We start from the raw sequence: 72,089 nt of genomic DNA on the forward strand, positions 1-72,089 counted from the left end.
TTCATTTGAGATGGGTTTTAGACCTCTACGGGCTAAGATAAAGATTCTAGGAAATTTTTGGGCTTCAGAATTCAGACTTAGTCAATTTTTAGGAGTCTAGTTTGATCTTTTAGCTTGGTCGTTATCTTATGTTTTCTTGTTTGTGTTTTGGTTAGTGGTGACATTTGGAGATCTGTTGGGTGTCAGGATGGTCATTAAGTCTTCCGTTGTAATTTATATGATTCATGTTTGTTGTTGTCTGGTGCTCTTGCACTTGTTAAAAAAATAAAAAATAATTCTAGCTTGTTTCCATCCTTGTTTCCAAGGATCTTCAGGCTTGGCATTACATACAGCCAATCCCAAAATCTAATGTAGGTGAAACTAATCATCTAGGAAGATAACCAAGACCAAAGAGAAACTACACAAATGATAACTTGTATCATGTCCTTCTACACACACCTCTAGATGTAAACTGTACCAAGTAAGATATCCTCAATAAAACCCCAAACCAAGAAGTTTCAAAAACACCCAAACAATGCCACATAACTAATCATGGATGTAGGTCTCACATAAGAAGATAAAATTCATAAAAAAATTCTAAACCAAGAAATATGCCCAATATAAAACCATCTCCCAAACTCAACCAACATAATAGTAATATATGCACATGGAGATAACCAATGCTAAACCATTTCTCACATGAACCCTTTAGAAGTAACTAATATACCATGGATGAAGATAGATATGAATAAAATATAAGCATAAATATAATATATTTGAGAAAAATAATTAGCTATACCTCTCAAGTAGTCAACCACTGAGTAGACCAAGAGTGGGGAATGAGAATATTCATCAAGATATCCAAATCTCCAACCAAGACTCATCTAAGAACCATCTCCTCTCAAGTCCATATCAAGTGAATTCCTCTTAGAATTCCTACTAAAATCATCAATTTTCCCAAAAAATACTTCTCTAATCCAAAAGAAATCAGCATCACCAATGTCTCTAAGTATTGATGAACACTTGTAACCAATAAATCCATGCCAACTCCAAATACAACATGGAAATACATGAAGTATACAACAAATGATTAATGTACTCAATACCAAGAAACTAAACTAAGAACAATGTCAAAGTTCCAACCTTGGCCTGTAGAATATAAACATGACAACATGATCTAAATCATCTTAACCAAAGTGATAACATAGTCCATATGAACATACCATAACATGTCAAAACTCTAAATGTGTATCAAAAATGTTCCATGGCATAGTAATCAAACCATCCTAACATTAAGGATGACATGTAAAATGAAAGCATAGACCACACCACTACCAAGAACCTCATGATTCCTCAAGATGCAACCATGTTTACACACCATGAAGAATCATGTGCACCATACAAATGTTAAAGATGCTTTTGTAGCAATAGAATTCAAAACATCCTCCAACATCTACAAATAGTCAATAAATATATCATTGTCAATAACTCCTACTCAACCATGGTACCAAGTCACCTATGACATTATAATATTCATCTCCTCCATGAAGATCCTCTAGGTCTACACACAACTAAAGTGTTAGTATCAAGAGAAATCAAGATCTTTGAACCAAAAAGATATAAACCATACTAGGAACTAATCATCCACTTTCACCTCATCATTGTCATAAGCTCCCAATAAAACATGTATCCAAGCTATCCATGACATTGTGATGAAAAAAATATTCTCTAACTATGAGAATCAACCAAGGAATGAAACCATCAAAGATCTCCAAGTGTACATCATGAGCTCCATAAGAGAAACTAAATAACCATGATATTCAACTAAGACCATACATCACCATAAAATAAAATAAAAATCCAAACCAATAGGCATCAATTAATTACCTATATATCCAATCATGTCATGATAAAATACATGGAACCATGATCACATCCATCATCCAAGTAACTAAATCTGAAATTTTTCAACTTGTCAGCATAAAATAGTTAGCCACAATCCTCCACTATGACTATACCTAGTAACAACATCTCATCCCATCTACATGAAGACAAATTATAAAGTCATGTGGCTTAGGGAATAGACAACCCAAATCCAAACCAAAAATATGAATATGCATCACTAATGAAAGAACAATGGACAAAGATAACTCATATCCAAGTTATAAATGTAACTTGTAAGTATAGATTGCTTACAAAACTACACAACTTGTATACCCAACAAGTTATTATACATATCCAAACCAAGCATTGATGAACATATCATCATGAGATTAATGTGAAATACAAGTTGAATGTACAATGACATCAAATCTTAAATATCCAAAATATATAGTTTTGTAAACTCACAATGTTACCATAGTTAATATATATCATAAACTATTTAGATCAGTATATTACCTAATAAACTATGTCAAACATACACCAAATTTGAACTAGTGGGTAGATATCTCCAAGAGCTTTTTGTTGGCTATTTGAACTCCAAAATCCAACTCTATATGCCCAATTTATGTCAAATTTCTTCCTCAAAGTAAACAAAATCTCACTTTCAAGCTTATTAAACCTACCAAAAAATCAAAATTACATAATCAAACCTACATTGAGTGTTAGTTCTTTGAATTAGCTTTCTAACAACTATAAGAAGCCTAAAATTCAATATCTTAAGTGAAAGTTATGGTTGTTTTACCAAAACAATATTTTACCAATTTCTACATAATTTTTCTTTTCTTTTTGTCAAAAAAACTTCTAACAGGATTAAATTTGGTGGTCACCACGAGTTGAAACAAAAGCCAACCTAGATCCAATGGCAAGGGTTTTTTTTTTCCTATGAGGTCATTTTTGCAAGCGCCATCCCCCACCCCGCCCCCCCAAAAAAAAAAAAACCATCATTTGTATGAAACATCCAAAAAAACTTTTGACCATTAATTTCACATGCCAAAAATCTGCCAACAACCCATCATAATAACAAATCAAAAACCTTCATATCTGCAATAAAAAAACCTATGAAGCCCTTATATATTGCCCTTTTCTTTATCCTCTCACTCATTCTCATAGATTCAATCTAAGGTTACAACAACAAAACCATAAGTATAATACCACTTGTAATTAAACTTGCAATAAAATTATTACCATTTACATAATCCATTATAGATTTAAAATAAATAAGCACTTAAAATCACTTAGAATCCACATGCAAGAGAATATAAAACATACCTACAAAAATGTGACACAAGATATACCCTAGGAAATCCTCATTTGAGGGTAAAAACCTAGCCTCCAAAAGAATTCATCACCATGTATTATTTATTAAAATACCTTTGTAGTATAAATATCAAATCCTCTAATGTAGCGACCACAACCAAGAAATCCATATGAACGAGCATGAATCCACACATCCCTTGTCATGCTTCCTATTGTCCTATATTTTCACCTTGTTTGAATCTTGATAATTTATTATGAAAATAAAGTTAAAAAGAAGAGATTAGGGTTACATATTTCCTATTTTTGAAGTTTTTGTGGAAAAATTCTAGGTCTTTATCCATATGTATGTTTCCACATTTGAAACCCTTCTTGTTTTAAAAAATGTTTCACACTCTTAAAAGACATTTGAAATTTTAAGGTGTTACCCTATGACCAATGGTTATCACTCTATCACTAGTTTTTTAAGCCCTTAACACTTTTTGGTGTGATGGGAAATGTAGTCAAGTTCTCAATGTTCTCTTGGTTGCTACAGTTTATCTAAAATGGTTAATATAGATAGTGAAGGTGTGATGTATTTGCAAGTAGTTTTCACAACTTCACACAGTTAAATATGAAGTTAGATTTTCAAGTGGTGACCATGCAAAAAGGGACTATTACTCAGTCACTACCCTCCTAAAAATTCAAAGATAGGACACATGGAGGCATTTGAAAGGTAGTATTTATGTTTAATATAAAGTTTATGGTGCAAAGGTGCAGTTGACATTAACGAAGCCATTTAGAGTTTTGTAGTCTAAAGTTAAAATAGTCAAAGTGATGGAGTGACTTGGAAATCTCTTTGATCACACAATTACATGACTAAGTTTGAAGTTTGATAGAATATTTGTGATGATACAATAAAGTTAGTGTATCATGTGAATTTCTTGATCTCTTAGTTGTTCCATTAAGATGATAATAAAGGATATAAGATGTGAATGAGGGACCTAGTTAAAAACCTTTGAAGTTTTCTTTCATCATATAGTCACATGGTTAGAAGACATAAAATAAAGTGAAGTTGTAACCTAGTGATCAACTTTAATTGTGCAGTGGTGTGGTTAAAGAATAAAATTTGTTAGATAATTGTAAATTAGCAAAATAGTTAAGAGCTTATAAAAATTTAATTTTTCCATGGTTGTGTATTTAAAGTGATGTAGAGAAATAAATTTTTGAAGTAATGATTACTCAAACTATAAGATTTCATGTGGTTACAAGCCTAAAATATTAATCTTAAAGTCAAGCAGTGATGTTGCAACTAGTGGTGTTTGGAGTTTCACAGCTAATGAGACACTGTTAAATAAAAAAGGTGTGACCATGCAATGTAATCAAAAGATGTAAAGGTTTATGTCATCGCATGATTTCATGGTTAAGAAGATAGTATAAGATGTAAGTTTCAAAGAAGTGACCAAGACATAATGGCAGTGTTCACTTAGTCACATTGTTAAAGGCACAAAGTAAAGTATAGGTTGTGAAATAGTGACAAGGTAATTTTGAAGGTTTCTCTCTTTCACAAGGCTAAAGGATTAAGCATGAAATCAGACAAGGATGTTGCAACCAAGGGTTTTGCATAGTCTTAGGTAGAGATAGGGGTTAAAAAATAACCCTCATGATGTCATGAATAGCTTCTAGTTGCCTAGTGTTCACATGGTTGAAACATAAGACTTAAATAGTAAAATGAACATTGTAACATCATAATTGCCAAAAAGAGAGGTACTGTCTGAAAAAATGTAAAAAGATATTTAGAACACTACTAGTATGAGCAACATAAAGACATATTGTGATGCTTTTTGATTTTTCAAAAAAATTCATGCATGTTGACTTAAAGACACCATTAATGTTATTCCTATGTTCAATTTCTATTAAAAGATCATGTAACACATATCCAATTATAGTGTTGACAAAGTTTCAAATCTAGAAAGAGAATTGAGCATGAAGTTGTTCAAGAGATTTGAGTTGCAAAAGAAGTATTTGAAGAAATTGAAGGTAGAGAAAAATGATACAAGAAGAGGGCAAGTTGATAGCACAAGTCAACATAGAAGAAGCTTCTTAAGGTGCTAAGAAATCTAAGATAAAGATAGCCATTTGATATGTAGAGGAGTGGGTTTAATTTCTACTAGGATCATCAAATTCCCAAATAGTGATTTCTCATTTGTTTAGAGATACATATATTTTCTACAGAGATGCAACCCTACCAAAAACTAATCGTAGTGAATTATTTTGGTATTTCTACAATAACAAGTTAGACAATCCACTAATCTATAATCCCTATAAAAAAACCATAGCAAAGTTAATCATGCTAAACATGATAGTTGATGTAGATTTGGTGAAGGCCTTGATAAAGGAATATTATCCTACAACTCATGGATTCCGTAGGAAGGGTATGAGTCTACTATGAACCTTGGAGGACCAAATGGAAAAGATCATTAAGAAAGAAAAAATGGATGAAACCTTCAAGACCTAGAAAAAAATTTTTACTAGTAGGGTGATGAGAAGACATATCCCTAAGTCCAAAAACTAAAAGGGTGAGCTCCATGAAAAGGTAGGACACTTCATGCCCTTGGAAATTTTTAGTAGATACTTCAAGTATAGTATTTTTGGAATTGATAAGGTGATTGGATTGGATCGTATGATGTGTTCTCCTAACAATATATACCTAATGGCCCTAGACATACAAGACATGTATCATAATCTAGGGTATAATTTTGTGACCCATATTATAAATGTAAGGAAACTCGAGTGTGTAAATAGCTTCCTACACTAATCTCTTAAGGAAAGTATTGTGCAAATTCTTTTAAATCCTTACAATTTCAAATTCAGTTTTGGTAAAACAACAATATTGCAATCAACCATGAATAAAAAAAACATATAGAGAAAGAAAAAACAACCAAAAAGATATCCTAGTGGGGAAAAAATGTTCAATAAAATAACCCACCCCTCCAAAACCTACACAATGTATTATATTCAACTCATAGGTTACAACACACTTGTAGTGGAAGCTCTTTTAGGACATAGAAGACTTATCTAGTAGCTATATAGAATACACTACTCACTCACTCCCCACTATGTATGGCCCTCAAAGTTCTTATATAATGCATTTTTCATTTTTAGGGCATCTTTCAAAGATATGTCTTATGTGTCATAGGTATCCATCATAACCATTTCAATGATGCTTTCCTTTCACACAATTAAATCTTCCAAAGATAGTTCTCACTAGTCATAGGAATCCTCCATAACCATTTTAGTCATGATCTCCTTACACACAATTAAATATTCTAAAGATAGCTCTCACACATCATAGGAATCTGTTATAGGAATCCATCATAATTCAAGATGTCGACACATGAAAGTGAAGTGACACATCAATATGCCAACTAGACATGTACACTCACACTTAATTACATTATTTGCAAAAAATATATTTTCAAAAAAAAAAAAAAGAATAGGAATTATCCAAGGTTGAGACACCTTATTCCTAACATTCTCCCACTTGTCAAACACCTTCTAAGAGCAATAAGAACATAACAAGAACTAATTACTATAGGCCAAAGGGCCCATAGACTCCAAACACCATTTTAACATCTCTATGCCTATTGGTTTCATCAATATGTTTGCAACATTCTTTATAGTATCTACCTTCTCCAAATTTACCTTTGCATCTTCCACCATATCTCTCACAAAGTGAAACTACACATCAACATTCTTTTTTCTAGTATGGAAAGTTGGATTTTTTGCAAGGCAAATAACACTCTATCTATAACAACAAATAGTAATCCATCCTACATCAACACCAATATTAGAGCACAATCTCCTAAGCCAAATGGCTTCCTTACAAGCATGAGTAGTATGCATGTACTTAGCTTCTATAGTGGAAAAAGCCACCATAGGTTATCACTTACTGATCCAACTAATGACACCACCAAACATAGTGAACACATAAGCACTAGTTGATCTCCTACTATCAATATCACTTGCCCAATTTTAATCCAAAAATCCATGAATACAAACTAAATGCGGAGCTCTAGAAGAGTTACCATGATAACAAATGGAGTAATCTGATGTACCCCTCAAATATCTGAATACTCACTTAACTACATCCCAATGTACCCATCCAAGATTAGCCATAAATTGGCTCAGAACTCCCACTACTTGGGTAATGTTCGGTCTAGTGTAGATCATAGAATACATAATACTATCAACTACACTAGCATAAGGTACTCTACTCATGTCCTCCACCATGCTAGGAGATTTTGAACAATCATCTATAAATAAATTTGTTCCCATAGAAATAGGAACACTCAATGGTCTATAGTTTTCCATGTTGAACCTTTCCAACATAGACTTCACATACTTACTTTGACTTAGCTAAAGTTTTCTGTTAGACCCATCTCTACTTCTTTCCATACCCAAGATGTATCTTGCTACCCCAAGATCTTTCATCTCAAACTATGCTGACAAATGAGATTTAAAATTAGAAATCATACCCTTACCCTTCCCAAACAACAACATATCATCAACATATAATGCAACAATAAGAAGGTGATCATTTTTAACTCTAAATTAAACACAATGATCTAATTTTGATCTTAAAAATCCAATTGACAACAAAAAGGCATCAAACTTAAGGTACCGCATCCTAGGAGATTGTTTTCGACCATACAGAGACTTGTTTAATCTACAAACCAAATATTATTTACATTTAGCAATGTAGTGCTAAGGTTGTGATATATAAATCTCTTCCTCCAAATCACCATGAAAGAAAGTTGTCTTTACATCCATCTATTCTATCTCTAAATCATATGATGCAACAAGAGATAACAAAAATCTAATAGATTTCAACTTTGCAATAGGAGAGAATATTTTACAAGAATCTATTCCCTTTACCTATGAATACCCCTTTGCAACCAGTCTAGCTTTGTACCTTTCAACACTACCATCTACACAACATTTCTTCTTGAACACCCATTTGCTACCAATAGGTATCTATCCTTTAGGAAAAGGTGCAAGGTCCCAAGTGTTTTTTTAATCCAATGAAGCCATCTCATCATCTATGCCCTCAATCCAAGAACCTACATCTTCCATGTTCAAATCCTCTTTAACAGATCTAGGCTCATCAGTGTTAGTAATCAAAGAAAATGCACAACTAGAATCTAACATAGAATAACCAAACCTTTCTAGTTGCTTCCTTACTCTTGTGAATCTCCTCAAGGGTTGAGGTTGAGGCTATTCTTCCTCTTCTTCTAAAATATCATAGCTACTAAATCTCTCCTCATCACTAGACCCAACATGGTCTTTTTGTTAAGTCTTCTTAGGGGTAGGAGGCAACTAAAAAATATCTTCCTTCTTTTCTTTTTCATCTAGTTGTAGCACAATAGGAGAAGATGTTATCTCTCTAAAAATTATTATTTTCCTATACAACACCTTACTAGTCACAGGGTCCTAAAGCTTGTATCATTTCATACCGGCACTACATCTGATGAAAATACATTTGATAGTTTTGGTTTCCAACTTAGATCAGTTCTCCTTTGGAACACGTGCATAAGCTTCACAACCAAAAACATGAAGATGTCTAATTGAAGGCTTCTTACTAGACCACACCTCCATAGGTGTCTTACCAACAAGACCTAATGTAGGAGATCTGTTAACCAAATAGTAAGTAGTGGCCATAGCTTCACCCCAAAACCATTGTTCAAGACTATCTCCACTAAGAATACTCCTAGCCTTCTCCATCAGTGTCCTGTTCGTTCTTTTTGCAACCCCAATTTTTTGTGGGGTATAAGGAGTTGTCTTATGCCTCTCAATACATTGTTCTTTACAAAACTCTTTGAACCTTGCTGAAAAGAAACTCACCGCCATTGTCAGTTCTCACACACTTAATCTTCTTACTAGTTTGATTCTCTACAATAGCTTTAAATTCCTTGAATTGACTATAGAATTGTGTCTTACCTTTTAGGAAATAAATCCATGTCCTTCTACTATAGTCATATATGAAAGATACAAAAAATATAGAATTGGAGATTGAAGAAACTTTTATAGGACCAAATATATCGAAATGAATAAGATCCAAAACATCAGAAGATTTGTTAGAATGAGAGTAAAACTAAACACAATATTTTTTTACCATAGACACAATGTTCATAGAAGTTGAACTCAAGATTACAATCATTTATCCCCTCAATGAGGTTCTTGTTTTTTAGGGTTCTGAGAGCCTTCTCACCAATGTGGCCAAATCTCATATGCCACAACATTGTCTTTTTCTGTAGGAAACTTTTCTTCCAATGTGTTTGCACCCTTAGGTACACATGTTGCACTACCATCAAAACCAATAACCATATTCTTCTTTACTACTTATTTAGATGGTGGGATGAAGTGATAGCTTCTCTCTTCATTAAAATTTAAAAACTATTACATTGAGAAATGCATGCACCAAGCTAAAACAAAGTACCTCTCCTAGTACCCTTAGCATGCACCATAGCTCCTCTCATCGTCTTATATCCATCTATAGAAAAAACAACTTCCACACCTACATCATTCAGCATACTTACAAATAATAGATTTCATACCAAAATAGGAATGTGCATTACCCTATTGATCCCCTTTACTCATCCATTAGAGAATTTGATAGTGACTTGTCCTTGTCCAACTATCATTAGGTGAGAATCATCACCCAAGTACACCTTTCCATGATCAAAAACTTCATACATTGAGAACCAACTTTGATGAGAAGCCATGTGGAAAGAAAGACCCAAGTCTATCAACCACACATCATCAAATGCATGGACTACCAAGTCTGCAATGAAAGCATCACCATCTTATTGAGATTTCCTAACCTGAATCTAAGGCTTTCTTCTTCATCTTTGGCTCTTTATAGTCTTTAAAGCATCACCATCTTATTGAGATTTCCTAACCTGAATCTAAGGCATTCTTCTTCATCTTTGGCTCTTTACAGTCTTTAGGGAAGTTCCCAATCTTATCACAGTTTCAGCATTTTTCCTTGGACTTTTTAGGAGTCTTTGATTTTCCATAGGATTTGGATCTACCCTTTCTACACTTTTTGTCATTTTGTTTCCCTTTTTTTTTGTATCTACTATAAACAAAAAGAGCTTCCTTAGCTTAATCTGATGACTTTCTCCTCATCTCCTTAGATAACAACAAAGACACCAATCATTCATTCTAAAAATAACTAAATTACTTCCAAGAGCCATCATAAGATGGTCCCATGAATCTTGAAAGGAACATACTAGGGTTATACATTGATCCTCCTCCTTTATCTTGACACCAAATGATGTCAACTATGCAATCAGTAAATTAAAAGCATTTATATGATCTATAACATATCATCCTTCCTCCATTATTAGAGAATACAAATTTTTCCTTAGGAACAATTTGTTCACAAAAGATTTGGCCTAATACATAGACCCAAGCCATGTCCACAAATTATTTATAGTCTTCTCATTAAGACCATTTAGGAGAACTGAATTAGCTAGATAGATTCTAATGAGACCCTTAGCTTTCTAATCCTTGAGATCCCAATCTACTTGAGATATTTTTGTCGGTCTCACATCAAGTGAAGTCACCTCCCATAGATTAGAATCTTCAAGAAAGTCTTCCATCTCAAATTTCCATAACTCAAAATTACTACCATTACATTTCTCCACCTCCATTTTTCCATAAGATGAACTAGGCATCTCAATCTGCAAATAAGATTTAGAATGCTCTACACAAAGCTCACACTCAAACTTGATACTAGCTCAAAAAACCCTAGCCAACAACTAGGATCAAAAGTTGATCAAGCTCTGATACCTCTTGTAAGGAAACTTAGGTGTAGAAATAGCTTCCTACACTAATCTCTTAAGGAAAGTATTGCGAAAATTCTTTTTAATCCTTATAATTTCAGATTTACTTTTAGTAAAACAACAATATTGAAATCAACCATGAATATAGAAAATAGATAGAGAAATAAAATAAATAAATAAAGATATACCAGTGGGAAAAAAATCTTTTGGTAAAACAACCCCACCCCTCCAAAACCTGCACAATGTATTGTCTTCAACTCAAAGGTTACAACACACTTTCTGTGCAAGCTCTTTCAGGACATAGAAGACTTATCTAGTAGCTATCAAGAATACACTAATCATTCACTCTCCGCTATCTATGGCCCTCAAAGTGCTTATATAATGCACTTTCCATTTTTAGGACATCTTCCAAAGATAGCTCTTACGCATCATAGGAATCTATCATAATTGTTTCAGTCATGATTTCCTTATGCATGATTAAATATTCCAAAGATAGTTCTTACACATCATAGAAATCCATCATAACCATTTTATTCATGATCTTCTTACACACAATCAAATATTTCAAAGATAGCTCTTATGCGTCATAGGAATCCATCATAAGATTTTGTCATAATTTAAGATGCCAACACATGCAAGTGGAATGACAGATCAACATGCCAACTAGACATGTATATTGACACTTAATTACATTATTTACAAAAAATACATTTAAAAAACAAATAATAAGAATAAGAATCACCCAAGGTTGAGACACCTTATTCCTAATAATAAATGTTATGCATAATGAGATTATTGTTGCTCAGAGGGGAGAAATGGGGAATTTTCAATTCCACCATTATTCATTATTGATTCATATTATTCATTATAACAATATAGGGTACATTAGTCATGATTTCATTGAAGGGATAGAGGAGAATGGAGAAAACTTGCTAGTACAGCTTTGGACTAGGTTATGGAAATTTTTTTACCCTTATTCCAATTCTATTTCTTTTTATGATGATGTTTTGTTATTCCAATTTCAAATATGTTAGTTGATATCATAGAGATAGTTCCTAGGACTGTTAGAATGCTAATCAGACCATCTAGATGTCCCAATGGATATAGGAGGTTAGGCCATGATTGGGTAATTCTTTTCCTTTTTGAGAATTTTTCTATTATAAGAGTATATGGATTCCCCCATCCCCCTCATGTTTTTCCTAAATACATTCCAGTGAGAATGGGAATTGTAGAATTTTTTCGGTAGTTAATAATGATGAACTAAGAGTACATAAGGCCTACTATAAAAAAAGGATCCTTTGTTTGTAGAAATGTCAAAGTAAGGGATTTTGTTATAGGGAAGGATTCCACTAAAGATGAGAAAGTTCAATTTATCAAGAAACAAGCATTTTTTGGAGGAGGATGCAATCATGAATTACTTGGAAATAGAGGATTGTAGAGACAACCTAAAATTGACAAAAAACATGAGAGTAGAAGGGGAGGTGAAAATAATTTATCCGTCCTTTAAAGGCTTCTATCATAAGGAGAGTTATCTTTATAGGTACAATAAGTGCATCAACAAAAATGATTCTTTAATGTCTTAGGTCCCTCCTAAAATAAGAGATAGATCAGCACCCAAATCTCCAGAGCATGCTGATGTCATTGAAATTGATGATGAGGAAGATCAGCCAGAGAGTTTAGCATGTTCCCAAGGTGGTAGGAAGAAGCCAAATTTTATTGTGATCCCATACAAAGCAAGAGAGGAAGCATTTCAAGTTCTTCCTAGGGAAACAAACTATTTTGATGATATAAGGCACAAATTCTTAATAAGGTAAGCCACCCAAAATGAACGAATCCCCAATAAGCTTGATCTTGATGCAAGGATGCTAGATAAAATAATAATCCAAGCTCAATAATTTGTGAAGGATGATAACTTCATAAATACTTCATGAACTAACTCTACAAGTGTAGCGAAGAGATTCTCCGAAAAAATTTGTTGAACTAGTGTAGAAGTTGCAATAGTATGATCCAAATAGTGAGACTCTCAGTATGGATGAATTCAAAGATCTAGTGAAGAGAAGTGGGATGGTTCTCTTCCTTGGATGGGAGCTTAGCTCATCCTTAATGCAAGATCAAATAATAAGGAAAAGAAAATTTGTCTCATTTGAAGAGACAAATATTTCTAGAGAGTTTTAATATAGTGCCAAATAGTGCCATTGTCTATGTGACAGATTTTTTATTTCCCAAAATGCATCATATTAGAGTTATTTTTTGTATTGGGCTCTTGTGTAAAATATATTGTCAAATATTCTATTCTCATTATAGTTTCCTTTCTTCTAGCCATATTAATTTTTTTCCTCTTAGTGGGTGGCAACTTAGTCAAAGGTTTAGTAGCTAGTGCTATATTTTAAGTATGTATGAAATGGAAGATAGAAGGAAAAGCACAAGAGCATATATGAAGGTTGGTAGGATGAACCATCCCAAGAAGAAGAAAAAATTTAGCCATACATGGAATCCTTGAGATAGTGCCTCATCCCATTCACATTATTAGCATGTGATAGAAAGAGAATCCTCATCCCTAAGTTTTGAGTCTGAGAGCACTAGGCTTCTAGGTGAAATTTGCACTACCCCATTACTAGAAGAAAGAGTATACCAAGATAAAATTATTTCCTCCTTAGGAGATACTACTTTTAGGCCCAATATGTCTAAGGAGGTAAATCAAAGATGGGGATATAAGAACACCAAAAATAATAGGCCCAAACTTGAGCAAGTTCCATATATTAAAAGAAACCACCTTTGTAGATTCTGATGACCTGTAATCTAAGATTGAAACATTTAGGAAGAAGATTGTAGACGAAGACACCAAACATGTTGGAAGCATGAATTTTGATTATACTTATATAGGGGAGTATTGTAGAAACATGATTAGATCATTATTATGATGATGTGTTACATTCATGACTATGTTTATCATTGATGTCAATATAGTAGTTTTATGTGATATATGACAAAAGAATAGTGAAAAGATCAAGTTGGTATAGATAGATTGTTGAGTATTTAAACTAGCCAGGTTAAAAGGAGATACTAACAAGTGTTTAGTATGCACAAATAACCTTGGGAGAAAAATACATTAAGTTTGGAAGAAGTTATGCAAGTTTTGGTGATGACTATTCTAAGATAGAGTTTATAGAAGCATGTTCTGGTAAACTTGTTATATCTCTTAGAAGAGTTGTTATTATGAGAAGCAAGGTTAAAGGCATATAGAAGACATGTTGGTGATAACATGGCTACACTCACTCATCATAATATTACATGTACAAAAGGTTATTCAAGTTACAAGGTGACTCGTTAATGTTATCACTAAGTATAATGTGTTCTTAGTGAAGTCCTATAATAATTAATTGAGAAGGTGTAATAGCCAACTCAAGAAATTTCTTTGTGGATTTAGTACAAAGGAAGGAAATTTTCCTTTGTTATGTATGAAATATATGAATTATTGTAAGAAGCACAAGGAGTAGAATAGAAGAGAAACAAGTTGACATGTGAGGATAAGCAAAGCAGAGAAAATTTGGAGAGAACTTTGTTGTTGAGGTTTGATTTAGTGATCTGAGGTTTGATATTTGGATCTAAGGCTTGTAACATAGTTTACAAGGTCTGACAATGATTTTTCTAGTTGACAATATAGAGGAAAGAGGATAAAGCATAGTACAATAAATTATTCTACAAGGAATAGTTGAGAGATTAGTTATGTAGTGAGTTTAGTTGTCTTGGCCCAAAAGCTATATGGATAATGGGTCCTTCTATCTTCTACAACTGCTAGCAAGGTTAGAATTGACTAACATGGATTCAAAATCTCCTAACAAGGAATCTTATGTGTTGAATATGTTTATAGTATCGTAATAGGATCCATCCTCTAACAAGAAATATATATATTAGTATATCTTTGTTGGCATCATTTCTAATGGGGATTTCCCTCTGATAAAGGGTTTCCCAAGTTAACAAATCTAGTGTAATTTAGTTTGTGCATCTTGTTATGGTTTCTATTTACTTTGATTAAATGGTTAATATTAATTAAGGTTGATAAATATTTTAATTGGATAATTGATTCATCCCCCCTGAAATTATCTTGGTGGACTATTGTTTCTAAAAATTGGCATAAGAGAATTAGGTCCTTGAAGGATAAGATTAACAACTTTGGGAGATTAGTGGTGAGTTATTTTAGAAAAGATAGTCCTAAATATAATGGAGGATATTTTAACATGCAAAAGATGGATCTTCTTGGTAAGAAATCAAAATTATCTATAGGTTTGAGCATTGATTTTCTAGATAAAGGCACAAGTAAGGATAGATTAAGATCTGAAGAAGACATAAAGATCAAAGAAGGTATTGGTCTCCTCATGAAAAGAGAGCTAGAAGGTATGGAATCTTTTTCTTGTTGGACATGTAATGAGTTTGGTCATTTTTCATCTACATGCCCTAAGAGAGTAAGAAAAAATAGAAATAGTTCACTTTTTGATTAAGATGAAGAATTTAAAGAAAGTGTGGAAATATTCTTGAATGATTGTGACAATAAAGATAATGAACTTGAATTGGTTAAGGAAAAGGAAATAGTAGAAGAGATAGCTTTGATAACTATTGTTGATCCAAAGGATAACCATGAAAATGTGGAAGTTGTCATTAGCAATTATTTGCAGAATGAGAATTAGATTGAAGAGAAAAGTTTCAATCCTGGAGTAGAAGAAAGGGTTGTGTTGAAGACTTCTAAACAAAATGACATTGCATAATGAAGAAATAGGTTAGTAACAGTAGTTGCAAGAGCTATGTTACTTGAGAATGATGTATCGAAGACATTTTGGAGAGAAGCTATGAATAGAGAAATCTACACTATGAAAAATGTGTAAGTCATGATAGACACAAACTACTGGAATGCTTTAGAATAACTAAGTGAGGGGTGCATTAGTTATCCAAGGTCTAGATGTATATATACAACTTTTCACAATTTAGTGAACCCATAAAACATTTATCATCACACATGTGTCCATAAGATTATGCAATCACTTAAAACTTGTAGGCTACTATCAAACAACTTGTAGAAATGTAAACATGAAACATAACAAATTCATCAACACACTTGACATAATGATTTACATGGAAACACTCTTTTTCACTCTTTTGAAGTGATGCCCTATAAAAGGCCAACCTTGTTAAAGGTTAAAATACACACTATTAAATGTGGCCCTCTTAAAGGATTTCAATCACCGTATTAGGAGTGAACCTTGTTGGAGAAATTTAGACCATTCACTTGAAATGTCACCTGGTTAAAGGATTTAGAAATTATTATTGGGTCAACCTTAATCTAATGGATTTAACCTAGATTGATACAATTCTTAGAGAGTAATAGTAGGGCTTGATCTGATAACAACTTACAACTCCATTTCTAGATTACATTTCTCTATTTTAATCCATCATTCTACATGGCCTTCACTCATTGTAACTCTAATATCTTGTCCACCCTTTAAGAATTCATACCCTTAAGCCTTCTTGCTTAACATGCCATTGCAAACTGTTCTCTTTGTTAGCCTCAAAATGGTTTTTGCCACTTGAGTTCCAACACACTTAACCACTTTCTTCATTGGAGTTGAGTACACCATGTATGCCGAGCCACAACATGAGCTGAGTCAGGAAAGCCTTCAGGTGTCGAGTGATCTTCAAGTGCTGAGCAGCCTTCAGGTGTCGAGTGAAGATCAGGTGCCAAGTGAAGATCAAGTGAGGAATGACTTTATCTGTCGAGCATGAAATAAGTGCTAAGTGGTATTTTAGTGTCGAGCTATAGATGATCCCAAGCAATATAGAAATACAATAGGAGTTGAGTAAGATAGTTTAAACATAAGTGCCAAGCATCAGGAATCAATAAGTATCGAGTAACATAGAATGCACATATGAGTTTGTAACATTACAAATTCAGATGTAAACCATTTTCATGGCTGACATATAATGAATCTCAAAGGATTAAAAAGATAAGAATGAATCTTTTGTTCTTCCTATGCAATCTACATGCTTCCAATAAGAAAAATGGAGAAAGCATGCAACCAATAGTAAATATGCAAGGAATGAGCAAGAAACAGAGATTCAATATGGATCATAGATCTATACCTAACCCTAAGTCTTCGAATATCTTTATAAGGAAGACAAAATATCATTGTATATGTGGATGGATGAGGGTGTGTAAGGAAAACTATTTTCAGAGTGAAGAGTATCAGATCTCAAAGGATCAAGATTAGAGAAAGCAGATCAAGTGCCTGTATTCAACAATCGAAGGATTGTAAGCTATCAGGTTTATTATACCTAATACTCTCTAGCAATTATATTAGAAAGGAAACCCTATGGTGATAGGTTAGCTTAATAGCTATTTTGTAGATCCTATAAATAGGTGATTAAATCCTTTAACAGGGTAACACTTCATGTAAAGTGTTTGAAATCCTTTAATCAGGTCACTATTGATACAGTGTAAAGCCTTTAATAGGGCAAGCCTTTAACAGGGCAGACCATCAGAAGTGGTTAAACACTATTGCTACAGTAATTTTGTGGGTATCATCCCCACCTCAGTTTTATCTTCTTATTTCTAGAGGGTTTTTGGGTTACCAAAATCTCAAGTGTTATGTGGTGATGCATATGTATTTTTCATTATTGTTTGATATGTTTATATGCATGCAATCTACTTTCAATTAAAAGTTTTAATAGTCAAAATACAATACTTCTGATTCACCCCCCCCCTCTCAGAAGCATTGTTCCTATTTGAATATTCCAACAATTAGCATTAGAGAAATTAGGTTCTCACAAAAAGAAGTCTAATAGCTTGGAGAAAAAGGTCTGAATATGGAAGTCTTCAAACTTGGGAAGATTATTGACAATCAAGTGATTGATGTGCAACTGGCCCTACACAAAGTAGACAAAGCAAGGGAGGAACTCAAAAAATCCTTGAAGAGAAGGAAGGATATAGCCATAGCTAAAAATGATATAAACTACAAGGAGATTGATACCACAAAATTGTGTACCAATAGAAACACTAAAGAGTTTGATGCAGCAATAGCAGAACTAATGGAGAAAAACAAAGTTCAAGTAGATGAGATAAGATCTCTCAAGATGGAACATGAATCTCAGTCCATAATGTTATGTGAAATCACTGAACAAAAGAAAAGAGCATTTGAGGATAGAGTCATGATGGAAGATGACAAAAGAAATCTTGCAAATAGACTTGAAGAAAAATATAATGAATTATCAAGGATCTCAAACATGCAGATGGATACACTTGCCCAAATGATGAATCTTCATCATGAACTCAATATGAAAGATATTGAGATCTCTACTTTGAAGATGTAGAATGAACAACTGTAGAATGAATTGAACAGAGAAAAAGAGGTAGCAAAGAATCTCAAAAAATCAAGTGAAGCCATCAAGTAGCTTGAACAGTTGATGAAATTTCCAAGATCAGCCCATGATACATCAGGACTTGGATACAATAGCATTAAAATTGGAGAATCATCAAAGAGTGTTGAGTAAAGAAGTGACAAAGTTAAGGATTTTAAACCTACTTATCATTACTATAATAAAAAGGGGCATACTACTAATGTTTGTAGAAGTAGAAGATTCAATCAACAAAACACACCCAAAAACAAGAGTTACTATCACAAGTGCAACATGAAAGGACATATGACACAAGATTGCAGATCCAAAGTTACAAGGACCCAAAGATTTGATGGACATTGTCATAATTGTAAGAAGTATGTACATAGAGCATTTGAATGTAAATCAAAGCCTATGTGGACATCAAATCAACCAATAAAAACAAAAGGAAATGAAAGTTAGTACCATTGGGATTACAACACCAGATATAACTATCGTTATTGCCAATAATATGGACATATCCCTAAAAATTGTATAAGAACACATTTTAGAGGGAATTATAGCAGGTGGCTAAGCCAAACCACATGTTTCAGTTGCCTGAAAATTGGTCATATTAGCAAAAACTGTCCTACAAGGTCAAAAGCACGAAAAATTGAATCAAACAAGGGCAAAGAAAAGATTTTTGTGGAACACATCAAAATAGACATGAAGAAGACATGGTAGAAAAAGAATGAATCAAGTACATCCAATGAAAGGGTCACTTTACCCACAAGGTCAAGTGATCATTTCTCATCCAATTAATCTCAAGATGAGCCTATGGGGCTGATACATATAAGTATCATGCATCAGCCCTAAACTTTAGAAAAAAAATGAAAAGTATAAATCTACATGAAACAAGATGCAAAGACAAATTTTTAAATGATGATGATGAGCTATCTCTGGATGCTGAGTTCCTAACAATGACTGAGTTGATGACTGATGCCGAGTTGAGTGATTCCTATGGAAGCTGAGTAAAGAGGAAATGTAGTGCAAGCAGAGTAATGTTAAAATCCTTCATAAGCCAAGTTTCCAGTTGAGCATTTAATGCGATGGAAATAGGGTATATTATCATGATTTCAATCATTTTTCCTAATCGCAATCAAGAAGCAAAGAAGATAAAGAGTGTAGAGCAACTTCATCGCAGAGAATCTAGCATTCCAAGTCAATTGCAACCTCCTACAATGTGTTTTCATCGATCTTGAGTAATTTACATTTGTGCCAAGCTATGCAGTTTCATATTTCTGTGTAAAGGAAACCCTAGTTTGCATAAATGGCTTTGAGTTCTAAGAAAACCCAAGAAAAAGAATCATTTGAAGTCCAGCTAGTATCTAATGAGATTAGGTAGCCTGATTTTTGCCCTATTCCTAAAGTTGCATACAAGAATGACCCAACCGAAGCCCTTTCTTGCATACCCCCAAATGTTGTTATGGTTCAAGATGTAAGAAGATGCTACAATTGCATGATAGGAGCCCTAGGAGATATGGAAATAAGAGAAGCCTTTGCAAAGCTATGTGTCGATGGAGTATTAAAAGATGAATACAAAATTGTTGAAAAGAAGGGTTTAACACAAGTTTTGAGTTTTCCCACCATGTTCAAGACAAAGTGGATCAGACTTGTATTGAGCAAAATTCATGATGGTAGTCTGTGGTTAGAAGATGTCCTTGTCAAAATCACAAAAAAAATAATTCATAGGGTAACTGGATATCCTACCCTAGATCAACACAAGACCTTAAGAAGTGAATCCAAGGAAGTTATAGAAAAGAACATAGGTGCTCATTGGAACAAAAGAGGAATGACTATTCATTCCATTTAGGATCCTCTATTTGAGTTTGATGTTAGAGTTATTGCCCACAAATTCTACCAATCTAGTAGACTCAACAGTGTGCCATGTATTGCAGTGGATGTAGGCTGCAAAATTGTGAAAAGGGATCATACTTATGATCTTGCTAAACTACAACTACAACACATAAATGAGAAACTAACAGCTATAAGAAGGTCAAAGGGTGCCCAATACAAATTTGGAGCAATTTTGGTTTGTATATTCTTTTATGTTCAGAATGAATTTCCTTCTTTTGGAAAAGTTACATGGAGGAATGATAGAACTATCATATCCCAAATTAATGAATATATAGAACAAATGGGAGACAACTTTGATACCCTGATGACAAGTCATTTTGAGGATTTCAAGAAATCCATGAAGCAAAGGGCAAGAATTCCAGTTTCCTTAGTGGAAAAACATATTAAGATATATGCTTCTTAGTTGATATTGACTTCACCTATATCCAAGCAGCAATTCCAAGGGTGAGATGGCCAAGGCCATTTGGTTATGAGATCAACATAGATGAAGCATCTGTAGCAATAACTGCATTGTTGGCAGAAGAGACAGATAAAAGTGCCCCACACTTTGGCACTTATGATGTGGTAAGGTCAAAAATAAATATGGAATTAAAAGCTGACTCCACATTGAAAAAGAAAGATAAGTTGATGAAGAAAATTAAGAAGAAATTTGGTGAAGGAATAGAGGCTGAAGCAGAAGAAGAAGATGATGATGACAATGATGATGATGAGGATGAACAAGAGCAAGGAAAAATGGAATTAACTAAAGGCCTAGGTGAAGACAAGGAGCAAGGTGCTAAGGAAGAAGAAGAAGCCAAGGAAGCACCAACCCAAGCCAAGCCAAAGAAGATAAAGGCAATAGAATAGCCTCCAACTCAACCCAAACCAAAGAAAACTACCAAGCCATCACCATAAAATCCAACAACCAAAGTTGCAACAAGGGCCTCCACACAAAAAGATAAAGAGGAAGCTACAAAAAAGAAACCAATCAAGAAGACACAGGAAGAGCCAAGGAAAAGAAGAAAATATGTAGCTTAACCTGATACTGATCAAGAAGATCAATCTGAAAAGGTAAGCCATTTTTCAGTTGATACATTATGCAAAAATATTGGAAGTGGAGACTTAAGCAACATAAATAAAGTTGATTTCAATAAGTTTATTAATGAAGAACAAGATAGAATAGAAGAATCAGTTTATGGAATTATGGCATAGTTCAAGTACACTCCTCTTGAACTAGATGGATAATTGCCAGATGAACTGTCTAAAATTGTAGAAGACAGATAGCATTTCTATTTGAGAATGGAGAAGGAGATGAGAGAATCAACCCTAGCAAGCATACTGCCTAATTTGACTAAGGAGAAAATAGAGAAAGCAATGAAAAGGCACAATGCTAGGTTTACACCTAAATATAGGGCATTCTTCATTCTCCAAAACAAAATGGAAGATATTGTAAAAAGAACAAAAAAATCATGGAAGAACTTGTATAAATAGATTGAAGATTTTCTTGAAGAAGAATACAAGGAAGAAGCTTTTGTCCCACCAGAAGAAAGAAGAAAAAGGAGAGAAGAGAAGAAAGAAGTAGAGCAAGGTAGAGAAGAAAAGAAGGAAGAAGAAAATAAATAAGAAGAAGAGAAGAAGGAAGAAGAAAAGAAAGAAACAGAGGAGGGGACACAAAAGCAAGATGAAATGGCAATAGCTGAGCAAGAGAAGCAACAGGACCAGAGTGTGCAAGACACACAATTGCCACCTCCTAGCCCTCCTCATGTACCCATCACACCTAAAAAAAAATGTAACAATACAAGATGTTCCTAACATTTCTGCTCAAAACATCAATCCATTAACTGCAGAAGATCTCAAAAGAATCCTTGACCAATCCACACAACAAGCAAGATTATGTGTTGATCCAATATTGGTCAATATGGATGAATTATAAAAACTAGTAGAAAACACAATTAGAGATAAGGTGAATCCACAAGAACCACCTTCCATCATCTCTACAGCTACTAGTAGTCAACTTCAAATGCCAACAGTTGTTTCAATAGGCATAGTTGACACCACAGTTCAGAAGCCGAGTGCAGTAGCAGACAAAGAAACAGAACCAATAGGGAAGACTATTACATTCAATCCTTCAACACAAACTCAAGGTGCACTTCCTAAGATTACAATAATTGCTCAAAGTAGACAACAGGAGGAGAAAATAGAGGAAACTCCTAAAGAGCAGGAGGCAATACAAACATTGATAAATTTTCCTACCTCGAGCACTCTTCACAAAAGCCATTGCAAATATTTGCACTAGGATCTAGTTCTACCAAAGTTGCAAGGGTACTTCACTATGGAGACCTTGAACTAGATGAGGAGATAGTCATACCAAGTTATGACTAAAACACACTAAACATTGATCAAATTAATGAGGTGTAGAAAGCATTAAACAGAAGAAAGAGGCAAGAGATACTCAGGAAGGAGTATCAACAAAAACAAACTTTACATGAAATTAAAGACATATTTATGGATGCCTTCAGTATTCAGTCACCAGATGAGTCAAAGCATATCATGGAGCAATTATCAGATATTGTTGACCAAGTGAAAAATGCAAACCAAGAGACAAATGCAAAACTTATGGAATCATCTGAAAGAAAATTTCAAGGAAAAGTTAATGAGAAAATATCTAGTGAAATAGCACTTTCATAGATTGAATTGGCAAAGGTCATTGAGAAAGTGAAGAAGGTACTTGAGAATATATTCTCATTGTACAAAAAGTTGTGTGACTTCTCATACTTCACACAAGAGACTAGCCAAAAGATAATAAGCCTAGAGTCAAATTTGAATATTTCTAGCATGTAGCTACCAAAAGATCCAGTTGAAAGTGAGAATCATTTTTCTCAAATGCTTCACACTCAGAAAGAGATACCTATATTAATAGCAAAAGAGGCCACCATCAAGGCAAAACTATTACAGCTCCAATCCTCCATAACCCCTCATTTGGAAGTCCTCCATAAAGAACAAGTCTATGTTGAAACTGTTCTCAAGAAGGATCCTAATCTTTCTACCTTAGAATGACTTATTCACCTTGCTGCAGAGATTTCCATCCAACATAAATCATTGGAGATTGCTTTGCATAATTGGGATGCAGCTCTCAGGATGATTATGGAGGTAAACAACACATTTTTGGTGAAATATGGTCTTAACCCTTAAAACCCTTTAACATAAGTATCAAAAAGGGGGAGACAAGATAAAGGGGGAGACAAGAATGAAGAATATGAGAGAATGGGGGAGATAAGATAAAAGGCAGAGCATGATATATAGCATAAAATTTTGGTTACCAAGATAGCACAGATAATGGCACACTCAACTCAGGGGGAGTTACAATAATTTTGAGGTATATATATTGTAAATTACAAAATTTTGATTAAGGTTTTTAAACCTCTGTATGTACACCATTTAGATTAGTAAATGTACTCATAAGGTTAATTAAGTGTTTTTTTCACTCATGTCAAAGGGGGTTTTTGACACTTGAGTTCCAAAACACTTAACCACTTTCTTCATTGGAGTCGAGTACACCATGTATGCCAAGCCACAACAAGAGCCGAGTCAGGAAAGCCTTTAGGTGTCAAGTGATCTTCAAGTGCTGAGTGAAGATCAAGTGTTGAATGAATTTAGGTTTCAAGCATGAAACAAGTGTCGAGTGGTATTTGAGTGTCGAGTTATAAATGATGCCGAGAAATACAAAAATACAACAGGAGCTAAGTAAGCTAGTTTAAACATAAGTTCCAAGCATTAGGAATCAGTAAGTGTCGAGTAACACAAAATGCACATATGAGTCTGTAACATTACAAATTCAGATGTAAACCATTTTCATGGCCACATATGATGAATCTCAAAGGATTAAAAAGATAAGAATGAATCTTTTGTTCTTCCTATGTAATCTACATGCTGCCAATAAGAAAAATGGAGAATGCATGCAACCAATAGTAAATGTGCAAGGAATGAGCAGGATACAAAGATTCAATATGGATCGTAGATCCATACCTAACCCTAAGTGATGCAGAGCCACACCTTGGAAAGCTCAGGAGGAATACTCACTCAACTGAGTTACTTCAAGGGGCATAACATCAATCAGCCGAGATCGAACTCGAACCAAACTCAAGATTGGATTAATCAGAATATATAAATCTCCATAGTTTAGCTTCACCCGCACACCAAGATCTTTAACCCAGAATGTCCTCAAAGAAAATATATTTGCACTTTGACAAGAGAGACCAAGATCGAATTGCTGCCAAACTCCATAGTCGATTATCTATATCCTTTCTAAGGAAAAAACTGAAACTTTCTCTATTACCCAAATTTGAATGCCTCTCTTACACAGCCAACTGGCTTATTTAAAACTGACTCTCCTTTTCTAATAAAAGGATGAGAAACATTTTTTTTCGTCTTCTATCCAAGAAAAGGATAAGAATTTGAAACTTTCTACTACCTATTATTGGAATCTAACAATTATGCAGTAGGTCACATTTTAAATATCCACTTTTTTTCGTCTTTTATCCAAGAAAAGGATAAGAATCCAAAACTGCCTACTACCTATTATTGGTATCTGACAATCATTATCTATGAATTAAAACTATTCTAATTTAAAAAACCTATACCTGGTCCTAGGTGGCTATATCTGGAGAGCTCATCGAACTGCTACTCTAGGTATGCCACCACATGTAGGATGTTTATTGAAAACATTAAATTTAAATATTGAAAACATAAAACATTTCTTATTTTATTTCCCGCTCTGCTACTGTAGCATACTCCCCTGTAGAAAGAATCTCAAGTCTACTTGAGATGAGATCGTGTACTAATGAACCATGTTTGCTAATTTGTTGCTCATCCATCCAAATAGCCTCTGTCACTGGTTTGTTCTTCCATTTGACTAGATACTGAGTGTATTGTCGTCTACGATTTTTCTTTATTTTTGTATCTAGGATATTCTCCAACTGAGGTGGTGTTGGTTTAGGTAGTTGTTGCAAATCTTTTGTTACTAAATCTTCATGTACGGCTTATGTTTCAGAACCTCTGTATTGTGTGAGATCACAAACATTGAATATGGGTGAAATACCGATGTCTGTAGGTAACTAAATTTTGTAAGCGTTATGTCCATATTTTTCCAAAATTTGACAAGGGCCAACTTTCTTACGTAGTGACTTTGTATTCTTCCTTTGAGGTAACCTCTCTTTCTTTAGATATGCCCATACTAAATCACCAACTTCAAATTGTACTTCTCTTCTTTTCTAATCAGTAGCTTCTTTGTACTTTTGATTTGAATTCTGTAGCTGCAACTTGACTTAATGTTGGACCTCTTTAATAGCTTCAGCAAATTCTTTAGCATGTGAACTACTTGGAAAAGTATTTGGAAGTTCCCTTAGCTCGATAATTCCTCTTGGATGTGTACCATACACAATCTGAAATGGAGATTTCCCTATACTTCTATTCACTGTATCATTGTATGAGAATTCAGCTTGAGCAAGTATGGAAACCCACTTTTCTCCATGTTGTTTTGTAAGGCATCTTAATAGATTTCCCAAAGATCTGTTGACAACTTTTATTTGACCATCGGTCTGTGGATGATATGCAGATGAAAATGATAAATTTGTGCCTAGTTTCTTCCAAAGAGTCCTCCAAAAATGACCCACAAATCTGCCATCTCTGTCTAAAACAATATTTAGTGGTAGTCCATGAATTCGCACTATCTCCTTGAAAAATAAATCTGCAATGTATGATGCATCTTTGGTGAATTTACATGGTAAGAAATGTGACATTTTACTGAATCTATCCACAACAACAAAAATGCTATCATACCCGTTCTGAGTTCTTGGTAATCCCATAACAAAATCCATACTAATACTTTCCCATAGATACCTAAATGGTATTGATGATTCCTATTCTTAGCAGTTACAAGAATATCCATGATTGCTGCATGGTATTGATGATTCCTATTCTTAGTAGTTACAAGAATATCCATGATTGTTGCATGATATTGATGGTAAAACGTCTTTCAGATTCCTATTCTTAGATGGAAAAGAAAACATTTTTATTACTACTGGATAGCAAGGCCAGTCAGACTTTGGTTATTAAAAAGTCAATCTTTTATGTAAAAAAAAAGGATTTGAACTTGGGGAGGAATGTGAATTTTTATGTCTCTTTTGGTCTCCTATTGTTTTTTTCAAGATTATGGTTCTACTATTATGCTTCATATATTTCTCATGGCAATCAATTTAGGGAATAACAATTGTAGAAAAATGTACTCTGATGCGGGGTCAATATCTTGGGTTTGAATGGTTGGATTTCTCTCAAATTTTTATATGTTGTTTGAAACCTAGTTATGCCAAATATCAATGGTTAGATTGAGTTAATCTTTTTTGGTTCAAAAGTTATTCATGTCTGAGTGCAGGTCTATCCGTAGGCAGCAAGAAGATATTTTGGGGGATTTTATTTTCAAAGTTTTGTTTATTGAATCTGATTTTAGTATGTGATCCTAAAAGTTGTAGATGCCCCTTGAAGCAACTCAGTTGAGTGATTGATTCCTCCTGAGTTTTCCAAGGTGTGGCTCTGCATCACTAAGTCTTTGAATGTCTTTATAAGGAAGACAAAATCTCATTATATATGTGGATGGATGAGGGTGTGTAAAGAAAACTATTTTCAAACTGAAGAGTATCAGATCTTAGAGGATCAAGATCAGAGAAAGTAGATCAAGTGCCTGTATTCAGCAATCGAAGGATTGTAAGCTATCAGGTTTATTATACCTAATACTCTTGAGAAATTGTATTAGAAAGAAAACCCTATGGTGATAGGTTAGCATAATAGCTATTTTATAGATCCTATAAATAAGTGATTAAATCCTTTAACAGGGTAACACTTCATGTAAAGTGTTTGAAATCCTTTAATCAGGTCACTATTGATACAGTGTAAAGCCTTTAACATGGAAAACCATTAGAAGTGGTTAAACATTATTGTTGCAGTAATTTTGTCGGTATCATCCTCACCCCAATTTTATCTTCTTATTTCTAGAGATTTTCTGGGTTACCAAAATCTCAAGTGTTATGTGGTGATGCATATGTGTTTTTCATAATTGTTTGATATGTTTATATGCATGCAATCTACTTTTAGTTAAAAGTTTTAATAGTCAAAATACAATACTTCTGATTCACCCTCTCTCTTAGAAGCATTATTCCTATTTGAATATTCTAACACTCTTAGGTAACTTGATGAAGCAAACCCCTTGACTCCTTGTCTTCATTAGGTTCTCGTACATATCAACCTTTGGTTCTAACTAGCCACTCCTATAAATATGAAAATAAGATCTCTTGCCACCCATTCTCCATCATCTAATTTAGGGTTAGGATAGATTAGGTAGGATACAATAAATCTACCTTGCTTTCCATATCTCTTCTAGAAACTTCTCCTTAAATCCTATTTGAATTCACCTAAAAATGGTTTACCTAGAATTTTCTTCCTCCAACTCATCAATCTTATCTTCCACTTAGTTCACATAATCTAAGAAAATAAACTTTTTGGCTTAGATCCATTGAATTCATGATCTTTTAAATAATGCATCCACTCAACATTATCTAACTTATGATGCTTGGCACATATTATGTTGCTCGGTATCCTTCATGAAATTACTCAGCACAAACTAAAGTTTACTGGTACTTGACATCAACTAAATTTTACCAGACATTCATTTTTCTACTCAAAATACACTAGAATAGATATTTACGTAGCTCCAACTAATTATATTCTTGGCTTGCACAGACTTTTCTTGGCACCTACTATCCACTTGGTCAAGCTTTATAGACAAATGTTATGCAAATTGTTCTAAAATTTCTTAGTGTAACCAACCTTTGTAACCTTAATCATTTTATCAATGCATCATGTTATCACTATCTTAATTGATTCTTGTACTCCTTTACATAATCATAAATCAACTTCTCCTCTAAGTGCTATTGTTACATCTTTTAATCAAATCATCTTCATCAATTAAATAAGTGATAGTGCTTAAATCATATAAGTAGTTGTCTTACCAGAAAAAAGTATGTTTGACATCAGTGACAAAACAATGATTGAAACATACAATCTCCCTTTTTAACAATCTCCTTCTCGAAAAATCTCTTTTCAATCTATTATCAACACATTCAAGACCCCTTATGAACTATGGTTTGGTCACTCATGTATAGTTAAGTATTTCAAAATATTTGGAAGCAAATGTTATATCAAAAGAGATGATGATGTTGGTAAATTCAATTCTAGAAGTAATGAAGGTATTTTTCTTGGTTATTCATTGAAAATCAAAGAATATAGATGTTATAATTTGAGAACTGAGACTATTTTTGAATTTGCAAACATAAAAGTTGATGAGAAAATTATGATACAAGAAAGAATATTTGACTACAATTCTGATGATGAGAATGTTGTTGTTACTAAACCAAGGAATGATGAAGTATTTTGTGAGACTAAAAATGATTTGTAGAACGAAGGAGAGCTAAGGTAGGAACAAAGTTTATAATCTAGAACAAAGTTAAGAGTTGAGATAACAACTCCTACTTCTAGTAATAATATGATAGAATTATCCATAAAAGAATATCATCGGTAGCAGAGATAAGGTGTGATGACAAGAAGAAGAATAAATGAAGAACTATGTATAATATCTCAAGTAGAACCAAAGATTGTAGATGAGGCATGTAAAGATGAGTATTAGAAGAAAGTTATGAAAGAAGAATCTATCAAATAGTAAAGAATGAGACATAGGAATTGGTCCCTAGACTAGTAGACAAGAATGTGATAGGAACAAAAAGAGTATTCACAAACAAGATGAATGAACAAGGTAAAGTTGTAAGGAACAAAGCAATATTGGTATGTACAGGTTACTCACAACAAGAAGGAATAGATTATAATGAAATCTATGCTCTTATGGAAAGAGTTGAAGTAGAAGGTTATTCTTGGCCTATGCAACACATAAGAAATTCAAAGTGTATCAAATGGATGTTAAGTCAACATTTCTCAATGGAGAACATGAAGATGTATACATAGAATAGCTTGAAGGTTTTCCTTTAACAGATGATAAGGACATAGTATGTAGATTGAGAAAAGCATTGTATAGATCAAAATAAGCACCTAGAACTTGTTATGTAAATTTGGACAAGAATTTGACAAATGGATTTAGCAAAGGTATGACAAAAAAAATCTATACTAGAAAGAAATAGATAATTGATTGATGAATTTAGTAATATTTGTTGATGATATCATATTTGGAGGAGATGATAATGAAAGTGTGAGGCCTCACATGATCCATAATAGTATAGATGACATATTTGCATTATGATACTTCTAATTTGATGTTTTGATATACTTTCAATACTATAGGGTTATGTTATTTTAATATCTACATTTTGATGAAACACGCTTATGCCTACACATTAAGACCTAAACAATATAATTAATGATTGTGTTCAAGTACTAATCTCTTTCAATTACTTTGATAGAAGTTAAATTGCAAAGATGCTTGTAATGTAATGTTTAAGTGGGGGTATGTTACTCATATTACTCAAGACTTAGTAGGAAAATAGATTATTTTATCTATTGATTTTGACATTTATAGTAGTGTTCTACATCTATGACATGTACCATGAACCTGATATTTTGAATGGAATGATTGACCACATATGGATACAACTTTATGACATGATAGAATTAGATTTGATATGATGATTATGATGATTTATGATTTAATGTGATATACAAATAAATGTTAATTTGATTATGATGATTTATGATTTAAGATGATATGTAAATAAATGTTGATTTGATTATGATGGTATATGATATGCAGATCTTGATATTTTAACATTTTGAATGATTTTTTTGAAATGATTAGGAAAGGAAATTTAAATTAAATTATGTTAATAATATTATGTAACATTTGAAATTATATGCATTTATGATATATATTTATACGACCTCCTTGGACTACTGATGCTCGAGTTTAATGTGGAGGAAGTGGAACAATGGAAATTATGGGGGAAATAAGATCCAAACCTATGTGAATATAGTTTAACCAAGACAAATCTTTGGAAGATTCAAAAGTTTCATTGTGATGTATTTTATTTTGTAAATGTAAGTTTTCTTGTATGTGGAAATTTTTAATCATAAAGATGCATTAGGAACATGTCATGGTGATGTGGAATGTACTTTTATGTGTCACTTGACACTTGTGGGATTTTTGTGTAGTGAAATATCATTTAGGGTTTTGGTCATGGTGGTATTTTACCCTAAAATTAATTACTTTGTTAACAAGTAAACCCACTTGACAAGGGTAAGATGGGTCACAATCAGAGGAAATTCGAATTTATACTTGAGTAGGGTTTTGAGGGGTCATTAGCTACTCCCAAAGTGTTGTTTATGTGAAAATGAGCTACTCATGTGATAGTATAACATGTTAGGGACCTAATTTTCACCATGATAGTGAGTAGATAGTCTAGGGGGGCTCTTTACCCATTCATTGTTCCATCAATTAGAAAATGGACTTGCCACATGTGTTCTCTCCCATGTTTTCACCAAGTCAAATATAGAAAACTTAGAGGGAGACAAGTTTGTAAGAAGTGGCTTGGTGTTTTTCCTAAAATAGTTAGTGGGAAGGCCTTATTAGAGAGTCTTGGACAAGGAGGATTTGATCAACAAGATGTACAAAGAGTACCTAAGGGAAAGGTTGAGTTATGATATTGTTATGAAGTGTAAAGATCAGTTAAGACAATAGTTAAATGATGTATTGATAATGTACTCAAAGATACAAAGGTTGGTCACACTTAGAAACATTGGAGGAATAAGTTGTAACAAGGTTGATTGCAAAGCTTAAACCAAGATCATTAGTGGGTGCCAAGCAAGCTAGTTGACGCTGAGTAAATTTTTAGTTGGAGCTAAGCATAAGGAAAATCTAGTGTGTTCTGAGTGATCTATAGGTTCTAAGTGAAGTTCAAGTGCTGAGAAAAGTAATAGGTGTTGAGCATTAGAAAATTTTAGTTGGTTCTGAGTGAACTTTAGGTGTCGAGCATCAGTAAAAATGTAGTTGGTGCCAAGTAACTTAGTATGTGCCAAGCATTAGGATTTCAATATTGTTGAGCTACTGCATTATTGGAAAATTCAAAGATTTTCCAAATCTGAGCTAACAAAGTTGTTACCTTAAATTTTGTGAACTGATTGGAGGATAAGGATGATGAGCTAGTGGCACAAAATTTTGTATAAACCATTTTGGAGAAAATTCAAGAGAATTCTTCATGATGTTTCTAGAAGAAACATAATATGCATTAGATACAATTAATTCTACCTAATCCATATGAATTGAAATCAAAGGAAGGAAGAATTGAGTGAGAAAAGAAGTTCCAAAATTTTATTTAAGAATTCATAGACCAAGAAGCTAGAGCTTCTGGAGTGCCAAACCGCAAAGTGGTTAGAAGGGTGTCAAGGAGAAGACATCTAGGAGAAGGAAAAATAGAGCACAAAGACTTTACTTCTACAAGTGGTCAAGAAGAGATGATTGCATTGGTACATTGAGCATGGAGACTCAAGGAGACTAAGCTTGAAAGGAGGGAAAGCTGCCAACAGTTGCAAAGATTGAAGGCTAGGCAATGTGAAGAGCTGAGAAGTGATTTGAGATCTACAAGTTAATTTGTATTCTATAATCAGGTCAAAATCCCTAATTTTTATTCCCTACCAATTGTATCAATTAGGATAGAAGGAAAATCCTATGGACTTAGATTGGTCTAATAACCATTTGCAAATCCCTTAATAGGGTGGAATTCCAAGTGAATTTTCTAAATTCCTCTAACCAAGCCCACTTCTAATAGGGTGGATAAATCCTTTAACAAGGTCAAATTTAGCAGTGTGTTGTAAGCCTTTAATAGGATAGGCCTTTCACAGAGCATCACTTCAAAAGAGTCAGAATTGAGTAGCATGTTACTAGTGGTTTTTCCCAAATTAGATTTCTACATAAATCACTGTGTTATGTGTTGATCTTTTATGTGTTATTCTTGCATGTTGATTTATAATAACTTGTTGAATAGGAATGTTAAAGCTTGGATGACTAAATGGTTGAATGGGCTCACCAAACTTGGTGAAAAAGTTTGAATTGGATAAGTTGAAACTTGAATAATTGATTCAACCACCCCCCCCCCCCTCCCCCCCCAGTTATTCTAAATCATTTCTAACAATTGGTATTAGAGCCATCTACTAATTTAGTTTTAAGGTACTAGAGGTAGGAAGATCAAGATGTCCAAGAGAGAAGTTCCCAAGCTTAACAAAGATAACTTTGCTACATGGTAGAGTCTGATGAAATTGCACCTTGGATAAATAGGTTACTATGCACAAACCTCAATTTGAACATAACATGTAAACCAAACTGGACCTCTTACTATAGATGATTTGAGCAAAAGGAAGGAGCACAATCAAGCAATGATGGAGATTGCCTCTACACTCAGCTATGTAGAATATGATGACATCAAATATTGTGATAATACATTCAAGATGTGGATAGCCCTAATAGAAACCTATGGAGGATATCAGAATGTACGAAGAGAAAAGAGAGAAAGCCTCAGAGGAAAGTTTGATGACATGAAAATGGAAGAAAGTGAAAATGCTTCTCAATATGCTACTAGAATGAAAGAAGTGGTAAGTGCAATAAGAAGTCTAGATTGTCAATTGGAAGCATAAACTATCAATAGAAAATACTTAAGAGGTCTGCTCCCTATCTATGCTTTAGAGGTTTAGCCATCCAAGAGCTAAGGTGTGTACAAGGAAACACACTAACCTTTGAAGGAATAGTGGGAAAACTTACTGCATTTGAATTGTCCAACTTTGATAACTATAGACCTAAGAACCTTGAATCTACTTTCAAGGCCAAGATGACAACAAAAGACACTAAGGAGGAGACATTAAGCAAGAAAAGAAGAAAATAAAACATGCATCTAGTGATAGCAATACATATGAAGAAGATGTGGAATAGTTAGAAGCACTACTGGCTTAGAGATTCCATAGAGGCAAAGGTAAATTCAAAGGTAAGCTCCCTATCATATATTTCAATTGTAATGAAGTAGGTCATATTGCTGCAAGGTGTACATAGAAGAAGAACTAAAAAGAACAAAATAAGTACAACAACAAGAGAAAAGATGATAGCAAAGAGTACAAGGAAAAAGGAAAAAGATGCTACATTCTTGAAGAAGATTCTGATGAGAATGATGATGAAGTAGTCTATGTGTCCATGAAGGATGAATTAGATAAAGATGAAGATGAAGCAATAGCATTGGTTACCTATGTGAACAAGAATGACAAGTGGATCATAGACAATGGATGCTCACATCACATGACAAGAGATAAAAGTAATTTCATTATATTTACTCAATATGATGTAAATAGTTTTAGATTTGGTAATAATGCTCCATGTCAAATCAAAGAAAAAGGCTCCATTAAATTCACAAAAAAAAATTCATGTGATAATGCATACTATGTTTAAGGATTGAACTACAACTTGTTGAGTGTATCACATTTAGGTAGTATAGGTTGCAAAGTAGAATTTGGAAACAAAACTATGAAGATCTATGATATTGATGGAAACCGGATAAGAAAAGGCAAACAAACTAGGAGTAAATTGTTTTACCTAGATATGGAAGATGCAACCTATCTTGTTGTTAGACTTGATGATGTGTGATTATGGCATAAAAGATTGTGTCATGTTAACATTGACAATCTAATTAGAATCAATAAAAAGAAGAAGGTCAGAGGTTTTCCCAAATTGAGGAAACCTGAAAACACAATGTGCCAACAATGTCAACTAGGGAAGATGACCAAGTCTAGTTTCAAAATAAAAATATACACTACCAAAGAAGTATAGAGCTAGTCCATATAGACTTTTGTGGTCCAATAGAAGTGCAAAGTTACCTAGGAGACAGATACATAATGTTATTTTTAGATGACTACTCTAGGATGATGACTGTTATATTCTTGAAGAAGAAATCTGATGCATTTCAAATGTTTAAGTCATATTTGGCGAGAGTTGAGAAGGAAACAAGAAAGATTCTAAAATGCCTAAGGTTAGACAGAGGAGGTGAGTTTACATCAAAAGAATTTGAGATATTCTGCAAAGATAAAGATATAAAAAAGAAAACATTAGCACCAAGGACTCTACCATAGAATGATATTATTGAAAGAAGGAATAGATCTGATGGGGACACAACGGGAAAAGGGAAATTGTATTAACTGTGAAAATAAGCTAGTACATTTAGTACAGAGATAATAGATTTCAAAACATGTCCTAAGGGCTTACAATAGCACAAAACTGGAGATAATTTTGTCCTTTTGGTACCTCCTCTCAAACTCCACTCTGAAATGTCTTTTACAATGCCAGTAATGTCCTTAAATAGACCCCAGAGGGTTAAGGACTAGGAGTATATTCTAGAAAGTGCTAGTAGGCATCCATCGACCAAGTAGAAGGCTCCAAAAGCCACATTAGAAGTTGGTGCAAATCTAGAAGAATCCAAAAATGGTAACCAAACTTCCGGGATGCATAACTTTTGAACCGTAGCTTCGATTGACGAACCGTTTAAATTTTTAGAAAGATCTTAAAGCGCCCTATAGCCCTATGAACAAGATTTGCTCCTCCCCCATTTTTTTGGCCCTTTTTGAGGTCATTTAATTCCCCTAACCTAACTTTGAAGCATTCTTAGGAGGTCTCCAAAAACCAAAAAATTGTGATAACATTCAAACCGTGAGGCCTTTTGACCTAATTCTTTTTCTGGAATGCTCCAAATTGCAATTACATTCATCTAGCCAATTTACACCTCCTAGTTCACCAAATTGATGGCTCAATTACATACTACTCTTTTTTCAACATTTACATGTATCCCAAGGTGTTCAAATACTTTATCCTAAAACATTGATAGTGGAATTGTGAGAGTTGGAACCTTTATTTGACCCAAATGGGTATCCAGAAATGAAAAGACATGAAACAGAAACTAAGTCTAAGTACATTTTTTTTGGGTGACATAGGATTGCCCTTAGACCTCTAGATGCTCCTGCATCAGACACCTAGGGTAGATTGAAAAGTCACCCTATCACTTTATGAATGGTAGAGGAAATCCCAAATGGGAAACCTCAGCTGCTAAAATCCAAGTTGAGTCCTCTATTGGCCGTCCTTCCCACTTGACCAAATACTCTTCATACTGCCTATTTTTGGTACTGCTACCCACACGATGATCTAGAATGTCTTCTATCTCCTCCATTTTAGAAGTAGGAATTGGACATGGCTCTAACATTAGTTCCTCATCTGCACCATCATCATGATACTCTGTTAAGTCTGCAATGTTGAAAATAGGAGAAATGTGAATACCATCTAGAACCTCCACCTCATATGCATTTCCTGAGTCATGTTTCTTCATAATTTTGCAGGGGTCAAATTTCTTCATTTTTAGCTTGTTGTAAGTACCGGCTGGAAATCTTTCTTTTTGTAAGTGTACAATCACTAGATCCCTTACTTGGAATTCTTTATGTCTTCTCCTTTTCTCAGCCCTAGCTTTATATTCTTGACTCATCTTGGTAATGTATGCTTGAACCTCCTCATGTAGATGCTTGATATGTTCAGTAAATTCTTTAGCTTTAGCACTTGTCCTCTACCCTTTCTGTATGTTTCTCAATTCTAGTGCAGTCCTTGGGCTACTTCCATATACAATTTTGAATGGTGATCTACTGGTACTCCTATTTACAGAGTTATTGTAAGCAAACTCAGCTTGTGGTAGAATTAAATCCCACCCCTTGGGCTTATCCCCAACTAAACAGCTCAGCAAATTGCCTAGACTTCTATTTACCACTTCTGTTTGGCTGTTAGTCTATGGGTGATGTGTGGAGCTGAATTTAAAGTCTGTTCTCAACTTTTTTCACAATGTTCTCCGGAAATATCCCACAAATTTAGTGTCTCTATCAAAAACTATACTCCTTGGAAGACCATGTAGTCTTACCACCTCTTTGAGAAACAAATCTGCAATATGGACAACATCATGAGTTTTATGGCATGGAATGAAATGTGCCATTTTGGAGAACCTATCAACCACCACAAATACTAAGTCATTACCCCTTTGTGTCCTCAGCAATCCAAGAACAAAATCCATACTAATGTCCTCCCATGGCTTTGATGGAACAGGCAATGGCTGATATAGTCCAGTATTGTGGCTAAATCCCTTGCCAACTTGACAAACCTAGAAACTCTGTAAAAACTTCTTCACATCTTGTGAAATCTGAGGCCAAAAATAATGTTCTCTAAGAATGGCAATGGTTTTATCTTGACCAAAATGTCCTACCATCCTCCACTGTGTTTCTCTTTAATAAGATTTTCTCTCATGGAACTCCTTGGAATGCACAATTGGCTACCCTTGAATAACATACCATCCTGAATTAGATAGTCCAACCACTTAGTTCTATCTATAGCAACAAGCTCTTTACAAGCTTTCCATGCTTTAGCAAAATTAGGATCTTCAGGGTATAGACTCTTGAGTTCATTAAACCCAACTACTTCAACCTACATTATTGTAAGCAACAACTGTCTCCTGCTTAGTGCATCTGCAACCCTGTTAGATTTTCCACTTCTATGTTTCAACACAAATGTATAGCTGTACAAGAACTCTACCCACTTCATATGCCTCTGATTCAATTTACCTTGGCTATTTAGGTAGTGCAATGCCTGATGATCAGTATACAAAACAAATTCCTTTGGCAATAAATAATGCCTCCATTTCTTTAAGGCCTGAACTATTGCATAGAACTCGTGATCATAAACATAATAATTCTTCTTTGCATCATTCAATTTTTGAATAAACTATGCAATAGGCTTACCTTCTTGGCTCAATACAGCCCCAATAGCGCTGCCACTAGCATCACAATCCACTTGGAACACTTTTTTAAAATTTGGAAGTGCCAACATAGGCTATTTTGTCACATTCTTCTTCAGCAATTCAAAACTTCTCATAGCTGCTGCAGTCCATTTGAACTCTTTTCTCAGTAGCAGACCTTGGAGTAGGGCATTCCAAGATGGCTTTTACCTTCTCTAGATCCATTTTAAGACCTTCAGGTGATATAACAAACCTCAAATAGAACAACTCCCTTTTTGTAAAGATACACTTCTTCAAATTAATTAACAGTTTCTCTTCCCTTAACCTTTCAAGGACACTACAAGTATGCAATAAATGTTCTTCCAAAGTCTTGCTGAAAATTAAAATATCATCCAAATAGACAATAATAAAATTTCCCAAGAACTTCTTAAATACATCATTCATGAGCTGCATGAAGGTGCTTGGGGCATTCGTCAATCCAAAGGGCATGACTAACCACTCATAAAGACCCTCCTTGGTCTTGAAGGTCATTTTCCACTCATCTCCTTCTCCAATCTATATTTGGTGATAACCACTCTTGAGATCTATCTTTGTGAAGTACTGAGCTCCACTCAAGTAGTCCATAAGATCATCCATTCTTGGCAAAGGAAACCAATAATTGATGGTTATCCTATTTATAGCTTGAGAGTCTGTAAACATCCTCCACTCTCCATCCTTCTTTGGTGCTAGTACTATAGCTATTTCACATGGACTCAAGCTCTATCGAATGAGGCCCTTCCTCAATAGTTCCTAAACCTGTCTATTTAGCTCCTCATTTTTAGTAGGAGTCATCCTGTGACTAGCCTTGTTAGGTAAACTAGCTCTTGGGATTAAATCTATCTGATGACTGATTTGCCTTATTGGTGGCAATCCTTTTGGAACATTATCAAAGATAATATCTCCAAACTCACCTAGTAAATCTAAAACTTCAAGTGGTATTTCACTACTACCTTCTTTATCTTTCCTAGGAATCAAAGCATAGCACATATGCTAATGTTTCATTCTATCTAAAAACTTTCTTCCATCAACAAGACAAATCCTAGCACTGCTACATACCTTTTCACCTTCCCTTTCCATGGGCTTCATTTTGTGGTGAACTCCATCCTTTGTTAGAGAGTATGTGTTTGCATGACCATCATGTACTGCATGTCTATCAAACTGCCATGGTCTACCCAACAATAGATGGCAAGCATCCATTGCAATAACATCATAGAGAACTTCATCATTGTAACTCCCAATTTTAAATTTCATGAGACATTGTTCACTTACCAGGACCTTATGATCATCTTTCACCCAAGCAATCCGATAGGGCTGGGGATGTTTCTCCCTCTTGAGCTTTAGCTTAGAGACCATCTCCTCTGACACCAAGTTGAGAGTGCTACCACCATAAATGATCACATCACAACATTTTTCCTCATATTTTCACTTGGTACGAAACAAACTCCTCCTTTGTCCTAGTTCAATCTGACCACTTAGAAGGACCCTTTCATTTACCAAGGTCTCTCCTCTTTCTGCATCCTTTAAATGTAATAACTATGCATCCTCATCCACATGAGCAACCCTAGCTTGACCCTCAGCTCTTCTATCTATCCTTCCTTGTCATTGAGGACATTCAAAGGCACAATGACCTTCCTCATTGCTATGGAAATAAGTACCACAAAAGCTTCCTCTTCCTTGTCCACATCCTCTACCTCTTCCTCTCTGATTTCCAAAGTCTTGATCACGGGAGCGGTTGAAACCCTCATTCCTCTGGTTCCTTCTAGTACCCACATCTTCATTTTTCTTTTTGGTTTCATTCCAGCCTCGATATGACCTACCGCTTCCCCTTCCTCCTTGACCATGCCCTCTTTGTCTCCCTTCAAACCTCTTATTCAGCTTCTCTTCAACTTGTAGGGAAAATTGGTATGCCTCTTCAATGCTGGTCATTCTTACCAGACTTAATTCTTCTTGGATGCTAGGTCAAAACCCACTGATATAATGAGAAACCTTCTCCTTATTTTATTTTGCATGCGCTTCTCTAATCAAAAGTTGATAAAACTCCTCTATATATTTTTGGACTGATCTTCCTACTTGCTTCAGCCCATGCACCTTCTTAAACAAATCAAGCTTGTAGTCTACAGGAATGAACTACTTCTTCAATTTGTCCACCATGCGATCCCACCTTGTGATCTTCTCCTTTCCTCTTCTATTTCTTTCCAATTGAACCTCTTGCCACTAGATTTTGGCATGGCTTTTCAGTTTGGCCTTTGCAAACTTAACCCTATGTAGGTGCCTGGTATCCGCATACTCAAAGTATTTTTCCAGTTCATTGATCTAGTCGATCAACTCATTTGGTTTCAAATATCCTGAAAATACACCCACATCAATCATAGGTCTTTTCCCAAACTTAGTAATGGCCCTAAAAAACCTTTCCTCTTCCTGATTCAGAACTTCCCCATCAAATTCCCCTTCTGGTCCAATTTCTTCTTCTTTATTATCATCCTCACTATCATCACCTGCGGCAACATTTATTCCTCTACAGAGCTCCTCCTGCAATGCTTGTACCTACCTTTGGAGGGCTCTAACCTCCTTAAGATTAACAACCTCGACCCTTCCACCATGTTCTCTTTGTGGAGGCATCTTCTTAACTCAAACCCACAACCACATAGTCCTGGTGCAAACTGCCTCACAGTCGGCGCTCTATCTACACACTCGAGAAAACCAGCTTTGATACCACTTTATGGGGACACAATGGGAAAAGGGAAATTGTATTAACTGTGAAAATAATCTAGTACATTTAGTACAAAGATAATAGACTTCAAAACATGCCCTAATGGCTTACAATAGCATAAAACTGGAGATAATTTTCTCCTTTTGGTACCTCCTCTCAAGCTCCACTCTGAACTGCCTTTTACAATGCCAATAATGTCCTTAAATAGACCCTGGAGGGTTAAGGACTAGGAGTACATTCTATAAAGTGCTAATAGGCATCCACCGACCAAGTAGAAGGCTCTAGAAGCTACATTAGAAGTTGGTGCAAATCTAGAAGAATCTAAAAATGGTAACCAAACTTTCGAGAGGCATAACTTTTGAACCGTAGCTTTGATTAATGAACTGTTTACATTTTCAGAAAGCTCTCAAAGTGCTCTATAGCCCTATGGAGGAGCTTAGCTTGTCCCCCATTTTTTTTTCCCTTTTTGAGGTCATTTAATGCCCCTAACCTGACTTTGAAGCATTCTTAGGAGGTCTCAAAAAACTAAAAGACTGTGATAACTTTCAAACCATGGGGCCTTTTGACCTGATTCTTTTTTTGGAATACTCTAAATTAAAATTACAATCATCTAGCCAATTTACACCTCCTAGTTCACCAAAATGATGGCTCAATTACATACTCCTATTTTTTTGGCATTTACATGTATCCCAAAGTGTTTAAATACTCTATCCTAGAACACTGATAGTGGAACTATGAGAGTTGGAACCTTTATTTAACCCAAATGGATATCTAGAATTGAAAACACATGAAACATAAACTAAGTCTAAGTACATTTTTTTTGGGTGACACAGGATTGTCCTTATACCTCTGGATGCTCTTGCATCAAGATCTATGCTAGATTGTGCTAGAACCTTGATGATGGAGAAAAATGTTTCTCTAAAGTACCAAAAAGAAGCTGTAAGCACTACTGTTTTCACCCTGAATAGAGTCCAAGTCAAGAAAGGTACAAATGAAACATCTTTTGAATTGTGGTATGGTCACTCACCTAATGTTAAACATTTCAAAGTCTTTGGTTGTAAATGCTATTCTTGAAGACACTAGAAATGGCAATTTTTATGCAAAAAGTGATGAAGGCATATTCCTTGGTTACTCCACTAGAAGCAATGCATATAACTGTTTGAACACTAACACTAAGAAGATTGTGGAGAGTGAAAATGCAAATTTTAATGAGCATGCAAATGTTTAGGTTGATGGAACTAAACAATTAGAAGATTATAGATCTTTTGTACACTTCTATGAAGGAATGCCCATTGAAGACAATGCTACCAATCAAAGTGGAAATCAACAACAAATTTCAGTATCAGTCTAGTCACAGTTAGTGAATGCTGAGCTACATTTAGAAGCCGAGTTGTAGAATGTAGAAAATGCACATTCTAACTCTGAAATCAATACACATGAGAGAGATGATAAAGTACCAAATGAAGGAGAGAAAAATGACTCTAAAGTTGAAGGATTAGACATGGAAAGAAGGATAGAACCAAGATTAGCCAAGTATGTGAGAAGACATCACCCTACAGATCAAATCATTGGTGATAAGGATGCTAGATCAATGACAAGAAATAGAATCAGAAATGAATCATGTTTGCTGAGCAAAGTTGAACCCAAAATAGTGAATGATACACTACAAGATGATGAATGGTATAAAGCTATGGAAGAGGAGATAGATCAAATTGAGAAGAACAAAACATGGACCTTAGTTCCTAGACTAGTTGATAAGACTGTAATTGCTACCAAATGGGTGTTTAGGAACAAACTTGATCAGAATAGTGAGATAACAAGAAACAAAGCCATATTAGTTTGCAAAGACTATGCACAAGAAGAAGGACTAGATTATGGGGAAACATTTTCCCTCATTGCAAGAATGGAAGGAGTAAGAACATTACCTGCATATCCTGCTTATAAAAGTTTCAAAGTCTACCAAATGGATGTCAAGTCTACTTTTCTAAATGGTATACTAGAAGAGGCAGACTACATAGAACAACCTAAGGTATTTTTTGATGACAAGAACAAAGATATGGTTTGCAAACTATAGAAGGAACTTTATAGATTAAAGCAAGCACCAAGAGAATGGTATGAGAGACTGGACAAATATCTTGTGAAGATTGGATTTGAGAGAACAAATGACAACACCAACTTGTATATCAAGGCTGAAAAAGGTAAAGACTATTTTGATATTATAAATCTTTGTTGATGATATAATATTTGGAGGAAAAGATGCTCTTTGCAAAGATTTTGTTATCAAATGAAGCATGAGTTTGAGATGTCAATGTTTGGAGAAATCAAATTCTTTGTTGGATTGCAAGTACATCAATTGAAGCATGGCATATTTGTGACCCAATCCAAATACATTAAAGAGATACTCAAGAAATTTGGATTAGAAGAGTCAAAACCAGTCAGCACACAAATAACAATTGGACATAAGTTATCCAAGAATAATGAGTCTATTAAAGTGAATTAGACATTGTATAGATCAATGATTGAAAATTTGCAATATGTTGTACATAGAAGACTAGACATTGCATTAGCTATTGGTTTGTACTACAAGACAAGTGAAAAGTTTGAGCTAAAAGCCTACATTGATGTAGATTGGGTAGGAAATATTGATGATAGAAAAAACACTAGTGGAGGATCACTTTTCTTGGGAAAAGGATTGATTACATTGACTAGTAAAAAGCAAAGTTGTACCTCACAATCTTCTGGAGAAGCTAAATATGTTGTAGCTACTATGAATTGTACCAATATTGTATGGATCAAACATTTGTTGCAAAGTAAAAAGGAAGAGGTAAATGAGTTTGTGATACTTTATTGTGATAATACAAGTGGTATCAACATATTAAAGAACCTTGTAATGCATGCTAAAACTAAGTATATTGCAATTAAGTATCACTATGTAAGAGAATTTGATGGGGACACAACCCAAGCAAAAAATGGACACAATAGGAAAGGGAAAATTTTATTAACTATGAGAAAATGCTAATACATTTAGTACAGAGAAAATAGACTTCAAAACATGCCCTAAGGGCTTAGAATAGTATAAATCTAGAGATAATTTCTCCTTTCAGTACCTCCTCTCAAATTTCACTTCGAACTGTCTTTTACAATGCCATAAATGTTCTTAAATAGACCCCGAAGGGTTAAAGATTAGGAATACATTCTAGAAAGTGCTAGTTGGCATCCACCGACCAAATACAAGGCTCTAAAAGTTGCATTAGAAGTCGGCACAAAATTAGAAGAATCCAGAAATGGTAACCAAAATTTTGGGAGGCATAACTTTTGAACCGTAGCTCTGATTGATGAATCGTTTACATTTCTGGAAAGCTCTCAAAGTTCTCTATAGCCCTATAGACTAGCTTCCCTCATCCCCAATTTTATTGGCCCCATTTGAAGTCATTTAATGCCCCTAACTTGACTTTGAAGCATTCTTAGGAGGTCTCCAAAAATCAAAAAATTGTAATAACTTTCAAACCGTGGGGCCTTTCGACCTGATTCTTTTTCTAGAATGCTCTAAATTAAAATTACAATCTTTTGACCAATTTAAACCTTTTTGTTCACAAAAATGATGGCACAATTAAATAATCCTATTTTTTTGGCATTTACATGTATCCCAAGGTGTTCAAATACTCTATCCTAGAACACTAATAGTGAAACTGTGAGAGTTGGAACCTTTATTTGACCCAAATGGGTATCTAGAAATGAAAACACATGAAATAGAAACTAAGTCTAAGTACATTTTTTTGGTTGACACAGGATTTCCCTTATACCTCTAGATGTTCCTGCATCAGACACCCAGGGTAGATTAAAAAGTCACCTTGTCACTTTATGAATGTTAGAGGAAATCCCAAATGGGAAACCTCAGCTGCTGAAATCCAAGTTGAGTCCTCTATTAGCCGTCCTTTCCACTTGACCAAATATTCTTCATACTACCTATTTCTAGTACTCTTACCCACACGACTATTCAGAATGTCCTCTATCCACTCCTTCTTAGAAGTAGGAATTGGACATGGCTCTAACATCAGCTCCTCATTTGCACCATCATCATGATACTCTGTTAAGTCTACAATTTTGAAAATAGGAGAAATGTGAATTCCATCTATCAAGTCCACCTCATATGCATTTCCTAAGTCACATTTCTTCAAAATTTTGCAAGGACCAAATTTCTTCATTTTTAGCTTGTTGTAAGTACCAGATGGAAATTTTTCTTTCTGTAAGTGTACCATGACTACATCCCCTACTTGGAATTCCTTATGACTTCTCCTTTGATCAGCCCTAGCTTTATACTCTTGATTCATCTTGGTAATGCATGCCTGAACCTCCTCATGTAGATGCTTGATATGTTTAGCAAATTCTTCATCTTCAACACTTGTCCTTACCACTTGCTTTATCTTCCTCAACTCTGGTGCAGTCCTTGGGCTACTTTCATATACAATTTGGAATGGTGATCTACCAGTACTCCTATTTATAGAGTTATTGTAAGAAAACTCTTCTTATGGTAGAATAAAATCCCACCCCTTGGGTTTATCCCCAACTAAACATCTCAGCAAATTTCCCAGACTTCTGTTTACCACTTCTATTTGGCCCTCAGTCTGCGGGTGATGTGTGGAATTGAATTTCAAGTATATTCTCAACTTCTTCCACAATGTTCTCCAAAAATACCCTACAAATTTAGTATCTCTGTTAGAAACTATACTCCTTGGAAGACCATGTAGTCTTACCACCTCTCTAAAAAATAAGTCCGCAATATGGACAACATCATCAGTTTTGTGGCATGGAATGAAATGTGCCATTTTGGAGAACCTATCAACCCAAAAATACTGAGTCATTACAACTTTGTGTCCTTGGCAACCCAAGAACAAAATCCATACTTATGTCCTCCCATGGCTTTGATGGAATAGGAAATGGTTGATATAGTCCAGTATTATGACTAAATTCCTTGACAACTTGAAAAATCTGACAACTTTGTACAAACTTCTTCACATCTTGTGAAATCTCAGGCAAAAAATAATGTTCTCTAAGAATGGAAATGGTCTTATCTCGACCAAAATGTCCTGCCATCCCTCCACTGTGTTTCTCCTTAATCAGATTTTCCATCATGGAACTCCTAGGAATACATGCCTATCAAACTGCGACAGTCTACCCAACAATAGATGGCAAACATCCATTGGAATAACATCACAGTTAACTTCATCATGGTAACTACTAGTTTTAAAATTCACTAAACATTGTTCACTTACTAGGACCTTATGATCATGTTTCACCCAAGCAATTTGATAGGGTTGGGGGTGTTTCTCCCTTTTGAACTTCAGCTTGGAGACCATCTTTTATGATACCAAGTTATCAGTGCTACCACCATCAATGATCACATCGCAACATTTATCCTCACACTTGCACCTGGTATAGAATAAACTCCTCCTTTGTCCAAGTTCAATCTCACTACTTAGTAAGACACTTTCATTTACCAAAGTCTCTCCTCTTTCTTCATCTTCTAAATGTGATGATTGTGCATCCTCATCCACATGAGCAACCCTAGCTTGACCCTTAGCTCTCCTATCTTTCCTTCCTTATTGTTGAGGGCATTCAAAGGCATGATGAACTTCTTCATTGCAATGGAAATAAGTACCACAGAAATCTCCTCTTCCTTGTCCATGTCCTCTACCTCTTCCTCTCTAATTTCCAAAGTCTTGATCATAGGAGCAGTTGATACCCTCGTTCCTCTGGTTCCTGCTAGTACCCACATCTTCATTTTTCTTTTGGGTTTCATTTTGACCTCCAGATGACCTACCACAACCCCTTCCTCCTTGACCATACCCTCTTTGTCTCCCTTCAAACTTCTTATTTAGCTTCTCTTCAACTCGAAGGGGAAACTGGTATGCCTCTTCAACACTAGTCATTCTTACCATACTTAATTCCTCCTAGATGCTAGGTCACAACCCACTGATATAATGAGCAACCTTCTCCTTATTTTCTTTTGCATGCCCTACTCTAATTAGAAGTTAGTAAAGCTCCTCTGTATATTCTTGGACTGATTTTCCTGCTTCCTTTAACCCATGCATCTTCTTAAACAAATCAAGCTCATAGTCAATAGGAATGAATTGCTTCTTCAATTTGTCCACCATATGATCCCACCTTGTGATCTTCTCCTTTCTTCTTCTATTTCTTTCTAATTGAACCTCTTGCCACTAGATTTTGGCATGGCCTTTTAGTTTTTCCTTTGCAAACTTAACCCTATCTAGACCCCTAATATCCTCATACTCAAAGTACTCTTCCAGTTCATTGATCTAGTTGATCAACTCATCTAGTTTCAAATTTTTTGAAAATACACCCACATGAATTGTAGGTCTTTTTCAAAACTTAGTAATGGACCTAAAAAACCTTTCCTCTACCTAATTCAAAACTTTCCTATCAAATTCCCCTTCTGGTCCAATTTCTTCTTCTTCATTGTCATCCTCACTTTTGTCGCCTGTGGCAACATTGTTCCTCTACGGTGCTCCTCCTACAATGCTTGTACCTACCTTTGGAGGGCTCTAACCACCTTAGGATTAATAAATATTACCCTTCCACCATGCTCTCTTCATGGAGGCATCTTCTTAATTCAAATTGACAACCACACAGTCCTGGTGCAAACTGCCTCATAGTCGGCACTCTGTCTACACACTCAAGAAAACTAGCTCTAATACCACCTGATGGGGACACAACCCAAGCGCAGAATGGACACAACAGAAAAGTAAAATTTTTATTAATTGTGAGTAATTGCTAATACATTTAGTACAAAGAAAATAGACTTCAAAACATGCCCTAAGGGCTTACAATGGTATAAATCTAGAAATAATTTCTCCTTTCAGTACCTCCTCTCAAACTCCACTTTGAACTGTCTTTTACAATGCCAAAAATGTTCTTAAATAGACCCCAAAGGGTTAAAGATTAGGAATACATTCTAGAAATTTCTAGTTGGCATCCAATGACCAAATAAAAGGCTTTAGAAGTTGCATTAGAAGTTGGTACACAATTAGAAGAATTCAGAAATGGTAACCAAACTTTTGGGAGGCATAACTTTTGAACTGTAGCTCCGATTGACGAACCGTTTACATTTTCGAAAAGCTCTCAAAGAACTCTATAGCCCTATGGATAGATTAGCTCATCCCCAATTTTTTGGCCCTATTTGAGGTCATTTAATGCCCCTAACCTAACTTTGAAGCATTCTTAGGAGTCTCAAAAAACTAAAAAATTGTAATAACTTTCAAACCGTGGGGCCTTTCGACCTAGTTCTTTTTCTGGAATGCTCTAAATTACAATTACAATCTTCTGACCAATTTACACCTTCTAGTTCACCAAAATGATGGCTCAATTACATACTCCTATTTTTTTGACATTTACATGTATCCCAAGGTGTTCAAATACTCTATCCTAGAACACTGATAGTGAAACTGTGAGAGTTGGAACCTTTATTTGACCCAAATGGGTATCCAAAAATGAAAATAGATGAAATAGAAACTAAGTCTAATTACATTTTTTTGGTTGAGATAGGATTGCCCTTATATCTTTGGATGCTTCTGCATCAAACAGGTAGGGTAGATTAAAAAGTGACCTTGTTACTTTATGAATGGTAGAGGAAATCCCAAATGGGAAACCTCAGCTACTAAAATCCAAGTTGAGTTCTCTATCAGCTGTCCTTGCCACTTGACCAAATACTCTTCATACTACCTATTTCTGGTACTCCTATCCACATGACTATCCAGAATCTCCTCTATCCCCTCCTTCTTAGAAGTAGGAATTGGACATGGCTCTAACATTAGCTCCTCATCTGCACCATCACCATGATACTTTGTTAAGTTTGCAATGTTAAAAATAGGAGAAATGTGAATTCCATCTATCAACTCCACCTCATATGCATTTCCTAAGTCATGTTTCTTTAGAATTTTGCAGGGACCAAATTTCTTCATTTTTAGCTTGTTGTAAGTACCGAATGGAAATCTTTCTTTTCGTAAGTGTACCATGACTAGATCCCCTACTTGGAATTCCTTATGTCTTCTCCTTTGATCAGCCCTAGCTTTATACTCTTGATTCAACTTCGTAATGTGTGTTTGAACCTCCTCATGTAGATGCTTGATACATTCACCAAATTTTTCAGCTTCAGTACTTGTCCTCTCCCCTTGCTCTATCTTCCTCAACTCTGGTGTAGTCCTTGGGCTACTTCCATATACAATTTGAAATGTGATCTACCAGTACTCCTATTTATAGAGTTATTGTAAGAAAACTATATTTGTGGTAGAATATAATCCCACCCCTTGGGTTTATCCCCAACTAAATATCTTAGCAAATTGCCCAAACTTTTGTTTACCACTTTTGTTTGGCCATCAATCTGCAAGTGATGTGTGGAACTAAATGTCAAGTCTATTCTCAACTTCTTCCACAATGTTCTCCAAAAATACCCTACAAATTTAGTATCTCTGTTAGAAACTATACTCCTTGGAAGACCATGTAGTCTTACCACCTCTCTAAAAAACAAGTCTACAATATGGACAACATCATGAGTTTTGTGGCATAGAATGAAATGTGCCATTTTGGAGAACCTATCAACCACCACAAATAATGAGTCATTACCCCTTTGTGTCCTTGGAAATCCAAGAACAAAATCCATACTTATGTCCTCCCATGCCTTTGATTGAACAGGCAATGGCTAATATAGTCTAGTATTGTGACTAAATCCCTTGGCAGCTTAACAAATCTGACAACTTTGTACAAACTTCTTCACATCCTATGAAATCTGAGGCCAAAAATAATGTTCTCTAAGAATGGAAATGGTTTTATCTTGACCAAAATGTCCTGCCATCATTCCATTGTGTTTCTCCTTAATCAAATTTTCCCTCATGGAACTCCTTAGAATGCATAATTGGCTACCCTTCAATAACATACCATCCTGAATCAAATAGTCTAACCAATTAGTTCTATCTACAGTAATAGGCTCCTTACAAGCTTTCCACACTTCAGCAAAATCAGGATCCTTAGGGTACAAATTCTTGAGTTCATCAAACCCAACTAGTTCAACCTGCATTACTGTAAGCAACAATTGTCTCCTACTTAGTGCATCTGCAACCCTGTTAGATTTTTCACTTCTATGCTTCAACACAAATGTATAGCTCTGCAAGAACTCTACCCACTTCATATGCCTTTGATTCAATTTAACTTGGCTATTTAGGTACTATAATGCCTGATGATCAGTATACAAAACAAATTCCTTTGGCAATAAATAATGCCTCCATTTCTTTAAGGCCTAAACTATTGCATAGAACTCTTGATCATAAACACAATATTTCTTTTTCGCATCATTAAATTTTTCACTAGAATATGCAATAGGCTTACCATCTTGGCTTAATATAGCCCCAATATCATTTCCACTAGCATCACAATCCACCTAGAACACCTTTCTAAAATTTGGAGATAATTTCTCCTTTCAGTACCTCCTCTCAAACTCCACTTCAAACTGTCTTTTACAATGCTAGAAATGTTCTTAAATAGACCCTGGAGGGTTAAAGATTAGGAATACATTCTAGAAAGTTTTAGTTGGCATCCACCGACCAAATAAAAAGCTCTAGAAGTCGCATTAGAAGTCAACACAAAATTAGAAGAATCTAGAAATGATAATTGAACTTTTGGGAGGCATAACTTTTTAACCGTAACTCCAATTGATGAATTGTGTACATTTTTGAAAAGCTCTAGAAGCTCTCTATAGCACTATGGACCAGCTCCCTCATCCCCCATTTTTTTGCCTAGTTTGAGGTCATTTAATGCTCGTAACCTAACTTTGAAGCATTCTTAGGAGGTCTCTAGAAACTGAAAAATTGCAATAACTTTCAAACCGTGGGGACTTTCGACCTGATTCTTTTTCTGGAATGCTCTAAATTACAATTATAATCTTTTGACCAATTTACTCCTTCTAGTTAACCAAAATGATGGCTCAATTACATACTCCTATTTTTTTTGACATTTACATGTATCCCAAGGTTTTCAAATACTCTATCCTAGAACAATGATAGTGGAACTATGAGAGTTGGAACCTTTATTTGACCCAAATGGGTATCCAAAAATGAAAACAAATGAAATAGAAACTAAGTCTAAGTAAATTTTTTTGGTTGACATACGATTTCCCTTATACCTCTGGATGCTCCTACATCAGAATTGGTGGAAGACAAACAAGTGAAGATGGAATATGTAAGCTCAAAAGAAAAAATTGTTGATATATTTACAAAAGAACTACCTAAAGATGCTTTTGAGTATCTTAGAGGTAAGTTAGGGGTGGTACCCTTAGCCAAGACCACTTAATAATAAGTAAGAATGTCTTGCATCAAATGAGTTGACTGTTGAAGATTTTACACATTGATGCAGATGATGTTTACTTTAGAATTCATGCCTAAAGTAATTGAAGTGTAGAAGTTAAAAATTAGTAACAAGCAAGGTGATAGAGGGAGAAATTGAAAGAGCGTACACATGCTACCCTTTCATATTAAGATGCTACAATAGTATGTCTATGGCATTATTGTCAAAGCGGGAGAAATAGTACAAAATAGATCAACAACATTTGATCAAAAGTATGAGGGAGAAATGTCAAGAAAATGTAGAAAACAATCAAATGAAGATAGAGCGAGAAGTAGATAGAAATGATCAATAGTTGAAGGAAAATATGAAGAAGCTGATCAGAATAGAGAATAGCAGAAGAAGAGCAATGCATAGAGAAAGAGAAAACAAAAGAAGAGGATACAACAGCTGAGAGGAAGATGTGAAAACTAATGGTAGCATGATTTTTTTTTTTGCATTTGAATTACTATTCTAGCATACTTAGCATATGGTTAAGTAGTTTAGTTTGATGGTTGATCAATTTGGTTCACCATCAATGCTAAAGAGGGAGATTGTTGGAAATCTAATTGAAAAGATCATTGTGAGAAGAAGATTGAAGATCAAAGAGGGAGATTATTGTTAATAGAATGTTTTAAATCATTGTTTTTTCATTGATGTCAAACTTGCAATTTGTAGGAATGACATTTGCGTATAAGATCCAAGTACTATCACTTAGTTGATTGATTAAGAGGATTTGATCAACAAGATGTAACAAGAGTACCTAAGGGAAAGGTTGAGCTATGATATTGTAATGAAGTACAAGGATCAGTTATGAAAATGCTTAAATGATGTATTAATAACATACTCAAAGATAAAGAGGTTTGTCACACTTAGAAACATTAGAGGAATAAGTTGTAACAAGGTTGATTGAAAAGCTTAAACTATGTTCATTAGTGGGTGTTGAGCAAGTTAGTTGAAGCCAAGAAATTTTTTAGATGGATTTGAGCAAAAGGAAAATCTACTGTGTGCCGAGTTATCTTTAGATGACAAGTGAAGTTCAAGTGCTGAGAAAAGTAATAGGTGTCAAGAATAAGAAAATCTTAGTTGATGCCAAGTGAACTTCAGGTGCCGAGCATCCATAAAAATGTAGTTGGTGTCAAGTAACTCAGTATGTGCCAAGAATTAGTATTTTAATAGTGTCAAGCTACTACATTATTGGAAAAGTTGAAGATTCACCAAATCTAAACCAAAAAAGTTCCCACCTTGAATTTTGTGAACCGTTTGGAGGATAAGGATGATGAGCTCGTGACATAGAATTTTGTGTAAACCATTTTGGAGTGAATTCAAGAGACTTCTTCATGATGTTTCTAGAACAAACATAATATTGGTTAGATACAATGATTCCTACCTAATTCATACAAATTGAAGTCAAAGGAAGGAAGAATCAAGTGGGAAAAGAAGTTCTAGACTTCTATTTAAGAAGTCATAGACCAAGAAGCTAGAGCTACTCGAGTGCCAAATTGTGAAGTGGTTAGAAGGGTGTCAAGGACAAGACATCTAGGAGAAGGAAGAATATAGCACAAAGTCTCTTCTTCTACAAGTGGTCAAGAAGAGATGATTGCATTGGTACATTGAGCATGGAGACTCAAGGAGACTAAGCTTGAAAGGAGGGCAAGCTGTCAATAGTTCCAAAGATTGAAGGCCAAGCAATGTGAAGAGCTGAGAAGTGATTTGAGATCTACAAGTTGAGTTCTATTTTATAATCAGGTCAAAATCTCTAATTGTTACTCTCTAAAAATTGTATTAGTTAGGATAGAAGGAAAATACTATGGACTTAGGTTGGCCTAACAGCCATTTGTAAATCCTTTAATAGGGTGGCATTCCAAGTGAATGTTCTAAAGTCCTCTAATTAGGCTCACTTCTAATAGGGTGGATAAATCCTCTAACAAGGTCACATTTAACAATGTGTTGTAAGCCTTTAACAGAGCAAGCCTTTCATAAGGCATCACTTTAGAAGAGTGAGAATTGAGTAGCATGTTATTGGTGGTTTTTCTCAAATTGGGTTTCCACGTAAATCACTATGTTATGTGTTGATCTTTCATGTGTTATGCTTACATGTTGATTTATAGTAACTTGCTAAATATGAATGTTAAAGCTTGGATGAATGAATGGTTGAACTGGCTGACTACACTTAGTGAAAAAGTTTGAATTGGACAAGTTGGGCCTTGAATAACTAATTCAACCCCCCTCCCAGTTATTCTAAAGCATTTCTAATAGTTATGTATTCAATATAATGGAAGAAAGTTATCATATTTCAGAGTTTGTTTCATGGGTATGAAAATTAGTTCATTTGGATTTTGAGTTCTAATAAATTCCTAGGTTAGATAATATCATCACATCATCAAACATATTCACTAAAATTCTATGGTAGGGTTAAAAGAAAATTGGCTTGAAAAGAATACATAGTCCAAATGCATAAGGAAACAGTCTTGTAGGTGTATATTTTGCCTCTATAAAATGCATGGGGAAAGAAAATAATTCCTTCCCCAAGGTTACAGACCAATAAATTTAAGGAAATATACTTGATAATCCTCATAAGGACCTATAAGGCTTAGGGTTTATAATATATAATGGTTAACACTAGCTCTCCTAAGTCATTCCTAAAGTCACAAGATTTTTGAAAGTGACACATATAAATATACAAATCAAAATATGGTACAAAGAAAAATAAAATAAGAGAAGTTATAAATTCAACACACTTGAACCAAGATAAATAAAGAATATTATCTATATATCAATCCTAAATACTGATTAATTCATATTACTTAGGCATCACCTTTACAAGTGAAAGATAACATATTTTAACATGGGAACAGGGGGCTATGGTCCCCACTAGGTGACCTTGCCTTGTCACACTTTCAGATTTTGTTAAATGGAAATTATGAAGACTCTTTTGACATGACATAAGACTTACATCTTTTCCTAGGCACCTAACAAACTTGAAATTTTGTAGGATTTAAAACTATAACTTCTTACAACACTATAACACCTAGGAAGGAGGAGCCATGAACTTGGAAAGAGGGGAGGAGTAGTTAGGTGTTGGGAAACATGACCCATGTTAGATTTATGACACCTTGGGATCAATGTTGGATAGACCTTGCAAATAAGTGTTTTAGGGAAGAGGTAAAACCATCATTGCATAATCCTTTTGGAGGGAGAAGAAAGGGGGTACGTGATCATATACTTTGAAAAGAACATGTTTGGGAAGTTGTAAGGGTTTAAATAATGTTTAAGTTGGGGTGGGGCATGTGTAGTTTTGTTAGAATAAATGTTAGGACACAAGAATAGTTAGATATTTAACTTAAGCCATTAAAGTTATGATTAAGTGATAATTAGATTAATAATGAATGTTGTTAAATGGAACTATTATGTGATTGGGGAATGCATGTTATTAATTGGAGTTATTAGGATTTTATGAAAGCTCTTATTAAATAAGATTAATAGAATGTTAGGGTGGTGAGACCTATCATAGTAGTTAGTAAGATAAAGGTAACTAGTAGACATTTAGTCTTTGAAATAAAACATAGATGAATTGATTTGTAGTGAATAGACATTGAATTGTAGGATTTATTTAGTAATTATAAAGTAACTATTTTATATATAGATATTAGTGTATTGGTAGGTATATGTATTAGTCATGATTAAGTAGTTGGTAATTATGTAATGTCTTCTAGTTAGAAACACAAATTCATTATTTGGAGGAATAAGATAAGAATTGTAATTCTTAATTGAATTTTCATATTACCTATTTTTTTCATTTAATGGTATTTTTTCTTGATAATAAGAAAGGATTGGTAAATCATAACACATCATAGAAAAATGGAAAATGAATAAATGATAAATGATTTAAAATACTTAGTGGTAAAACATCTAGTTGGTTGGAGTGGTTAAAGGACATAGTGCAAGACCTTCATCAAAATAGTCCTACCATAATAATTTAGGATCAAAGTGGGACATAAAATATAAAGAGTGAAGGTTATTTACCTAGGGCAATTATCAAACATCTTCAAAAAAGCAACTATGGAACCATTATAACAAAATTGTCACAAAATTTGTGTTTCATACTTACATATGTCTCACTTCGAGGATAGGATGAAAATTCTGCTATGATAACATTGCCTAGCTATTATGTCATACTTAGTTGTTCATTTAATGATATTCCTCCAATAAAAACTTGATGTACATGATTTCAAATGAAAAAAAACTCCTTTACACCAACTAACTTTGCCACCTCCAACCTCAAAGATCGAAATTGTAAATTCCTATTATCTAAATACCTCATAGATTGGTAGATTATTGAAACATGTAAATATGTATACATATATTACTTATAGTTCACCTTTTAGAAAAAAAAATAAAAAAATTGTTGGTTGCATTTTGCCTTGTTAAATTTAGGGCATGACAGAAAGTGACAAGTTTGCAAAAGAAATGAAGAACAAATTTCAAATGAGTATTATAAGAGAGATGAAATACTCCCTAGGATTATAGATTATGGAGGATAAAGAAGGAATGTTTATTTCTTAGACTAAGTATTTGAAAGATCTATTGAAAAGGTTTGGTTTGGAAACATGTAAACTAGTTAGAACACCTATGGTAACTAGATACACATTATTTATAAAGGATGAGACACCTAATGTTGAGAAAAAAAAGTATAGATATATGATTGGAGGATTGCAATATCTGACTCACACAAGGCAAGATATAGAAAATATAGATGGAATTGTTGCAATATTTCAAGCTGATCCCACAAAAGCACATTATGTAGTCGTTAAGAGGATATTTAGATATCTAAAGGGAACATTAGATCTCGGATTATAATATGATAGATATAGTAATTTAATTTTATATGCTTATACTGATGTTGATTGGGTAGGTAGTATGGATGACAAAAAGAGCACTAATGGTGGAGCATTCTTTATTGGAGGAAGATTGGTTTCTTGGTTAAGCAAGAAGCAAGATTGTATCTCACATAGTATAACAGAGGCAAAATATATTGTAGTAACACAAAATTGTAATCAAGTTGTTTGAATGAAGGAGATGCTAAAAGATATAAGGATAGAATTTCAAGTGAACCTATTGTCATACATTGTGATAACACAAGCTAGTGAATATGTCTAGGAATCTGATGGGGATACAACCCAAGAACAAAATGGAACCAACAGAAAGGGAAAATTATATTAACTGAGAAAATAAGCTAGTACAAATAGTGCAGAGAAAGTAAACTTCAAAACATGCCCTATGGGCTTACAATAGCATAAATCTGGAGATAATTTCTCCTTTTAGTACCTCCTCTCAAACTCCACTCCGAACTCCTTTTACAATACCAGAAATCTCCTTAAATAGACCCTGGAGGGTTAAGGACTAGGAGTACATTCTAGAAAGTGCTAGTAGGCACCCACCGACCAAATAGAAGGTTCCAGAAGCTGCGTTAGAAGTCAGAGCAAATCTAGAAGAATCCAGAAATGGTAATCAAACTTTTGGGAGGCATAACCTTTGAACCGTACCTCTGATTGATGAACCGTTTACATTTTTGGAAAGCTCTCGAAGTGCTCTATAGCCCTATGGACAAGCTTTTCTCATTCCCAATTTTTTGACCCTTTTTGAGGTCATTTAATGCACCTAACTTGTCTTCGAAGCATTCTTAGGGGGTCTCCAAAACCCAAAAAACTGCAATAACTTTCAAACTGTGGGGCCTTTTGACTTGATTCTTTTTCTGGAATGCTCTAAATCACAATTATATTCATCTAGCCAATTCACACCTTCTAGGTCACCAAAATGATGGTGAGATTGCATGTTCCTATTTTTTCAAGATTTTCAAACACACTGATAGTGGAACTGTGAGAGTTGGAACCTTTATTTGACCCAAATGGGTATCCAAAAATGAAAAGACATGAAACAGAAACTAAGTCTAAGTACAATTTTTTTTTTGGGTGACACAGGATTGCCCTTATACCTCTGGATGCTCCTACATTAGACACCCAAGGTAGATTGAAAAGTGACCCTGTCACTTTATGGATGGTAGAGGAAATCCCAATGGGAAACCTCAGCTGTTGAAATCCAAGTTGAGTCCTCGATTGGTCATCCTTTCCATTTGACCAAATACTCTTCATGTTGCCTGTTTTTGGTACTCCTACCCACACAATGATCTAGAATGTCTTCTATCTCCTCCTTCTTAGAAGTAGGAATTAGACATGGCTCTAACACTAGCTCATCATCTGCACCATCATCATGATACTCTGTTAAATCTGCAATGTTGAAAATGGGAGAAATGTGAATACCATCTGGAAGCTCCACTTCACATGCATTTTTGGAGTCATGTTTCTTCAAAATTTTGCAAGGGCCAAATTTCTTCATTTTCAATTTATTGTAAGTACCGGCTGGAAATCTTTCTTTTCGTAAGTGCACCATGACTAGATCCCCTACTTGGAATTCCTTATGTCTTCTCCTTTGATCAGCCCTAGCTTTATATTCTTGATTCATCTTGGTAATGTGTGCTTGAACCTCCTCATGTAGACGCTTGATATGTTCAGCAAATTCTTCTACTTCAGCACTTGTCCTCTCCCCTTGTTCTATCTTCCTTAGCTCTAGTGCAGTCCTTGGGCTACTCCCATATACAATTTGGAATGGTGATTTTCTAGTACTCCTATTTACAGAGTTATCATAAGAAAACTCTACCTGTGGTAGAATCAAATCCCATCCATTGGGCTTATCCCCAACTAAACATCTCAGCAAATTGCCCAAACTTCTATTTACCACTTCTATTTGACCATCAGTCTGTGGGTGATCCGTGAAACTGAATTTTAGGTCTGTTCTCAACTTCTTCCACAATGTCCTCCAGAAATACCCCACAAATTTAGTATCTCTGTCAGAAACTATGCTCCTTGGAAGACCATGTAGTCTTACCACCTCTTTGAAAAACAAGTCTGCAATATGGACAGCATCATGAGTTTTGTGGCATGGAATGAAGTGTGCCATTTTGGAGAACCTATCAACCACCACAAATACTGAGTCATTACCACTTTGTGTCCTTGGCAATCCAAGAACAAAATCCATACTTATGTCCTCCCATGGCCTTGATGGAATAGGCAACGACTGATATAGACCAGTATTGTGACTAAACCCCTTGGCAACTTGACAAACCTAGCAACTTTGTACGAACTTCTTCACATCTTGTGAAATTTGAGGCCAAAAATAATGTTCTCTAAGAATGGAAATGGTCTTATCTCGACCAAAATGTCCTGCCATTCCTCCACTGTGTTTCTCCTTAATCAGATTTTCCCTCATGGAACTCCTTGGAATGCACAATTGACTACCTTTGAACAACATGCCATCCTGAATCAAATAGTCTAACCACTTGGTTCTATCTATAGCAACAAGTTCTTTACAAGCTTTCCATGCTTTAGCAAAATCAGGATCCTTGAGGTACAAATTTTTGAGTTCGTCAAACCCAACTACTTCAACCTGCATTACTGTAAGTAGTGACTGTCTCCTACTTAGTGCATCTACAACCCTGTTAGATTTTCCACTTTTATGCTTCAACACAAATGTATAACTTTGCAAGAATTCTACTCACTTCATATGCCTCTAATTCAATTTACCTTGGCTCTTTAGGTACTATAATTCCTGATGATCAATATACAAAACAAATTCCTTTGGCAATAAATAATGCCTCCATTTCTTTAAGGCCTGAACTATTGCATAGAATTCTTGATCATAAAATGAATTCTTCTTCTTTGCATCATTCAAATTTTCACTAAAATATGCAATAGGCTTACCTTCTTGGCTTAATACAGCCCCAATAGCGCTACCACTAGCATCACAATCCACCTGGAAAATCTTTCTAAAGTCTGGAAGTGCCAACACAGGCTGTTCTGTTACCTTCTTCTTCAGCAATTCAAAACTTATCGCAGCTACTACAATCCATTTGAACTCTTTTCTATCCCCTCTTATTGTATCAGTTAGGGGTGCACATACGCCACTAAAATTCTTAATAAACTTCTTGTAAAAACTAACCAGACCATGAAATAATCTTACCTCAGTAGCAGTCCTTGGAGTAGGCCATTCCAAGATGGATTTTACCTTCTCTAGATCCATTTTGAGACCTTCAGGTGATATAACAAATCCCAAATAAACTAACTCGCTTTTTGCAAAGAAACACTTCTTTAGATTAATTAACAGTTTCTCTTCCCTTAGCCTTTCAAGAACACTATGAATATGCAGTAAATGTTCTTCCAAAGTCTTGCTGAAAATTAAAATATCATCCAAATAGACAATAACAAATTTTCCCAAGAACTTCTTAAATACCTCATTCATGAGCCACATGAAGGTGCTTGGGGCATTCGTCAATCCAAAGGGCATGACTAACCACTCATAAAGACCCTCCTTGGTCTTGAAGGCTATTTTACACTCATCTCCTTCTCGAATCCATATCTAATGATAGCCACTCCTCATATCTATCTTTTTGAAGTACTGAGCTCCACTCAAGTAGTCCATAAGATCATCCATCCTTGGCAAAGGAAATCGGTACTTGATGGTTATCCTATTTATAGCTCGAGAATCTGTACACATCCTCCACTCTCCATCTTTCTTTGGTGCAAGTACTATAGGTACTGCACATGGACTCAGGCTCTCTCGAATAAAGCCCTTCCTCAATAGCTCCTGAACTTGTCTATTTAGCTCCTTTGTTTCAGTAGGAGTCATCCTGTGAGCAGCCTTGTTAGGCAAACTAGCTCCTGGAATCGGATCTATCTGATGACTAATTTTCCTTACTGCTGGCAATCCATCTAGAACATTATCAGAGATAATATCTCCAAATTCCCCTAGTAAATTTGAAACTTCAAACGGTATTTCACTACTACCTTCTTTATCTTTCCTAGGAATCAAAGCATAGCACATATGCTGATGTTTTATGCCATCTAAAAACTTCCTTCCATCAACAAGACAAATCCTAGCACTGCTACATACCTTTTCACCTTCCTTTTTTATGGGCTTCAATTTGTGGCGAACTCCATCCTTTGTCAGAGAGTATGTGTTTGCATGTACATCATGTATTGCATGTCTATCAAACTGCCATGGTCTACCCAACAATAGATGGCCAACATCCATCAGAATAACGTCACAGAGAGCTTCATCATGGTAACTCCCAATTTTGAATTTTACTAAACATTTTTCACTTACCATGACCTTATGATCATCTTTTACCCAAGAAATTTGATAGGGCTGGGGATGTTTCTCCCTCTTGAGCTTTAGCTTAGAGACCATCTCTTCTGATACCAAGTTATCAGTGCTACCACCATCAATGATCATGTCACAACATTTATCCTCACACTTGCATCTGGTACAAAAAAAAATTCTCTGTTGTCCTAGTTCATTCTCACCACTTTAGGACTCTTTCATTTACCAAGGTCTCTCCTCTTTTTGCATCCTTTGAATGTGATGATTGTGCATCCTCATCCACATGAGCAACCCTAGCTTGGCCCTCAGCTCTCCTATATGTCCTTCCTTGTCGTTGAGGGCATTCAAAGGCATGATGACCTTCTTCATTGCAATGGAAATAGGTTCCACAGAAGCCTCCTCTTCCTTTTCCATGTCCCCTACCTCTTCCTCTCTGATTTCCAAAGTCTTGATCGCATGAGCGGTTGAAACCCTCATTCCTTTGGTTTCTGCTAGTACCCACATCTTCATTTTTCTTTTGGATTTTATTGCGGCCTCCAGATGATCTACCACTTCCCCTTCCTCCTTGACCATGCCCTCTTTTTCTTCCTTCAAACCTTTTATTCAGATTCTCTTCAACTCGTAGGGCAAACTGGTATGCCTCTTCAACGCTGGTCATTCTCACCATACTTAATTCCTCCTGGATGCTAGGTCATAATCCACTGATATAATGAGCAACCTTCTCCTTATTTGCTTTTGAATGTCCTCATCTAATCAAGAGTTGGTAAAATTCCTCTGTATATTCTTGGACTGATCTTCTTGCTTGCTTTAACCCATGCATCTTCTTAAATAGATCAAGCTTGTAGTCCACAGGAATGAACTACTTCTTCAATTTGTCCACCATGCGATCCCATCTTGTGATCTTCTCCTTTCCTCTTCTATTTATTTCCAATTGAACCTCTTGCCACCAAATTTTGGCATGGCCTTTCAGTTTGGCCTTTGCAAACTTAACCCTATCTGGGTCCCTAATATCCTTATACTCAAAGTATTCTTCCAGTTCATTGATCCAATCGATCAACTCATTTGGTTTCAGATTTCCTGAAAATACACCCACTTCAATTGTAGGTCTTTTCCCAAACTTAGTAATGTCCCTAAAAAGCCTTTCCTCTACAAGATTTAGAACTTCCCCATCAAATTCCTCTTCTAGTCCCATTGCTTCTTCTTCATTGTCATCCTCACTATTGTCACCTGCGGCAACATTTGCTGCTCTATGAAACTCCTCTTGCAATGCCTGCACCTACCTTTGGAGGGCTCTAACCTCCTCAGGATTAATAGCTCTAACCCTTCCACCACGCTCTCTTTGTGGAGGAATCTTCTAACTCAAACCCACAACCACACAGTCCTGGTGCAAACTACCTCACAGTCCTGGTACAAATAGTGCAGAGAAAGTAAACTTCAAAACATGCCCTATGGGTTTACAATAGTATAAATCTGGAGATAATTTCTCCTTTTAGTACCTCCTCTCAAACTCCACTCCGAACTCCTTCTACAATGCTAGAAATCTCCTTAAATAGACCCCGAAGGGTTAAGGACTAGGAGTACATTCTAGAAAGTTCTAGTAGGCATCCACCAACCAAATAGAAGGTTCTGAAAGCTACGTTAGAAGTTGGTGCAAATCTAGAAGAATCTAGAAACGGTAACCAAAATTCTGGGAGGCATAACTTTTGAACTATAGCTCTGATTGACGAACCGTTTACATTTTCAAAAAGCTCTCAAAGTGCTCTATAGCCCTATGGATAGGCTTCACTCATCCCCCATTTTTTGACCCTTTTCAAGGTCATTTAATGGCCCTAACCTATCTTCGAAGCATTCTTAAGGGGGTCTCCAAAACCCAAAAAAACTACAATAACTTTCAAATCGTGGGGCCTTTTGACCTGATTCTTTTTCTGGAATGCTCTAAATCACAATTATATTCATCTGGCCAATTCACATCTTCTAGGTCACCAAAATGATGGCCAAGTTGCATGCTCCTATTTTTTTGGGATTTTCAAACACACTAATAGTGGAACTGTGAGAGTTGGAACCTTGATTTGACCCAAATGGGTATCCAAAAATGAAAAGACATGAAACAGAAACTAATTCTTAAGTACAAATTTTTTTTTTGGGTGACACAAGATTGCCCTTATACCTCTGGATGCTCTTGCATCAGAATCTAGTGTTGCATTCTAGGTCTAAGAAAATTTATATCAAGTATCACATCTTGAGAGAGAAAGTTGTAGAAAAGGAAATCAAATTGGAGTATGTAAGCACCAAAGAGTAGATTGTAGATATTTTCACCAAGCCTCTTCCAAAAGAGACTTTTGAGTATTTGTGAGGTATCCTAGGGGTTATGCCCCTACCTACATCATAGTAGATAATGCAAGAGTGCATCAGCCCATCAATATAGAGCACTATTGTTTGTTTGGACTAAATGTTGATGCTTCCTATATAGAGGAGTGTTTGTGATGAATAGATTCATGTAGGACTCTTGATGGATGTTGTTTTCAACAATGTCTTTGCACACTTGAGAAAGTCAGAGACAATTGTTGTAGAGATAGATGGTTGTTGAAACCTTTGACATTGATGTCAATGAGGGAGAGAGTACATTGAATGGAGAAATTAAAACATGAAAAATAGTTTGATTTAAGGCACATTGAGGTATATCAATGGGGGAGAATGATTGATGAAGAGGATTTGAAAAGAAAGAATAACAATATTTTAAATTTGGTACTCTTGGAAATAGATGTTTTTCATATATGTTTCCATCAATGCGTAAGGGGGAGATTGTTGGAAGCATGAATGCTGATAATACCTCTATAGGGGAGTATTATAGAAACATGATTTAATCATTATTATGATGATAAGTTACATTCATGATTTTGTTTTTCATTGGTTTCAATATAGTAATTTTTGTGGTATCTAATAGAAGAACAAAAAAAGATCAAATTTGTACGAGTGGATCATAGAATATTTTCACTAGCAAGGCTAAAGGGAGATATTTATAACTATCTTGTCTTGGGAGAAAATACATTAAGTCTGGAAGAAGTTGTGCATCTTTTGGTGATGACTATTTTGAGATAGAGTTTATAGAAGCATGTTTTAGTAAAATTATTATAACTCTTAGTAGAGTTGTTATTCTAAGAAGAAAGGTTAAAGGCATGTAGAAGACATGTTGGTAATGATGTGACTAAGCTCACCCATCATAATATTACATTTACAAAAATTTATTCAAGTTACAAGGTGACTAATTAATTTTATCACTAAGTATAATGTGTTCTTAATGAGATCCTATAATATTTAATTGAGAAGGTGTAATAGCCAACTTAGGAATTTTTTTTATGGATTTAGTATAAAGGAAGGATATGTTCCCTTTTAGTGTACGAAATTTATGAATGATTTCAAGAAGCTTAAAGAATAGAAGAGAAGAGAAACAAGTTGATATGCAAGGATAAGAAGAGTAGAGCAGAGTTTGAGAGAACTTCATTCTCAAGGTTTTATTTAGTGATCCAAGGTTTGATATTTGGATCTGAGGTTCATGACCTAGTATATAAGGTTTGATAGTGATTCATCTAGTTGATATGATAGAGGAAAGAGGTTAAAAAAAAATACAAAAAATTATTCTACAAGGAATAGTTGAGAGATTAGTTGGACAATGAGTTCAATGGTCTTGCTCCAAAAGCTATTTGGATAGTGGATCCTTCTATCTTGTAATGTATTTATAGACTCCTAATAGGGTCCATCCTCTAACAAGGTATATATATATATATATATCTTTTTGGACATCATTCCCACAAAGATTTTCCCTCTAATCAAGGGTTTCCCTAGTTAAAAAATTTGGTGTAATTTCATATGTGCATCTTGTTATGGTTGTTTTTTACTTTGAATGGTTAAGATTAATTAAGGTTGATAAATGTTTTCATTGAGTAACTGATTCAACCCCCCCACCCATCCCCCACCCCCCCCCCCCCCCCCCCCCCCCCCCCAAGCTATCTTGGTGGACTATTGTTTCTGACATAACATATACATTTGGAGAAGGAAAAAGAGGTAATCACTATGAATAACCTCATAGAGAGGGAAAGCTTATTTAGAAGAATGGAAGCACTTAAAGAGAAGAACAAGAATTTGGAAAAGAAATCTTCTACTTTGTACTTTGATATATTTGGGGATATGGGACAAATAAGGTAAAAAATCCAAGATCATGAGCCTACTCTTAAAAAAAAAGGACTCATCTTTTTTTTAAGCTCAACCCTCTAAACCTATTGAGGAAAATGTAATAGATCTTACCACTAAGAATGTTGATAAAGGAAAATAGAAGGTGGTGGGTATACAAATTAATGAGTCTCATGTTCCTCCAAAAAATACTATTATTTCCAAAATTGATTTAGAATTGGAAAGAGAAGAAAAGAGAGGAAAAATTTGGCAAAGGAATTGGAAAATTTTGAAAATGAGGCTGAGGTAGTAGAGACAAGGAGAAAAATTCATTTTCTTAAATCTACTTTTGACTTAACAACATGGAAAAACCAGACTTCACAAGCTATACATTTTTTCCTAGCTTGTGGACCTATGATGAATAGTCAAGGTTTTTTCCAATAAATAATAGCTTCCTCCTCTACCACTACTTACCAATTAGTTATAACTCAACAAGGAAAAATTCCCATACAAACCCAAGGGGTTGGACCTAGTTCTCCAAATGTCTTGGGATTTTATAAAAGGCCCGTCTATAAGGAAACATATAAACAAATTTCCTTTATAGGTATCCCTAGTTTTCCTCATACTATCTCCAATGACCTAAGAGATAAAGTCACAAAGTTCTCAAGAAAAAATGTCATTACTAGTGAAGAACATCTCAAATATTTTATCAATATTTTGAATGGTTATGAAGTGGAACATCAAGATGTTTTAATGAAGCTATTTGTGCATTCACTTAGAGAAGATGCAAGAGATTGATTTAGGAGACTTGCTAATGATAACATTGGTTCTTGGGATGATCTAGAGAATCTTTTTAGGGAGAAATATGGGGATAACACTAATCAAATCTTCATGCTGAATGAATTTAACAATACTAAGAAAAATCATAATGAATCTACATTTGATTTTAATGTAAGGTTCCAAAAAGGAATGTACAAGTTATTCCAAGTCATGAGACTAGGTGAGAATGTATGTCTCACTACCTATTTCAATTGTGTTGATAGTAAAATGAATTATATTATAAGAGATAAAGATCCTAGGACACTAATAGACACTTTCAAGATAGCCATTAATATTGAAAATAACAAAAGAACCTCTCAAAAACTTGAAAGGAGAGGTCATCCAAATCTATTTAATCCTAGGGGAAATAAGAAAGAAGGAGACAAGCCTATTACAACCAAAAATGTTGAGGAAAAAAAAATGGATCAAGTCTTGAAACTACTTAAGAATATGAATCCTCCAATAAACCATGCAAATAAGCCTAATACTAGTGAAAATCCATAATTCAATAATAACTACAATAGGCAAACCAAATTGTAGAATTACCCATACAACACATAATGGAGAGATGGAAAACCTCTTAATAACTTTGTACAAGGCACAAATGACAAAAGGTACACTAGATCCATTAAAAAGAAGTTTTGTAAACATGATGGAAGAAATTCCTTGGTGTAATATTTGTCAATCTCCTCATTCCACTAACTACTATGTAGTTGCTTAGTCATTCTCTACATCTCAATAGACATATCCTAAACAAGGCAAGGAAGAAAAGAACCATGATGATGTCGCTTGAAATATGATTAACTCCTATGATAATTGTGAATAATCTAATAATGAAGAATCAGAAATGGATGTTAGTGATCAATGAAACATGTACTAGATATGCTATCAACAATTTTTTTTAGATGATAAAGATCATATTGATGACAAGACATGAAACATAATTTTAGGTGTTAAACATATGAATCTCATAAAACCTTCAAAGGAAGAGGTTGATAGAATAAGTGTTGAGATGGTGGCTCAAGTTCACATCACTTATAATTGAAGGAATAAAATAGTGAATAATACTATTGGGAAGGCATCATGAATCTTCATTAAGGATATAATCCAAAAATTAAATAATGCAAATAAACAAGAAAGTTACATAGTTGTCAAGATTAAGGATATTAAATGTAACATCCAGCTAGGGAACCCAAAAGAATTTAACCTAAAGTTTTTAGCTTTTTCTAGTAGGGATAGTCACAAGTAGTTGAGTGAACCTCACATAGTGAGAGGATCTAGCAAAGGCACGTGATTCTATTCTTATGGATAGTTTGGTCACATTGTAGCCAACTACCCACAATGTACATCTCACTATTAAAGACCTAAGCTAGCTACATTTGAGCCTATAGTTGGGGATGTGGGTAGATCTCATAGACTATTTGTAGCGATGGACCATCATTAAGTAGATCATTAGGGAACCATGGTTTAGACTATAGGAGCTATTTGAGGTACACCTCTCTCCATCTTTTTCAATTTAGGTGGTACAAACTCTTTTATTTCACGATCCATAGTTGTTTAATGTAGGCTAGAGGGAGTAAAGCAAAGCTTGGTTAGACAAGTGGAACTTGCTTTAGGGGCTAAGGGTCCCAAAAATTCCTTAGTACAAAAGTATGAAATAAACCTAGGAGGTTTTGTTATGTTAGTAGAAATTTGACGGGCTCTTGGTTCTTATGACATGGTTTTGGGTATGGACTGGCTTGGTTCTCATAGAGCTAGTATTGATTGTAGAAAGAAGAGCATTTTGTGTAAAGATGATCAGGGGAAGGACTTAGTGATTGTAGGCATCTAGAGACATATATATGGATGGATGATCTCTAATATGTAATTGAAGTAGATTTTTTGTAAGGGATGTTAGGTGTTTTCCATTATGGTGAGAGAAATAGAGGAAGAAGACCTTCCAGGGAAGACTCTAGAGCATCTTATCTTACATGAATATGTGGATGTCTTTCTTATCAAGATTCTAGGTATGCCTCTGAAGAGGGATATTGATCTTATTCTAAGAGAAGAACCTATCACTAGAACTACTTATTACATGACCACTCAAGAGTTGAGTAAGTTGTGCCTATAGCTTGAGGACCTTCTAGCCAAGAGTTGTATTAGACTAAGTTTTTCTCCATGGGGAGAACTAGTACTCTTTTTGAAGAAGAAGGATATTTCATTATGCTTATGTATCGACTATAGGTAGTTGAATAAGGTAATGATAAAAAATAGGTATCTAGTTACTATCACAAGTTTGTCTAGAACTTTTCTAGAGTAGCATATCCTATACATGACTTCCCTTCAATGCAAAGGAAAGAAGTTTATTTGAATGGAAACATGCTAGAAAGCATTTTAGAAGCTCAAGGAGATTTTGATGAGTGCATTGATACTATCAATACCTAATCTAATAGGTGACTTTATGGTGTGTATGGATGCTTCTCTAGAGGGCATTGGAGTAGTATTGGTGTAGGTTGGGTAGTGATTGCTTATGAATCATGCAAACTCAAGGATCACAAGTTGAATTACTCTACACATGATCTTGAGTTAGCTTTGGTAGTTCATGCCCTAGTGAGATGAAATCATTTCTTGCTGGGACACAATTTTGAGTTTTATAGCTATCATTATAGTCTACAATATATATTTAAGTAGCCTAATCTAAATGCTAGGCAAAGGAATTGGATGGAGTTTTTTTATGAATATGACTTTAAGGTGAAGTATATTTAGGGAAAGGAGAATGTGGTAGCTAACACTTTGATTCATGTGAGACATGCCACACTATCTTTGAATCTTAGTGTGGATTTGAGTAGTATACTTCAAGAACTTTCTGCAAATACTTGGTATCAAGAGGTGAACATGGAGATAGATTTAGGAAGCCCATTGGAGGGTAGATTTTCAAATTATATTTTGGAGTCAAATGGCCTTTTGCACTATTCAAGAAGGATCTATGTACCACTAGTACCTGAGCTTCATACATTGATCCTATCAAAGGCTTATCATGCACCTTACTCAAAACATCTAAGTTTCAAGAAGATGCATGTACATTTTTGACATTTATACTTTTGGAAAAAATGAAGCATGATATCGCTGATTTTGTAGCTAGATGTCTTGAGTACCAGAGGGTCAAGGCATAGTACTAGCATCTAGTGTGGCTTTTACAACCTAATCTCATTCCTTCATGCAAGTGAGATATTATCTCTATGGATTTCATTGTAGGATTGCCTATGACTACTCATTGACATGATGTTGTCATGGTCACTATTGGTAAGTTGACTAAGGTGGCACACTTTTCATTGATGACATCTGCCTACACAATAGCTTTAGTAGCTAATGTATTGATGCATGATATCATGAGATTGTATAAGATTCCTTGGAAGATCATTTTAGATAGGGATCTTGTATTTACATCCACATTTTGGATACTCTTGCAGCATGATCTTGGAATGTAGTTGAACTTCATCTCAGCTTACCACCTAGAGACAAATGGTCATACCAAGAAAGTGAGTTAGGTTTTAGAGGATATGTTGAGGATGTATGTGATGCATAGAAAGACTCTTTGGGATGATTATCTTTACCTAGTTGATGTTTCTTATAATAATGGGTATCACAGTTCTATTGGGATGACACCTTTTCAAGCTTTGTATGGTCATCCTTGCTAAACACTGTTGAGTTGGGATAGTTTAGAGGATCACATCCTATTGGGTCCTAAGATACCTTGAGATATGGAGCAACAAGTAGTGCACATCTCTTAGCACATGTACAACACAAGATAGACAAAATAAGTATGTCGATGCTCATAGGATGGATAAACAATTTCTAGTGAGTGAGAAAATTTTCTCGAAAGTGCATTTGCAAAAGAGTTCAATCTATTACAGAAAGGGTTTGAAGCTAGCACCTCATTTTGTGGGCTTGTTTGAGATTCTTGAGAGGATAGATCTAGTTTCCTACTATATTGCATTGTCACCCAACCTAGCTCATGTTCATTATTTTTTCCATGTATTTATATTCAGATATTATATCCTTGATGTGATACATGTTCTTGATTGGAATGTGTTATAGGTGGGGGACAACAAGTGGGCTTTGGAGCTAGTTTGCATTATGCAATAGTTAGATTCAACCCTTAGGTGTCAAAACATAGCATAGGTAAGGGTATGATGGGAGCCTAGTGATTTTTCATTAGCTACTTGGAAGAATGAATTTGGTTTATGAGATTTATACCCATATTTTTTATAGGCTTCCAGGAGTAAGCCTAAGTCTAGGGGGGTGGATGTAGTGCCTACCCCTAGTCTAGTTTTTAGTCATTATTGTTAAACTCTTTAAGGTCAGCTTTATCATTATGTTTGATGATTAGCGACATTTTTTTCTAGATTATAGGGTATTTTTTCATACATAGTTGATTATTTGATGAGTTAATTTGGTACTAGTTATTTGATGTATGCATGATTATTCTTTCGATGCTTATGCTAGTATACAATATTTTCAGTTATCTCATGGTGACAGTTAGATGGATTGTTTATATACATTTTCTATAGATACTTACCCCATACTTACATGTGTATGGTGTACCTATATATTTTACTTTATGTATGATTTTTCTAATATGGTCGAGGGAGGGAGTCATAGTCACTTGCTAGTTGGGATCTACATGGTGTACCACTCCCCACCATTGCATGTTTAGTTTAGATTATATTTGTTTGTACATCTATGGATTTTATGTAGATTGTAGTTACCAAGTATTGACTTCTTTGAATTACGAGGATGAGTGTACCCTATTGTAGTATTTCAATGGTAAAAGAGTGGAGATAATACTTGAGCCAAAATCCTAACCTTAAACCAATTGTCCTAGAAAGTAGGAAAAGTACCTAAGTTGTTTTCCCTTCCAAATTCATCAAGTGAAGTAAATTTCTTGATTTTGACCCTTGAGTTTGATCTAGTATTTTGTACTTTATTATGGGCTTTCATATTTAGTCTTGTGGGTTAGTGATGATTTTTAGTTATAATTAAATCAAATTAAAATATTATTTAATTATTTACTTTAATGCAAATTTTATTTTTAAAAAATGATATTTAATTAATTGAGAATTAATTAAATAGAATAATTAAAATTAAAGATATAGTTAAAGTTCTAATCTTGGCATAATCATATTTATGTAATTATATAAAAATATATTTAGGAGTTTTAGTTTTTATAATAAACTCTAAATATTATCATTATTTAAATTAATAAATATTTTATTAAAATCTCTCCTATATTAATAAAAGAGAGAAATAATTTGATTTATTAAAGATATTTTAATTAAATTACAAAAAGGTTGCACATGAAAAATAAAATATACTATAATAATAAAGAAATGGTTTTTCCCTCATTGTACAATCAAAGCCCTAAATTGAGGAAAAATTTTGTATTAGGAAATTAGAGTTGATTTCTTGATACCGAGATTCAGAAGAGAAATTTTTGAGAAGAAGGTTTTTAGAAGAAGAGGAAATTGCTTGTGAGCTTTGTGCATTCATGGTTTTAGCATTAGATCTAGATAAGATCTTGTTGGTTTTTCATAGTAGTTTATGTTCTTTGAATTCTCTGTCCTTTTTTTGTCTATATGAATTTGTTTGTAGAGTTTTAAATTGGGTTGAAATCCTTGTTGTAAATTTCATTGTTCTTCATTGTGAGATTATCTATATATATGAATTGATAATTAGAAACCCTTGTTTGTAAAATTTTAGAGAGCCATATTTTGATATGAATAGGATTTGGAAAAGATATCAAGATTGTTTATATAGATTTGATTAAATTATCCATATTTCTCCTATCAGATTATTTGGGGAAATCCTTTGAAAAAAATATATGTTCATAAAATTACCATAGTAAATGATTTTATTGTGATAATTTTATCACATATTATAAAATATATATAAAATCAAGATTTAACTGTGGGCGGGGTAGGGGGGAGGGGGGTGATATTTGTTTGTTTTGCTTGTTTTAATAAACAAAAAAAATAAAATTGTGAGTGGGGGGTAGACCACCACACCCCATCTCTCCTCCTCTCCTAACCTCGATGGTGGTTGCTAATGTACATGCAATAGTAATCTATTGCGACCAAAGCAGGCTATTGTGGAAGCCTTTAAAGCCAGATAGATTAACCTTTAAAAGTGCTAATTAATTTAATAAATATAGTTTTGTTAATAATTTTAATTAATATGTTTTAAATTTTATTTAATAAATGTTTTTAAATATAGTTTTGTTAATTAATTTCATTAATATTTTTAAATTATATTTAATTAAGATACCATTTAATATTATTAAAATAATATTTATTAGATTATTAAGTAATGATAATGATTATTAATAATTTGTATTATTTTATTTATTAATTGGATAATTTTTATTTAATAATTTAATAATTATTATTTAATTTGTTTTATAGTCTTAATAAAGACATTGATTTTGTGAGTTAGTGTTAATTATGTGTTTGGATTTAAAAAGTGAAAATGGGTTCAGTTATATGGGAAATTGTAAACATTATCAAGTCAAAAACTTAGCGAAATAAAAACTTGAACCCTACTATTAAATCAATTGTATGTTTTTAAACCAAACAAAAACTATGAAACTACACTTCTAGTTGTATGATTTCTTTTGTGTTGGGTTTGGGGTTGACTTAAAGTGTTGACTAGTTTTGGGATGTCTACTAGAGGCCAAGAGTTATTATGTTGGTGACATCATGAGATGTCATGGTTGTATCTTGTGTACTTGATTTTGGATCAGTTCTTTTAGGATGTTTATATTGACAAAATCTGTGAATTTTATGTGTATTTTATGGTCATATGAGACCTACTAATTTTACTAAGCTTAGGGTAGTTTATCTTTATGTCATGTTGTGAAGCGGCTTGCAATGGAGGCCAGAGCCCATTGTAGGTTATTTGAATAAGTGATAACATTTCATTAAATGAGAGTAAAATGAATTAATAAGATTCATTGTTTTTCCTCGCCAATGCCTTGAGTGTTAGTACAACCTACAATGGGAGTAGAGAGCATTTTTGGTTGTGGCCTTGCTTCGTTAGTATGTCTTGTTAGTACAAAAGGATACTAGTGTCACGATATGTTAGTATGAAAGGATATTAGTGCTTCATTAATATGTCTTGTATGTTCAACACCTCAAATCATATTGTATATCTTGTCACTATGGGGTAGAATCTAGTGAGGTGGCCAAGGCAAGCTTAGAGTTGACTCATGTGATGACACTTTGATGGGGACACAACTCAACAACAGAATGGACACAATAGAAAAGGGGAATTATATTAACTGCGAAAATAAGCTAGTACAAACAGTGCAGAGAAAATAAACTTCAAAACAGGCCCTACAGGCTTACAATAGCATAAATCTGGAGAATATTTCTCCTTTTTGCACCTCCTCTCAAGCTCCAATCCGAACTGCCTTTTACAATGCCAAAATCTCCTTAAATAAACCCCGGAGGGTTAAGGACTAGGAGTACATTCTAGAAAGTGCTAGTAGGCATCCACCGAAAAAATAGAAGGTTCCAGAAGCCGCATTAGAAGTCGGTGCAAATCTAG

Source organism: Cupressus sempervirens, chromosome 7 (assembly GCF_028749045.1).
Source record: "Cupressus sempervirens isolate cs-2001-9-10 chromosome 7, ASM2874904v1, whole genome shotgun sequence".
In the NCBI taxonomy this organism is placed as follows: Eukaryota; Viridiplantae; Streptophyta; class Pinopsida; order Cupressales; family Cupressaceae; genus Cupressus; species Cupressus sempervirens.